The sequence below is a fragment of the Lactuca sativa genome, chromosome 6, assembly GCF_002870075.4.
Source record: "Lactuca sativa cultivar Salinas chromosome 6, Lsat_Salinas_v11, whole genome shotgun sequence".
Lineage (NCBI taxonomy): Eukaryota > Viridiplantae > Streptophyta > Magnoliopsida > Asterales > Asteraceae > Lactuca > Lactuca sativa.
The window spans coordinates 20,663-92,751 of NC_056628.2; the positions used below are offsets into that span (position 1 = coordinate 20,663).

At 40.4% G+C, this 72,089-nt stretch overlaps 1 non-coding gene and 1 pseudogene across 1 annotated transcript; one reads left to right on the forward strand and one right to left on the reverse strand.

Annotated features, from left to right (window-relative positions):
- Positions 1–15,759: 15,759 nt before the first annotated feature.
- On the reverse strand, positions 15,760–15,866 carry LOC111906531 (small nucleolar RNA R71). Its single transcript, XR_002855245.1, has one exon. It is a non-coding gene; the product is annotated as a small nucleolar RNA R71 (small nucleolar RNA).
- A 26,523-nt stretch (positions 15,867–42,389) lies between these two features.
- LOC111880994 (uncharacterized) lies at positions 42,390–49,326 on the forward strand (annotated as a pseudogene).
- The last annotated feature ends 22,763 nt before the right edge of the window (positions 49,327–72,089 follow it).

A 72,089-nucleotide genomic window follows, 5' to 3' on the forward strand; every position in this document is an offset into this window, starting at 1 on the left:
GACCGGTTTTGCGAAATTATTTTTATTCTCAGATTGGTAATGGGGAAAATATCTTTATGTGGTATGATAATTGGCATCAATTAGGACCCTTGTGTTATGTTTTAACACCGAGGGAAATAAATAATGCTGGTTATCATATTAAGGACAAAATCAGAGATGTGATATCTAATGAGAACTGGAATTGGCCGATTGATTGGATTAGAAGTATTCCTCGGCTTGCTGAATATCCTGTCCCTAGACTTGTTAGGGAAAAGAAGGATGCTGTTTTTTGGTTAAACAAGAATGGAGTTCCTGTTCCTTTTGCTGTGAATCAAGTTTCCAAAACTCTTATTGTTCACGAGATGAAAGTTGGCTGGTATGATCTTGTTTGGTTTCAACAGAGAATTCCAAATCATTGCTTCATCCTCTGGTTGGCTATTCTTGGAAGACTTAGAACTCAAGACAGAATGGAAAAATGGAAATCAGGGTGTAATTTCAGGTGTGCTTTCTGTAATAATCAAAGTGACTCCCATTGTCATATTTTTTTTTAATGTAAATTTTCTCAGGAAGTGTGGAGTAATGTGAAGAGGAGGGTCAATATCATTCATAAGGAAGGTAATTGGTTTGAGATCATTGATGAATTGCAAGTGACATTAAAAAGGAAGAACATTGAGAATTTTATAAAGAAAAGTGCTCTTGCTGCTACAGTCTATCATATTTGGAATGAAAGAAATAAAAGACTGTTTGGAAAAGAAACTAATTCCATTGAACTTGTGTTTCATAGAATTATGGAAGATGTTAGATTGAAGTTATTTGGTCTCAAATATGGTTATTTGGGGTTGAATGCTGAAATTTGTAAACACTGGAATATCCCAATTAAAAATGTTAATGGACCTGATGGGGATTGATTTGAATTACAAATTTGTTAACAGAAATGGTTGGCAGGGGAGCTGCCATGGAGAAAGGAAGGTGAAAAGAAGGAAGGATTGTAATAAAAATGTGAATTTAATAAATTGGGAGAAAGGGTATTCTGGTCTTTTTTGGAATATCAATAAATTGGAAGAAGTTACAGTGAACTACTTGTTACCTATTGGTTTTGATTCTATGGTTTGGTTGGAGGTTTGGCGGGAGAATGAGCTGAGAAATAAAAACTTATGGTGTCGATTTCTTGTTCAGGGGTTTATCGAGAATTGGGTTGATGCTGATATGATTGATTTCACAGGGTATTTTGGTCAATTTTGGCGGGAAAATAAAATGGAAGAATCTTTTGTTAATTGCTTCTTCAGTTATGTTATTGGTGTCATGAACAACATGGAGGATTGGAAGAAGATTGATTTGAAGAATAATTATTGCTGGGAGATCTTTATTGAACAGGGGCTGATCGAGAATTGGGGGAAAGACTTTGCGATTAGGTGTCTTATAAGCATGGCCGACAATTGTGAGTTTTTATGGATGGAAAGCAGAAGGCGGTGGAGTAATGATCAGCGAAATCTGGGTTCAAATGAGACAGATAATAAGCAAGGGCAATTTGGGAATTTTCCTGGTTTTGAAGATTTTTGCTGCTGGAGTGAGATTAATGGTGGTTGTTTAGATTCACAAAGGGTTTGGAATGATACTATTGGGAGTATTTTTTCTTTTTATTTAAGAAATAGGAGGCAGGGGCAATATGGTCATAATTATGTGAAGGATGACGAAATTTATCCTTTTATGGTTCATCTTTGGAGCTTGGCTGTTAAGGGGCAAAATCGGAATTATTGGAGATGGACGAATTCTGTTGTCCATGAAGGAGTTCATTTCCAATATTTTTACAAGGAATTGACGCTCATGGGACTTTTACCAATTTTTCCCTTAAAATTGGATTGCAACTCGGTTTAATCCCGAGTATCATTTGGTTTAGGCCTTATGATGTGGTCAAATTTCATCAATATTTGGAATTTTTTTTCATTTATTGTGATTTTCCGCCTTGGAAACAAGGTGTGTATTCTCAAGGATTTGACGGGTATGGGATTTTTATTACTTTTTCCCTTAAAAGTAAAGTGCATCTCGGTTTGATCCCGAGTTTCATTTGGTTAATTCCTTATGAAGTGGAAGTTTATCATATTCATTTGAGGTTTCTCAATTGTTATGATATCCCGTCTTGGAAACAAGGCGTGTATATAAAAGGAATTGTCGGGCTTGGGATTTTTATCGCTTTTTCCCTTAAAAGTGAATTGCATCTCGGTTTGATCCCGAGTTTCATTTGGTTAAATCCATATGAAGTGGAATTTTATCATTTTCAATTGGGGTTTCTCAATTGTTATGATTTTCCGTCTTGGAAACGAGGCGTGTATATAAAAGGAATTGACGGAAGGATATTTAATTATATCCTTAATTTTTTTGGCAATTTATTGCTAGAGGGTTCAATTCCCGAAAATAATTGGTTTAATCCTATTTGTTTAGGGTCAAATCTTGGTTCAATTCCAAGTGATATAGTCAAGTGGTTTGCCCCTTTTTTCCAAAAAAGGATGATTTTTTCCGGTTCAAATCCGGAGCTTTTAGTCGGGTGGTTTTCTTTCTTTTTCCATAAAAAGAATTTAAATCTTGGTTCAATTCCAAGTAGTTTAGTCATGTGGTTGGCCCCTTTTTTCCAAAAAAGGATGAATTTATCCGGTTCAAATCCGGGAATTATAGTTTGGTTTTTCAACTTTTTCCGTAAAAAGTTCAAAAATCTTGGTTCAAATCCAACTAATTTAGTTGGTGGGTTTTATGATTTTATCCATAAAAAATCAAGAGATGGAAAAAGTGTCAAAGAGATGAGGATGTTGAATATTGAAGATGGCAAATGGAATGGAAAGAGGAAGAATCAAAGTGAACAAAGATGTTTGGATGAAGATTGCAAAAAGTGGAAGATTGTGAATAGAAAAAAAAAAGAGAGGATGATAGTTTGGCTTTTTATAGCAATAAACTTTTGAGATGCATAAAAGATAATAAAGACAAAAGAATTGTGAGAAGAATGAAGATGGTTATGGTGGTTGTTATTGGGAATTGGAAAAGTAACATGATTTGCATTTTCTTGTGGGACACATGGGATAAGTTTGTTCATAGAATTTGTGTTATTTTACACTCATGGATGAGGAGTATATATAGAGATTGCATTTTTGAAGTTTGGAAGGAAAAAAGGCGAGTTCATTTCAAGAGGGAAAGGAATTTTGAAGACCACTCCGGGTTGTGGAGTTGGGATAGAATAAAATGTATTTTCTTTGGATACTTTGTTGCTAGGGTTAGCCTTTGGTTTTGGTATTTACTTGACATTTGGATTTTGGTCATTTTTGGGGTTTGTCCAAAAGTGACATAACTCTTGTTTTTCTTTTTTTGAATTTATAAAATCTTTGCCGAGGCTTCGGCCTTTTTCCCAAAAAAAAAAACCCCAAACCCTAAACCCCAAACCCTAAACCCTAAACCCTAAACCCTAAACCTTAAACCCTAAACCCTAAACCCTAAAACCCTAAAACCCTAAACCCCTAAACCCCTAAAATCCTAAACCCTAAACCCTAAACCCTAAACCCTAAACCCTAAACCCTAAACCCTAAACCCTAAACCCTAAACCCTAAACCCTAACCCTAAACCCTAACCCTAAACCCTAAACCCTAAACCCTAAACCCTAAACCCTAAACCCTAAACACTAAACCCTAAAACCCTAAACCCTAAAACCCTAAACCCTAAACCCTAAACCCTAAAACCCTAAACCCTAAAACCCTAAACCCTAAACCCTAAACCCTAAACCCTAAACCCCTAAACCCCTAAACCCTAAAACCCTAAACCCTAAACCCTAAACCCTAAACCCTAAAACCCTAAACCCTAAACCCTAAACCCTAACCCCCAAACCCTAAACCCCAAACCCTAAACCCTAAACCCTAAACCTTAAACCCTAAACCCTAAACCCCAAACCCTAAACCCTAAACCCTAAACCCTAAACCCTAAGCCCTAAGCCCTAAGCTTGAATCCCTACACCCTAAACCCTAATCCCTAAACCCTGAACCCTAAACCCTAAACCCTAAACCCTAAACCCTAAACCCTAAGCCCTAAGCCCTAAACCCTAAACCCTAAACCCTAAGCCCTAAACCCTAAACCCTAAATCCTAAACCCTAAACCCTAAACCTCAAACCCTCAACCCCAAACCCTAAACCCTAAACCCTAAACCCTAAACCCTAAACCCATGTCAAAATCTTTCATGGAGATTGAAGTTTTTTTCTTTAGCTAAAGAGGATATTGGAAATTTTTTGGAAGATTTAAAAGACAATTTGAGGAATCATCTCAAGAATTTTGTGATGGATAATGGGCTTAATTTTTGGAGCTTATGGGTTCTTCAAGTGAAGATTGGAAAGAAGTTTATCAATTGGTTTTTGAAGAAGATTGAAAAGTATTGCATGAAGAGTAAAGCTCAAAGATCAAAGTTGATTGCTATTCTTGGATTTAGTCCGGTTTGGAGAATTTTGAAAGTTTTTGATGTTTTGATTGATTTGGCCAATGATTCTCTTGATTTGGAAGTTCCTTGGATGTTTTGTAAGATTGGCATTATTCAAATCTTGGATTATTTGTTTGAGTATGAGGCCATTTTTTGGGGTTTGGTTTGGTGGAGGATTAAAGGTTACTTGAAGATTGAAGATTTTGAAGATATTATGAGATGGAAGACTTTTGATATTGAGCTCATTCTCTATTTCTTTGAAAGCTATGATTGGTTTCACTCTTTGCTTTGGAGTTGGACATGGAAGTGGATTGGTTGGTTTATGTTAGATAGGTCTTTTTGTTCTTTTAAAATTAATGTTTAGTTTAGTTTTTTGTAGTTTGTTAGGTTTTTTGTAGCTTGTTTTTTTGGGTGGTTCCCTCTCTCCTTTTGTAATGTTTTTTTCTTTTCAATAAAATTTGCCAAGGGGTTTCCCCTTTTATCCAAAAAAAAAAAAAAAACTAAACCCGGTAGGATGATTGGACTCATATTATGTTGGCATTCCAACCCTAAACCCCTAACGCTAAACCCTAAACCCTAAACCCCTAACGCTAAACCCTAAACCCTAAACCATAAACCCTAAACCCTAAACACTCTGAGGTTGCTACTTCAGATCTAGGCTTGTGATGGTCCAAAATGTCATAAAGCTTCTGTCTAAGAGTTTTTGGTGAAGCCCCTTTGTCATAAACCCTAGCCCTAGAGTGTTTTGGGCCTATAGCTCCTTGGCTTCACGTAAAGTTTGCCACTTTATGTGAGGGTTAGATTGTAGAAGAGTGGATCTATGTATTGGAGCCCCTGCATGGCTCGAAAAGTCTCTGTATGGATTGAGAACTGGAGAGAGACTCGGCGAGTCACATGGGTGTACTCGACGAGTTGTTGGAAAATAAGCATGGACTCGGCGAGTTGGAAGAACAACTCGGCGAGTTTGTTGAAGATTGCCTTGGACTCGGCGAGTCTGTTCTTGAACTCGACGAGTCTGGTCGCGGAACCCTAACCTCTTCTGGTTAAAGTCGCGAATCAGTGAGTCGAGGGGTGACTCTGTGAGTTGAGCAGGATGGGACTCTGAGATCGTTGGACTCAACGAGTATTTGGGTGACTTGCGAGTTGAGTCGTGTTCTAAGAGTTTTCAGAGTATAAGGACTCGACGAGTCAACGGGTTGACTCGGCGAGTAGAGTCAGTCAAGAAGTTTAACTTTGTCCTGGACTTTGACTTTGAACTTCAAGGGTGTTATGTTAATTGGTTATTTATGTCAATGGTCCATTGATGGCAATAGGTGTTGGAGTTTGGAGCAGTGCTTCGGGGGTGTGCTTATGTGGTTCGGTTCTTCATTTCACGTGAGTTATCCTCACTGTACAAACTCCTTGCGAGTTTTACACATCTAGTCCCTCCTTCTCATAAACTCTTCAATTTTAATCCAACATTTCCCTTTTTACCCCCTGATTCCATAAATTCATTACAATTAAAGTCCAAAATTTACCAAATAGCCCCTGCCCTCCGAAATCTTTACAATTTAAATCATGAACTTACACATTTAACCCCCAAAAATCCAAAATTACATCAATTGGCTCCGTGACACGCTTACTCTGCTAAATATTATTTGTTTTGGAGCTATAAATCTTTATCTATTTATTTATTCAATAATCGGGATGTTACAAATCTCCCCCAGTTAAATTAGATTTCGTCCTCGAAATCATTCCTTACCATCCCTTATACGCCCGACAACTTGAACGACGTGGACACAAGCCCAAGCATGACCCCAGCCGTCCAACCCAACAAAGTTATTTCAACCAATCATATCGTATATGCAACCACCAAGTTTTTACCTCAAGCAAATACTACAACCGATCTGTAGTCACACATCACTTTCGATCTCTGTCGTCTAACACTCGCTAACTCCATGCGTGTTGTGATCCTTCTCAAACCAAATGAACCGACCCTTCCAGGTCCACAACATCAGATGCCAACCACAACCACTCAAAATAAAATCCATCAGGGATCTAAAATCTCAACTCATCTATCCTCTACACAACTAGGGCCAACTTAAACTCAAGAGTCTGTTTTGACAACGAAATTAGTACCACTCACATTCAATCTGACACTCTACTCATGACCCATGATCCGCGAATCTACGTGTACATTACTTCTCCAGTTCCTTCCTACTTGCGACAACCCCTCCCCAGTCCGAGATATAATGTATCTCGACCATCATGGAGACCTCAGTCTCGCCCGTGGCCCAACCACTAGGTTCCCAAGGACTCAGTTGGTAGGGCTACCCAAGCCTAAGAACTCTTATGTGTCATGCTCTAACTAGGGAATACTACGGATTACCGTAGTTTTACAATACTCTCACACTGACTCTTGAATGCTACAGCTCCCCGCAAGTTAACATCACTTACCCACTCATCCGTGAATGCTACGGCTCCCCGCAGGCTTACATCACTCTCTCACTCGCCATGGGCTCTCCCCATGGTTTTCCTCTGATTTTACAAAGTGATTACTCTCACCTGGATCCTTCCACTCTCTTACCACCCCAAAATCTCATTATTAAGCCATTACCATATTGTGCTCATTGAACTCATGCTCCGCGATCCATCATGGACAGGTGCACCAACCCTTTTCTGACGATAATTGTGGCAACAACGCACTTTCTCTCGATACAATTCACATTATTGAACAATCGCCGTCCGAACAATCAGTTGATGGGTTCCCACTGGAACAATAATTACCCGGTACCCCACTTTCATCTCATAAACTCGAGTCTCAAAATAGTCCAACGACTTAGGTCATCATACTCGGACACCCCGATAAACCATCACCGAGTCCCGCGTTTGCTTGACTCAACCTCTGATCTCCCACTCACGGCATCATACTCGAATGTCGCGATACACTATTATAGGATCTCCTAATGTCTTGCTACGAACCTTGATCTTCTTCTCGCATAACTCATAACCTCGAAATATTCCACTCACAAATGGAACAAATTGATGATTCGCCCAACAAAATACCTCGTTCTCCCCCACTTAGAGTTCGAACTGTCGCCCAATGTCACACCCAATCAACTTCACTATAGACTGGCTCTCCAGATGTATCATTCCCAACCCAGGGAACGTACCACACAGCACTCGATGACTTCCGGAAAAATAACCAAATAACTCCAAGTACCCCGATCCCATATGAAAATTCCGGATTCCTCCCCATGTGACTGCCTTTAATCACCCAGAACCTCGTCTGGTTGCACTTACACTTAATTCGATGGTCCTAGAATAGAACGATCTCCTTCCCTGGAGATACTGGACTATCACATACTTCATTCTCAGAATCCTCAATCATCACCCCACTGCAAGATTCGACATAGCACGAGAGACCTCACCCCCACAGTCGATCTATTGCATAGCCACGAAGGTCGACAACTCAATATACTCCTCTCGTTTCCCTGAAACAATTGTTGATATACGACGTACCAAACTCAAACAAGGCATACTCGAACCCTCGCTGTCACATTCCCCACTGATAACTTCTTCCCGGCATAAGAATGTAATCCAATGCTCTCTTACAACAAAATTACTCTTGGTGCCGATATCGCAACTCTCTGGTACCCCACAGGGACTTCTTTTATTCTCCGACATCATAAACTCACGCACCCATCCTCTAAAAATGGGAAAAGGGATAAATAGTCCTCAAATAGAAACTTGGCATTACAGGAAATCGCCCGACCCCTCAACTCAAACTGCAACCCTCCACGGTGCATCATCTCCACCCTTATTTGAGTCTTGTGACTCCAACTAGCACCTCACCAGTCAAAACCCTTCGAGATCTAAACTCAGATTTGCTCACCCCGAGCATACCCCATTAAAATCAATAGGCATGGCCCTCTGGCCCCACAACCTCCCATATCTAATCTCAGACTACTCAAACACAACATGATAATTGGTAAAACCAGAAACACTAATCTTCACGAATCATGGTACTCGAACCATGTGATCACCTCTCAATCTACTCTGAGTCATGGTACTCGAACCATGTGATCAACTCTTAATCCGCTCTGATTCATGGTACTCGAACCATGTGATCACCTCTCAATCTGCTCCAAATCATGGTACTCAAACCATGTGATCACCTCTCAATCTGCTCTAAATCATGGTGCTCGAACCATGTGATCACCTCTCAATCTGCTCTGAAACATGGTACTCGAACCATGTGATCACCTCTCAATCTGCTACTTAGAACCTTCAGAATGCTCCCTGCATCTAGTATGGGTCCTATGCTTTCAGTAGTACGGGCCCATACTACCTGCCACATCTACCCATACTTCCACACGAACCATCCTAGAGTTCCTAAGTAGCTGCTCAACCTTCTCGATCACCAATCTCGATACGCGTGCTCACTCCCCAGCGAAATGTTCTACCCTGTCAACGTACTAATCTGACCATGATCACTCCCTAGGCTCTTCCTAGGTCCTCATACTTCTCCGCCATTAGCTGCTGAAGAGCTCCTAATGATGCCAGTCATCTACCTCCTGAATATCATCATATTCACTTAGTAGCTGACTCCCATCATCGAGAGTTCCACAAAGCACAAAGCAAGCAGCATTCGGGCATCGAATAATCTCTAGTAGCATGTAAAACCACTCTAGGTTATTATCCCACTTGCTCTGCTCAAACTCGAAGGGCATCATCGAACTCCATCAACTTCGCCCCATGCGGCATCTATCCACCCTCCCAGTAGACTCCTCAAATGCTCGTCTAGGTATCTCTCCTAGATTACTCCTCGACTCAAGACACTCTCTAAAAGATTCCTACCAGGCTTCTACTCAGTACATTCAGGGAAAAATAGCGGATAGTATCAATTAATAGCATCCCCTAGGCTAAGGCATCATGAATTAGGCAACTCTAACCCTAATTTCTGAAATACCTAGCCTATCATCTAGCATGCAGCTCTAATATCTCATAAACATCTCATAATAGAAACAATTCATAGTATTTTGGGAAATCACCGTTCGGCTCTGGCTGATTGTACACACTGCTCCATCTTGTTTTCTCTTTAAAACTCTTACTCGTTTTAGAAAAATCATTTCTTTTTAGAAAATTTTCTCAAATCCTCAGTTTGAGTTCAGAGATAACCGAGAGCACATCTGAATCCTTCAAACCAAGGCTCTGATACCAACTTGTAACACCGTGATTTTTCAAATAATTTTTTTTTTCATTTTAAATTACAAAAATTCTCATAATACATTCCACGAAAATCCCAATAATCAATTAACGAAACACAATTCCATAATAGTTTAATTAATAATCCAGGATCCTCCAAAAGATAACTCTTTATCTCGTGTGTACAATCGAACCGTCGCCTTCCCGTGATCCTGAGAAACACCTGAAACACATAACACATAACACTGTAAGCACGAAGCTTAGTGAGTTCCCCAAAATACCACGCAAAGGTAATTAGCCACTCAAGGCTATAACTATGTAAGACCCTCTTGGTCAATGTGTCTCAGTGGGACCCTCCGGTCCCACAACTCTGACGGATCCTCCGATCCTAACTCTGAGGACCCTCTGGTCCTAGCTCTGTAAACTCATAATAATACATATCATAAAACACAGACATAGTGTAGGATATCACAATACTCAAATAAACATATATGATCAACATAGACACAGATTACTATAACAACATAAGTCACAAAGACAGTATGCACGATAAAACATAACACATTATAAACAAATAAGACCCTCCGGTCGATAATGTACTAAGACCCTCCGGTCTATATGTACTGAGACCCTCCGGTCAATAATGTGCTAAGACCCTCCGGTCAATAGTGTAAATAAGACCCTCCGGTCACACCCTAACTCTGTGAACCTTCCGGTTCTAACTCTGTGAACCTTTCGGTTCTAACTCTGTAAACATGCACAACATAAATCACATAGAAATAATGCAGTGCAACACATAACATACATAGCATACAAATACTCTATCACATAACTATGGTTACCTACTCAAGGTAAAGTATAGTGAGAAGACTCACCTCGGCTGGCGAGCAGATCCTATGAATGATGTTGTACTCCGGCCTCTATCACTGTGCCAATCCCACATTTAACCCCATTAGGATCTAAGACTAAAGCTTCACATATTAGGTCTAAATATTGTCCACTAACTCAGTCCATAAATAACTCAAGCCCATTGGGCCCACAAAGGCCCAATTCTAAATGCATATACAAAAGTCCACTAATGGCCCAACTTTGGCCCAATTTTCCAAATTGGGCCCAACCCTCATATAGGCCTTACCCTAAAGCCCATTTAAATATCTAATCCACATGATTACTCTTGGATGGCCCATCAATAGCCCAATCGCCAAAACCCAATAGAAAGGCCCAACTCAAGGCCCAAGCAAAATTAGGGTTTTCACATAAAATGACAATTAGGGTTAAGTGTTTCTCACTTAACCCATTAAGGACTTAACCCATTATGTTGGAGATCAATTTTCGTTCACTTGTCACGGGTGGAGGAATTTATTTGTCATTCAAGAACCCGTGTATCGGGAATTATCGGTGGAGTTTTTCTCTACCGTATGCTTCGAGGAACGCACCCTTGATTTCACCTACAACCGGGCACTTGTGTTTCGTTTGGGTGGTGTATATCGAAAGTGTAGTCTTCGGGAATTTGCTTGGCGTATGGGGCTCTATACAGAAGTGGAGACGCAATCCCCATTTTTCATTCCTTTCTTGCTTGGATGTGTTCGAGATTTTGCTCCCGCTACTTTGGATGTGCAGTTCTGGCGGGGCATTTCTAACCAGGAGTACAACACTCGTGACTCGAGTGAGTCACAAATTTGGAATCCTGTTTTCCGATTTTTGCACCGCCTTATCACTTTTTCAATAAATCACAAGCATCATGGTGATAAAGTCCCCATTCAGAATCTATTTTATTTATGGACTCTTATTACCCCGGGAGTTTGTTGTGATTTACCTTATATGTTGGCGAGGTTCATGGGGAAGAAAGCGGCCAATTCTAGGTTTGGGAGCTCGATTACTAGGGGGGGGGCATTTGGTTACTCGCCTGGCTAGGTCATATCATATTTTGACCCATGACTTTGTGAGGAATCTTACTCGATTCCCGGACACAGACTTGACCATTCAAGTCTTGGGTGTTATGCGAGCGGTGGTGAATATCGGGGGTCGTTTTGTTATACCGCCCGATAGATGACGAGCAGGAGGAGGTGCAGCCGGGACAGCAACCACCAGCCAGACCGCGGCGTCGGAATGTGCGGGCTAGAGGTGAAGTCGAGAGAGAACGTGCTGCTTCGCAGTATGTACAGGGAGTGCCCACCGACCCTTTTCAGAGTCGGGTGGGAACGTATTTGGATAATCTACGGGGGCATGCCATTTGCCATACCCAGCTTACTGAGGGTATTTATTCGCATTTGGGTGTGACCCGACCACCTTCTACGCCACCACAGTATCCCTATTTTCCGACATGGGAGGAGCTATGGCGTCCGCAGAATGACGGGGCAGGGCCAAGTGGAGCACAAGATCAAGATGATGATTGATTTCTTTTGTTTTGTTTTTGAGTAGTTTTTTTTATGTTGAATTTGGTGTGTGATGTAAAACATTATTAAACTATGATGTTACTTTTTAATTTCTTTTGGGTTGTCCTTTTTTTTTTCAGATTAGCATTGGAATTCTAAGGAGCATAAAAGGTTAACTTTCGAGTCGTGTTTGTCTAGTCAAGGAAGCTTAGAGTCGTGAGTCGGAACACACGATTCAAGATAAGTGTGGGGTGTATTAGGAGAGAGGTTATAGTTGGGAAATATATTTGCATAGCAGTGTCTGAAACCATTTAAAGAAATTCAGCATTTTGGTGTTCGCGGTTTCAACCCATATCACGACGTGGCCAATTACCTGCCACGACGTGACCCAGTTTATCATTGCCCATATTTTTCCTTACAAATACCCACTTTGAAGAATTATAGTTTCGAGTCATGTTCGTGGTTTATTTACGTATTCAACCAGTTCTACACCAAGTTTCTATTTTTGGAAGTCCAATCGCACGTTTTCCACACTTTTGGAGATGCTCACGCCACTATCCCAGGGGAGTTTGTTCCCTTTTCTCCCTTTTCTTTAATTTTGATTTATTTTTATGAATACAATGAGGGCATTGTATGAAATAAGTGTGGGGTAGGGGTAGAAAAAGTAAGTTGCTAGAAAATCATAGAATTTGATAGTAAAAAGTGAAAATTTTGAATAAATTGAATCTAGTAATAATAATTTGAGCTATAATTGCTAGGATTATTTGGGATAATCCGATGAAAGTTCAAATGTTTAGTTGAGCCAATACACGTTATATTGCATTTGTGGCCTCCCTTATTTTAGTGAAATCATGGAGCAAAAACACAACCCCGCTTGGTTTGAGGGATGCAATATGTTTAGCAGCCTAAACCTGAAATGTATCTAGGAAAATTATTATCATTAACCGATAAAGGTTGAGGTTGAGCGCCTCTGCTTAAGCATGTAGGTTTTGAGTGAAAAGAAAAAAAAAGTGAGGTACATGTAAAAAACGAAAGAATTACGAGAAAAGTGTGAAGAATTTTGGAGCAAATAAAGTGAAGATCAAAAGATCAAAATTCCAAGAAATTCAAAAGTTGAAGATACCAGAAATCAATTCAAATAAGGTGGTGAATTCAAAGAGATCAAATGTCAAAGAAATGAAGAATTCCAAAAGAGCTCTATAGTGGTATCAATGATTGTAATTCTAGATTATGTATGCTTAGGTTGCTCAATTAAAAATATCTTTAGGATAAGGAGGTTTTCTGAGGATGGATTCGGAGGGTTGCATAAAATGAGCATTGTTCGGAAAAAGTGGGCGAGTGTTTATGAAGATTGTGAGTATTTAAAGTATGGGGGGTACTTTAGGAAAATTTTAGACACAAAAGCAGGCGTTGAGGTCTTTGCATAATGGCTGAACTAGAGTCGGATTGTTCTGTGTGGTGTTAGTAATTAAGAATTAAGTTTAAATTTGCTTGAGGGCAAGCAAAGCCTAAGTGTGGGGTATTTTGATATTGCCATATTTATACTTATTTTTAGGCAATATTTAAGTACATTTTTATTAATAAAGTGGTAATATGTTTAGAATAATGATACTTATGACTTTCAATTGTTATTTTCAGTCAATATAAAGGATTTTCGAAGAGATGGACCAAAAATGCCAAAATCTGGAACATGGGAGGCTTGAAAGACAAGAAAATAATAAATTCATGATAGACACTCAATTCACGACGTGGCGATGAAGCCCACGACGTGGTACGGGTGTTCCAGAAGATAAACATCGCGACGCGGAGGATTTCCTTGAAGGATACGGATTGCTTGAAGCCCACGACGTGGCACATCTGGCCACGACGTGGCGCGGGTTTTTGAGGATTATATAAGCCCTCCTGATTATTACGAAAGGGAGAAGCTTTTGGCAGAAGAAAAGAGTTCCAGGAGACGATTAAGAACGAAAGAAAGGTTCTGGAAGAGGGTTTTCAACACCAAAAGAAGTAAAGGTTTATATTTTAGTTAAATAAGAACATGTCTTTCATTAGTTTTAGCTGTTTTGGTTTAGTTGCTATGATAAGCAGTTGAATCTAGCTACTCTTGTTTAGCTAGATGAAGCTTTGAACTTATGAATAGTTATATGCTTATGGATTGAGTTCAGTTGGTAAAAATTGCTTTTGTTTGATTTGTATAACCTAGCATGCTATTATTTGTCTATCTAATTGCTTGATTGCATGTTCTGTGTAGCTTAGTGACCATTAAACTGCATGAACCTGTTTACCTAATGATTTAGTGAACATTGAATTATTAGAGCTGGGATTGACCAATCTTAGTTAGTAATTAGAATAAATAAAGCTTAGCCGTGCTAGAGAACGTGTATTGTGACCATAATTGCGTTTATACAACAAATCTTACATAACATATTTACATTCATAATTAGTTCTGTGTTTAATTATGTGTGAACATACATGGTTTGACATGAATTAGTTAATTATTGGTAAGATAGAACTAAATTACTAATACAACTAAAAACCAACTTAATAATCCGTAATCATTAGCTAGCCATAAGGGAGAAGTGGATTCAAACTAAACAAGAGTGTGTTTTTATTTATTGAATTTGATTTAAGTTCATCTGATCTTGTAAAACCAGATAAAACCCCTTATTAAACTTGTTAATAAATTAGGTTAATTTAATAGTAAGTAAATTAATTAGAACACCGTTCCCTGTGATCGACACCCGACTTACCCAAGCTATACTGTAATCTGACTAGGTACACTGCCTATAAGTTCATAGTTAGTTAAGTTTGTTAGGTTATAAATATTAAAATTAGTGAGTACTTTTGTGCACATCAAGTTTTTGGCGCTGTTGCCGGGGAACAGCTTAGTTTTTAGCTTATTTATTTATTTGCATTAAATTGATCGATCCTTCTTGTGGTGTAAAAACCCACAAAAAGTTAATTTTTCAACAAAATAATTTTTTCTGTTATTCTCAGAGTCCACGACGTGGCATCACTCTGGCCACGACGTAGACAGTTAAAAACTAGAATTTTTAGTTTGAAGTTAGTTTTTCTTATTTTAGTTCAGTTTTACGTTTTTAGTTTAGCAAGTTGCAGGAGTTCATGACTAGAAGCTCAACCACACACTTGGTGCCACCACTGGAAGACCCCGAGTCTGCACTTCACAAGAAAAAGATGCCCCTGCAAGAACTCAAGTCAGCTTTTTCTAGGAAGTCGGGAAAGAAGACAGGAGAGTCAAGTTCATCTATGAAGCACAAGAGCAATCTTGAGCATTTGGATCATACACCCGTCCAGACCGAGTCCGAAAGCGATACCGAGCCAGAATTTGAAGAACACACAAGCGAACCCGAGAACGAGCCAAGGAACGAGATGGCAGCGATTGAAGAAATGTCCATGGGAGCTTACAAGAAGCGGATCCGAGAAGATATGGGTCCCGGTTTAGTCCAACCTGCAATACCTGCCATTGCCACATTCGAGCCGAAGGGACACATATTGACCGCACTGAAGGACATCCCATTTTTCGGGAAAGATCATGATGATGCTTTTAAGCATCTAGATGAAGTCAATGACATTGCGGATTACTTCAATGTCCCAAATGTCAACAGAAACACAGTCTTGCTTAGGATGCTTCCCATCACTTTCAAAGGAGCCGCTAAGGAGTGGTTGAAAGCACTCCCACCGGGTACAATCACCACTTGGGCTCAAATGCATGAGCAATTACTGGACCAGTTTTGCCCGCCATCTAAGATAGCCAAACTCAAGAAGGCAATAGCCAACTTTGAGCAACAGCCGGGGGAGTCACTATACGAAGCATGGGAGCGGTACAAGGGCTTGCTCAGAAATTGCCCTCAACATGACCTAAATGTGCAGCAAGAGATGTCAATATTTTATGATGGGGTCAATGTGATGACAAGACAACTCCTTGATTCTCAAGGACCGTTGACAAAGAAAAATCCAAGGGAGGTTAAGGAGCTAATTGAAGAATTCGCGAAACACTCTCGCGAATACCACAACCCAAGGCAAGATGGAATCAAAGGCGATGGAGGGGCCCAAACTACAGAAATTGCAACGGTCATGGCCATGCTAAATAACATGGATCGCAGGATAACACAAATGGACCATTCGATACATGCCATAAGAGTGGGGTGCGAGAGATGCAGTGGTCCACACTTGACCAAGGACTGCAATATAGATGAGTTTGGGAACAGAAGAGCTCAAGTGTGCTACTCTAGTGGGGATAAATTTGATGAGGACTGGAGGAAACCGAAGAAGGAGTGGCTGCCATATGAAGAGTATAAGAAGCAAAAAGAAGAGAAATACAGGCAGACAGGTCGAGGCCTTTATCAAAAGGAGCAGTCACCGGCCGAGAAGAAACCCGACCTAAAGACCATTTTGATGAAGTTTATGGAGGCTTCGGAAAAGAGACATGATGCCACTGATTCCGCTATCATGGAACAACAAACTTTGATAAAGAACCAGCAAGCCTCCATCCATAACCTTGAAGTACAATTTGGTCAACTAGCCACTATAGTTCATGAAAAATTGTCCCCGAAGAATCCCAAAGTAAAGACCCAATCTCACGTAATGGCCATCGATACTAAAGAAGATGCAATATCTGAGTTCCTGGAGGCATTAGAGGAAGAACCGCAGCAGCCCAAGAAATCAAGGATCGAAAATGGAGAAAGTGTTGAACCAGGCTCGCCACGACGTGGCACTCCTCTGGCCACGACGTGGCGCATGTCTGATCAAAAGTATTGTGAGCCAGTTCCAGCTTATCATCCACCTTTGCCATTTCCCACCCGAGCTACCCTCAGTCAACTAGAGAAGTAGCATTTGGAGTTTGTAAAGCATGTGAAGGGGATCCAAATTAATACCTCCTTTGTCGAGTCCTTATCCAAATCTCCCGAGAACCAGAAATTACTGCAAGACTTGATAGATACTCGAAGGCAATTAAAGAAGCAATCTACAGCGATTCTAAGTGAACAAACTTCAAAAGCTGTGTTGGGAGAAACACCAGAAAAGATGGGGGATCCTGGACACCTCACTCTTCCATGTGAGTTTGGGAATAAAATGAAGGTTAATACTGTATTCGATTCTGGGGCTAGCATTAATCTAATGCCTTTTTCATTTTATCAAAAATTGGAGATTCAGAAGATGAAGACTACAAAAATGAAGATTCACATGGCGAATCGTTCAGTGACACAACCCCGCGGCATCGTGGAGGATATTTTGGTGAAAATTGAAAATTTTGTTTTTCCAATAGACTTTGTAGTCTTGGACATGAAAGAACATCTGGATGTTCCAGTAATCCTTGGCCGGCCATTGCTTAACACTGCTGGAGCCCTTGTTGATATCCGCGAGTCCAAGCTCACTTTGAGGGTTGGTGTGACATCCCCAAAATCTCGGCCAGAAAAGACCGATTTTCATTTATGCTTTTAAATATTTTCAGAGTAAATCCTTTTGATTTGAAAGAGTTGCGGAATTTGTTCCCAAAAACAAAACATGATAAAACAATGTTTACCGAAGCATTTCATAAAAGAAATGTATTTTCATTATAATCAAAACTCGGGGTGTCATGTTCCGATACAGACCAATAAGCATAAACGAATACATTACAAGTCATATAACAAATATAAACATATGCAGACTTGTAAACAAAACAACTTGATGGTTCATCCATCTCATGCCCTTCCGCCACTTCCTGTAATACAATTTAAAACTGAGTGGGTCAGGCTTGGGAGCCTGGTGAGCATATAGGGTTTTCAACCCACAATAAATATCATATTTAATTTTCACCAACCAACAATAACCCAATTACCCATTCCCGTTATTCTCACTTTAATGTCCCTAAAACAACTAACATAAGGGACCTAGTCTAAGAATATTTCATCGGGGCGACAACACATGCTTCGGGGGTACCTCAGCAATATATGTCAAATAAGGCAACCATGAGGGGGATGGAGTAAAGCGAATGAACACCCAAGTTCATTAACACCTACAGGTGGCGAACCTGCTAATGTTTCCACAAGACTGTCTAGAATAGCCAGTGGTCGTCATCTAAACTCCGCTAGATGACTCAATCAAACAACAACGAGGCCTCTCATCTGTTTATTACACACCAACTGTCTACCCATGTTCTACCCAACATATTAGTAGATAAAAATATACATTTGTATACATAGTTTAAAGAAAACCTGTATAGCATGCTTTAATCAACACATATATCACATAACAGATGAGGCACACACACACATAACACAGATCTCATAAAGAAATAAGCAGATCTATAAGATAGAAGAGAGTGAATACTCATTCACACATAACACAACCAAATATATACACATAGCACGTATTTTTATATAAAATACTTCGTATTATTGTATTAGAAAGAAAATAACTACACACTCACACTTATAAACAACAATATAATTAATACACTCGAACCAAACTCGTATTATTATTGTGTTTAAGAAAGTTAGTATACACTCACTTGATCAGAAGATGATCCGACAGCACTACGGCTTATAGAAGTAGTAATCCACAGCAGATCTGGAAGATCTTCACAAAAATCGAACTTCTCGTGGGCAGAGCTTCGACTCGGGAACCGCACTTCTCGGGATCTTTGGGATCTCGGGACTTGCCTCGGGGCTAGAGTATGATACCGGGGCTTCGGGATAGCTTCGGCACGAAAAACGATGCAAAAGACTAGAGAGAAGAGAAGAAAATGAACAACAAATAAGGCTGTCTTCGGATCCTTTATATAGAGGCTGGAGCCTCGGAGTACGCGGGGCGTACAGGGCTCCGAAATCGTCATTGCATGCGTCATCCGAAGTGTCGACACTATCAGAGTACGCGATAGCGTACTCACGTACGCGGGGCGTACTCCGGATCACACCGGTGACTCGGCTTCGGATAAGGCTTCCGATTTTGAATTAAATATAAATACAAAATGATTAATAAACTTCGGAAATTCATAACTTCTTCATACGAACTCCGTTTTCGACGTTCTTTATATCCACGGAAAGGTGAGACCACGCTCTACGACTTTCGTTTAGACTCCGTAGGCTAATCTTGACTTTATTTTTAATAGGCCGCGACAGAAACTTTCGTTATAAATTCATAACTTCTTCGTTTGACGTCCGTTCTCGCCTAACTTTTTATCGCTTCGATACCAACAATGAGATCTTCGATTCTCATTTAGATTGCTTCGGCTAACAACCGCTCGATCTCAAATCGAGTAAAACAGACTGTATACCGCTAAGCCGGAACTTCGATAAATCATAACTTCCTCATACGAAGTCAGATTTGGGCGTTCTATATATAATTGGAAACCTCGTTTCAATTACTACAACATTAATCAAATATATTAAGTTTATTTTACACTTAAATTTTGACGCTTATTTTTATTCTTAATTAATCAAACCATATAATTAAGCAATTAAGCACAAAACACAAAATACTCAAATAATACAATCTTATTACTTCAAAATGGGTTACAAAGGTCAACCTAGACTATTACATTGCTACAAATGGCAAGCCCGAAACACAGGCGTTACAATTCTCTCCACCTTAGAATGATTCCGTCCCCGAAATCACACATCAACAAACAAATGCGGATAGCGACTCAACATGTCACTCTCCGTCTCCCAGGTGAGATTCGGCCCATTCGCGTTTTTCCATCGGACAAGCACTAACCCAACCATTTTGCGTCGCAACTTCTTAGTCTTTCGGTCAACAATTGCCTCTGGTTCTTCAATCAACCTTTTGTTCTCATCAATTCTCAATTCAGAAATTGGAATTATATCGGGAACTTCTCCCGTGAACTTCCTCAAATAACACACATGAAAGGTGTTGTGAATTCCATTCAGTTCTTCGGGTAGTTCGAGCTTGTAAGCTTGATTCCCAATCCTCTGAAGGACTTTAAACGGTCCAATAAACCTTGGACTCAACTTTCCCCTTTTTCCAAATCTTATAAGTCCCTTCCACGGCGAGACTATAAGCAAAACCGAATCTCCAACCTCAAAAGTCATCGGTCTTCGCTTCTTGTCAGCATAGCTCTTTTGACGATCTTGGGCTGCTAACATTCTTTCCCTAATTATTTTCAACTTTTCAGCAGTTTGATGAACCATCTCCGGTCCCATAAACTGCTTTTCCCCAGCCTCAAGCCAACAAGACGGCGTACGACACTTCTGTCCATACAAAGCTTGAAAAGGTGCCATCTTAATGCTCGAGTGAAAACTATTATTATAGGAAAATTCTACCAACAGTAAATGTTCATCCCAATTACCTAGGAATTCCAAGGTACATGCTCTCAGCATATCTTCAAGTGTTTGTATTGTTCTTTCACTCTGACCATCAGTCTGCGGATGGTAAGTTGTGCTTAAACATAACTTGGTACCCATTTCCTCTTGTAGACTTTTCCAAAACCTTGAGGTGAAACGGCTGTCACGATCCGATACAATCGTTAACGGAACACCGTGAAGCCTCACAATTTCCTTCACGTAAGAATTCGCAAGCTTTTCCATAGACCATTTCTCCCTGGCCGCTATGAAATGCGCACTCTTAGTGAATCGATCAACGACCACCCAAATCATGTCGTGACCATTCTTTGTTCTGGGCAGTTTAGTGACAAAATCCATAGCAATGTCTTCCCACTTACCCATAGGCACAGGCAATGGTTCTAAACTCCCGTAAGGTTTCTGATGTTGTGTCTTGACTCTCGCACAAGTCACACACTCGGCCACATACTTTGCAACATCAAGCTTCATCGTCGGCCACCAGTAGTAGGGTTTCAGGTCCCTATACATTTTAGTGCTACCCGGATGAATTGAGTACATGGTTTTGTGAGCTTCTTCCATCAAAAGATCCCTAATTCCTCCTGACTTAGGTACCCAAATACGATCTTGGAATACCTTCAGTCCATGACCGTTAGTACCAAACACCAACGTTTTACCCAAACGTTCCTCCTTTCGGTCATTTTTCTCAGAAGCTTCCTCTTGAGCTTTCTTTATACTTTCCACAATGGTCGAGACAACTTCAATTCTCAACGCTCTTGGCCTCTTCCTTTCAAGATTGACCTTCCGACTGAGAGCATCAGCAACAACATTAGCTTTACCGGGGTGGTAAAGTATCTCGCAGTCGTAGTCTTTAAGTAATTCTAGCCAGCGTCGTTGCCTCATATTCAATTCTTTCTGATTAAAGAGGTATTGGAGACTCTTATGATCAGTGAAAAGTTTACACTTCGTGCCATAGAGGTAATGCCTCCATATTTTCAGAGCGAAAACTACCGCTGCCAACTCCAAATCATGAGTCGGGTAATTCTTTTCATGCTCTTTCAGCTGTCGAGACGCATATGCTATCACCTTTTCTCTTTGGGTCAAAACACAACCCAATCCAACACCAGACGCATCGCTATAAACAGCGAAGTCTTCAACTCCATCGGGTAGAGAAAGTATCGATGCCTCGCATAGCTTCTTCTTTAACTTCTCGAATGCTTCTTTATGCTTCTCACTCCAAGCATAAGTAGCTCCTTTGTGGGTCAAAGCTGTTAATGGAGTAGCAATCGAAGAAAAACCTTGGATAAACCTTCGGTAATATTCGGCTAATCCTAAAAAGCTTCGAATCTCCGTGGGACTTTTCGGTTGTTCCCACTTCGTCACAGCTTCGATCTTCGCTGGATCAACCATTATCCCTTCTTGGTTGACCACGTGACCCAAGAATTGGACTTCACGAATCCAAAAATCACATTTGGAGAACTTCGCATAAAGCTTCTCCTTCTTCAAAACTTCTAACACTTCTCGCAAGTGCCTGCCATGCTCCTCTTGGCTTTTCGAGTAGATCAGAATGTCGTCTATGAACACTATCACGGATTTATCAAGGAAAGGATTACAAACCCTATTCATCAAATCCATGAACGCTGCCGGAGCATTGGTTAGTCCAAACGACATAACCAAGAACTCGTAGTGTCCATATCTAGTTCTGAATGCAGTCTTCTCGATATCTTGCTCTCTTACTTTCAGCTGATGATATCCTGACCTAAGATCGATCTTCGAGAAATAGCTCGAACCTTGCAATTGATCAAACATGTCATCAATCCTCGGCAACGGATATCTATTCTTTATTGTTGCCTTGTTCAGCTCTCTGTAATCGATGCACATTCTCATACTTCCATCTTTCTTCTTTACAAATAACACCGGAGCTCCCCAGGGCGATGAACTAGGTCTAATGAAACCTTTGTCCAATAACTCCTGAAGTTGCATCATCAGCTCCTTCATCTCCGTCGGTGCTAATCGATAAGGTGCTTTTGCTATTGGTGTGGTTCCTGGTAACAAGTCTATTCTGAACTCTACTTGTCTATCAGGTGGTAATCCAGGAAGATCCTCAGGAAATACTTCCGGATAATCACACACCACTGGAATACTCTGCATCACCTTCTTTTCTTTCTTAGCATCAATCACGAATGCTAAATATGATGTACATCCCTTGGTCAAACACTTTCTGGCTTTCATTAGAGAAATGATTCCAGAATTCACTCTGTGTTTGTCCCCATACACCACAAACGAATCTTTTCCAGGCGGGTTTACTTTAACTATCTTTTTCTTGCATAAAATTTCGGCATCATTGGCGCTAAGCCAATCCATTCCCAACACGATGTCGAAACCATTTAGTTCGATAGGCAATAATTCCTCGTGAAACTTATTCCCATTCAGATCAATTAAGATGCTTTTCATATGATGACTAACAGGTACAAACTTGCCACTAGCTACTTCGACTAATAAAGCATCATCTAGTCTATCAATAGGCAAAGCTAGCTTTCTACCAAACTCATGCGAAATAAAGGAGTAGTTGGCTCCAGAATCAAACAATATTTGAGCAGGTAAATCATTTACGAGAAAGGTAACTGAAGCGACATCAGCTTCATCTTTAGCAGCCTCAAGTGTCATCTGGAAGGCTCTTGCCTTCGGCTTTGGTGGAATGTTGGGCCTAGCTGCCTCCTTCTTCTTCGGACAATCTTTCAAAATGTGCCCCTCTTCATTACAACCAAAACACATCCTTTTGTTGTTCGGACATTCATTGGAAAAATGTCCAACCTTTCCACACTTGTAGCAGGTCACATCCTCGCTACATTTCCCAAACTGCCTTTTCTTACACTTATCACACCACTTTGCTTCGCCTCCTTTTCCTCCAAACTTTTTCGAATCAGATTTCGAAAATTTGCTCTTCTTACTGGAACCAGATGTTCCTTCAAACTTCCTTTTCTCACCAACCTCAACCTTGACGGTGGTTCTCCCCTTGATCATGTTCTCCACAGACTTGGCAGCCCAGATAGCTGCCTCTAGAGTAAGTGCCTGACGTACTGGCACCTCGTACTCCCATGGAAGTCCCTTCGCATACCGATCCACCTTTGTCAGCTCGTCTGGAACGATACGCAAGGCAAACTCCATCTTATCGGTGAAGTTATTGGTGTACTCATCAACTGACATGCTACCTTTCGTCAATGTCAAAAACTTATTCTCCAACTCCAACAGATTTTGAGCCGAACAAAACTTGCGCTTGAACTGCACCAAGAATTCTGCCCATGTCAATTGCAGTGGCTCATTAGGGCTTAAGGTCTTCCCTAGAGTGTTCCACCAACGAACGGCTCCACCTCGGAATTGACGCACGGCATAGATAGTTTGCAACTTACCTCTGCAGCCACAAGTCATGAAGGCTAGCTCCATTTCGGAGATCCAATCCATAACCCCAATCGGATCCTCCTTTCCATTGAAGGTCGATGGTTTGCAAGTCAAAAAGTCCTTGTAATTGCATCCCATTCCATCATTCCTTCCTTCATGGTTATCTTGCCTAACTATTGGTGGGTTGGCTTGACCAATAGACCCACTGAAGTTTCCACCTTCCGAGTGCCCTTCATTCAGATCAGGCTCTTCCACACGAATCGACAGTTCTTCACGATTTTGTTGAAGCAACCGTCTAGTTTCCTCCATCTGACGATCCAGCATCGTCTGAATCATCAATTGCACACCAGCCATGGTTATTGGCTCAGGTGCTGCTGCTACGACAGGTATTGGCTCAATCACTGGTGGTTGATTCCTGTTTTCGTCAGCATTTCCAACTCCACTTCTTGTTCTCACCATTTTGATCTACACACCGAATAAGGTGAAATTAGATCCTCAATCACGATAGATAATCAAATCATCCTTATCACTCCGAAACGTTTACATGCTAGTTCTAATATCGTAGACGTACGCTTAGAATCCTACACACATAAGGTTTCTAGATCCGGTCGGCAACAGACCATAGATCCGAACAAATAATATCATATATATGGCAACATATAACATTTAGCACATAAAAGCATTTTAGGCAACTTTCCTAAAATAAACTAGTGCTCGTGTCTAAATCACAACAGACACACATCTCAAAACTTCACTTAGCATTCTAAGTTTAAGTCTAGAAATCCTACAAATTCCTAGTTCGCTTAAACTAATGCTCTGATACCAACTGTGATATCCCCAAAATCTCGGCCAGAAAAGACCGATTTTCATTTATGCTTTTAAATATTTTCAGAGTAAATCCTTTTGATTTGAAAGAGTTGCGGAATTTGTTCCCAAAAACAAAACATGATAAAACAATGTTTACCGAAGCATTTCATAAAAGAAATGTATTTTCATTATAATCAAAACTCGGGGTGTCATGTTCCGATACAAACCAATAAGCATAAACGAATACATTACAAGTCATATAACAAATATAAACATATGCAGACTTGTAAACAAAACAACTTGATGGTTCATCCATCTCATGCCCTTCCGCCACTTCCTGTAATACAATTTAAAACTGAGTGGGTCAGGCTTGGGAGCCTGGTGAGCATATAGGGTTTTCAACCCACAATAAATATCATATTTAATTTTCACCAACCAACAATAACCCAATTACCCATTCCCGTTATTCTCACTTTAATGTCCCTAAAACAACTAACATAAGGGACCTAGTCTAAGAATATTTCATCGGGGCGACAACACATGCTTCGGGGGTACCTCAGCAATATATGTCAAATAAGGCAACCATGAGGGGGATGGAGTAAAGCGAATGAACACCCAAGTTCATTAACACCTACAGGTGGCGAACCTGCTAATGTTTCCACAAGACTGTCTAGAATAGCCAGTGGTCGTCATCTAAACTCCGCTAGATGACTCAATCAAACAACAACGAGGCCTCTCATCTGTTTATTACACACCAACTGTCTACCCATGTTCTACCCAACATATTAGTAGATAAAAATATACATTTGTATACATAGTTTAAAGAAAACCTGTATAGCATGCTTTAATCAACACATATATCACATAACAGATGAGGCACACACACACATAACACAGATCTCATAAAGAAATAAGCAGATCTATAAGATAGAAGAGAGTGAATACTCATTCACACATAACACAACCAAATATATACACATAGCACGTATTTTTATATAAAATACTTCGTATTATTGTATTAGAAAGAAAATAACTACACACTCACACTTATAAACAACAATATAATTAATACACTCGAACCAAACTCGTATTATTATTGTGTTTAAGAAAGTTAGTATACACTCACTTGATCAGAAGATGATCCGACAGCACTACGGCTTATAGAAGTAGTAATCCACAGCAGATCTGGAAGATCTTCACAAAAATCGAACTTCTCGTGGGCAGAGCTTCGACTCGGGAACCGCACTTCTCGGGATATTTGGGATCTCGGGACTTGCCTCGGGGCTAGAGTATGATACCGGGGCTTCGGGATAGCTTCGGCACGAAAAACGATGCAAAAGACTAGAGAGAAGAGAAGAAAATGAACAACAAATAAGGCTGTCTTCGGATCCTTTATATAGAGGCTGGAGCCTCGGAGTACGCGGGGCGTACAGGGCTCCGAAATCGTCATTGCATGCGTCATCCGAAGTGTCGACACTATCAGAGTACGCGATAGCGTACTCACGTACGCGGGGCGTACTCCGGATCACACCGGTGACTCGGCTTCGGATAAGGCTTCCGATTTTGAATTAAATATAAATACAAAATGATTAATAAACTTCGGAAATTCATAACTTCTTCATACGAACTCCGTTTTCGACGTTCTTTATATCCACGGAAAGGTGAGACCACGCTCTACGACTTTCGTTTAGACTCCGTAGGCTAATCTTGACTTTATTTTTAATAGGCCGCGACAGAAACTTTCGTTATAAATTCATAACTTCTTCGTTTGACGTCCGTTCTCGCCTAACTTTTTATCGCTTCGATACCAACAATGAGATCTTCGATTCTCATTTAGATTGCTTCGGCTAACAACCGCTCGATCTCAAATCGAGTAAAACAGACTGTATACCGCTAAGCCGGAACTTCGATAAATCATAACTTCCTCATACGAAGTCAGATTTGGGCGTTCTATATATAATTGGAAACCTCGTTTCAATTACTACAACATTAATCAAATATATTAAGTTTATTTTACACTTAAATTTTGACGCTTATTTTTATTCTTAATTAATCAAACCATATAATTAAGCAATTAAGCACAAAACACAAAATACTCAAATAATACAATCTTATTACTTCAAAATGGGTTACAAAGGTCAACCTAGACTATTACATTGCTACAAATGGCAAGCCCGAAACACAGGCGTTACAATTCTCTCCACCTTAGAATGATTCCGTCCCCGAAATCACACATCAACAAACAAATGCGGATAGCGACTCAACATGTCACTCTCCGTCTCCCAGGTGAGATTCGGCCCATTCGCGTTTTTCCATCGGACAAGCACTAACCCAACCATTTTGCGTCGCAACTTCTTAGTCTTTCGGTCAACAATTGCCTCTGGTTCTTCAATCAACCTTTTGTTCTCATCAATTCTCAATTCAGAAATTGGAATTATATCGGGAACTTCTCCCGTGAACTTCCTCAAATAACACACATGAAAGGTGTTGTGAATTCCATTCAGTTCTTCGGGTAGTTCGAGCTTGTAAGCTTGATTCCCAATCCTCTGAAGGACTTTAAACGGTCCAATAAACCTTGGACTCAACTTTCCCCTTTTTCCAAATCTTATAAGTCCCTTCCACGGCGAGACTATAAGCAAAACCGAATCTCCAACCTCAAAAGTCATCGGTCTTCGCTTCTTGTCAGCATAGCTCTTTTGACGATCTTGGGCTGCTAACATTCTTTCCCTAATTATTTTCAACTTTTCAGCAGTTTGATGAACCATCTCCGGTCCCATAAACTGCTTTTCCCCAGCCTCAAGCCAACAAGACGGCGTACGACACTTCTGTCCATACAAAGCTTGAAAAGGTGCCATCTTAATGCTCGAGTGAAAACTATTATTATAGGAAAATTCTACCAACAGTAAATGTTCATCCCAATTACCTAGGAATTCCAAGGTACATGCTCTCAGCATATCTTCAAGTGTTTGTATTGTTCTTTCACTCTGACCATCAGTCTGCGGATGGTAAGTTGTGCTTAAACATAACTTGGTACCCATTTCCTCTTGTAGACTTTTCCAAAACCTTGAGGTGAAACGGCTGTCACGATCCGATACAATCGTTAACGGAACACCGTGAAGCCTCACAATTTCCTTCACGTAAGAATTCGCAAGCTTTTCCATAGACCATTTCTCCCTGGCCGCTATGAAATGCGCACTCTTAGTGAATCGATCAACGACCACCCAAATCATGTCGTGACCATTCTTTGTTCTGGGCAGTTTAGTGACAAAATCCATAGCAATGTCTTCCCACTTACCCATAGGCACAGGCAATGGTTCTAAACTCCCGTAAGGTTTCTGATGTTGTGTCTTGACTCTCGCACAAGTCACACACTCGGCCACATACTTTGCAACATCAAGCTTCATCGTCGGCCACCAGTAGTAGGGTTTCAGGTCCCTATACATTTTAGTGCTACCCGGATGAATTGAGTACATGGTTTTGTGAGCTTCTTCCATCAAAAGATCCCTAATTCCTCCTGACTTAGGTACCCAAATACGATCTTGGAATACCTTCAGTCCATGACCGTTAGTACCAAACACCAACGTTTTACCCAAACGTTCCTCCTTTCGGTCATTTTTCTCAGAAGCTTCCTCTTGAGCTTTCTTTATACTTTCCACAATGGTCGAGACAACTTCAATTCTCAACGCTCTTGGCCTCTTCCTTTCAAGATTGACCTTCCGACTGAGAGCATCAGCAACAACATTAGCTTTACCGGGGTGGTAAAGTATCTCGCAGTCGTAGTCTTTAAGTAATTCTAGCCAGCGTCGTTGCCTCATATTCAATTCTTTCTGATTAAAGAGGTATTGGAGACTCTTATGATCAGTGAAAAGTTTACACTTCGTGCCATAGAGGTAATGCCTCCATATTTTCAGAGCGAAAACTACCGCTGCCAACTCCAAATCATGAGTCGGGTAATTCTTTTCATGCTCTTTCAGCTGTCGAGACGCATATGCTATCACCTTTTCTCTTTGGGTCAAAACACAACCCAATCCAACACCAGACGCATCGCTATAAACAGCGAAGTCTTCAACTCCATCGGGTAGAGAAAGTATCGATGCCTCGCATAGCTTCTTCTTTAACTTCTCGAATGCTTCTTTATGCTTCTCACTCCAAGCATAAGTAGCTCCTTTGTGGGTCAAAGCTGTTAATGGAGTAGCAATCGAAGAAAAACCTTGGATAAACCTTCGGTAATATTCGGCTAATCCTAAAAAGCTTCGAATCTCCGTGGGACTTTTCGGTTGTTCCCACTTCGTCACAGCTTCGATCTTCGCTGGATCAACCATTATCCCTTCTTGGTTGACCACGTGACCCAAGAATTGGACTTCACGAATCCAAAAATCACATTTGGAGAACTTCGCATAAAGCTTCTCCTTCTTCAAAACTTCTAACACTTCTCGCAAGTGCCTGCCATGCTCCTCTTGGCTTTTCGAGTAGATCAGAATGTCGTCTATGAACACTATCACGGATTTATCAAGGAAAGGATTACAAACCCTATTCATCAAATCCATGAACGCTGCCGGAGCATTGGTTAGTCCAAACGACATAACCAAGAACTCGTAGTGTCCATATCTAGTTCTGAATGCAGTCTTCTCGATATCTTGCTCTCTTACTTTCAGCTGATGATATCCTGACCTAAGATCGATCTTCGAGAAATAGCTCGAACCTTGCAATTGATCAAACATGTCATCAATCCTCGGCAACGGATATCTATTCTTTATTGTTGCCTTGTTCAGCTCTCTGTAATCGATGCACATTCTCATACTTCCATCTTTCTTCTTTACAAATAACACCGGAGCTCCCCAGGGCGATGAACTAGGTCTAATGAAACCTTTGTCCAATAACTCCTGAAGTTGCATCATCAGCTCCTTCATCTCCGTCGGTGCTAATCGATAAGGTGCTTTTGCTATTGGTGTGGTTCCTGGTAACAAGTCTATTCTGAACTCTACTTGTCTATCAGGTGGTAATCCAGGAAGATCCTCAGGAAATACTTCCGGATAATCACACACCACTGGAATACTCTGCATCACCTTCTTTTCTTTCTTAGCATCAATCACGAATGCTAAATATGATGTACATCCCTTGGTCAAACACTTTCTGGCTTTCATTAGAGAAATGATTCCAGAATTCACTCTGTGTTTGTCCCCATACACCACAAACGAATCTTTTCCAGGCGGGTTTACTTTAACTATCTTTTTCTTGCATAAAATTTCGGCATCATTGGCGCTAAGCCAATCCATTCCCAACACGATGTCGAAACCATTTAGTTCGATAGGCAATAATTCCTCGTGAAACTTATTCCCATTCAGATCAATTAAGATGCTTTTCATATGATGACTAACAGGTACAAACTTGCCACTAGCTACTTCGACTAATAAAGCATCATCTAGTCTATCAATAGGCAAAGCTAGCTTTCTACCAAACTCATGCGAAATAAAGGAGTAGTTGGCTCCAGAATCAAACAATATTTGAGCAGGTAAATCATTTACGAGAAAGGTAACTGAAGCGACATCAGCTTCATCTTTAGCAGCCTCAAGTGTCATCTGGAAGGCTCTTGCCTTCGGCTTTGGTGGAATGTTGGGCCTAGCTGCCTCCTTCTTCTTCGGACAATCTTTCAAAATGTGCCCCTCTTCATTACAACCAAAACACATCCTTTTGTTGTTCGGACATTCATTGGAAAAATGTCCAACCTTTCCACACTTGTAGCAGGTCACATCCTCGCTACATTTCCCAAACTGCCTTTTCTTACACTTATCACACCACTTTGCTTCGCCTCCTTTTCCTCCAAACTTTTTCGAATCAGATTTCGAAAATTTGCTCTTCTTACTGGAACCAGATGTTCCTTCAAACTTCCTTTTCTCACCAACCTCAACCTTGACGGTGGTTCTCCCCTTGATCATGTTCTCCACAGACTTGGCAGCCCAGATAGCTGCCTCTAGAGTAAGTGCCTGACGTACTGGCACCTCGTACTCCCATGGAAGTCCCTTCGCATACCGATCCACCTTTGTCAGCTCGTCTGGAACGATACGCAAGGCAAACTCCATCTTATCGGTGAAGTTATTGGTGTACTCATCAACTGACATGCTACCTTTCGTCAATGTCAAAAACTTATTCTCCAACTCCAACAGATTTTGAGCCGAACAAAACTTGCGCTTGAACTGCACCAAGAATTCTGCCCATGTCAATTGCAGTGGCTCATTAGGGCTTAAGGTCTTCCCTAGAGTGTTCCACCAACGAACGGCTCCACCTCGGAATTGACGCACGGCATAGATAGTTTGCAACTTACCTCTGCAGCCACAAGTCATGAAGGCTAGCTCCATTTCGGAGATCCAATCCATAACCCCAATCGGATCCTCCTTTCCATTGAAGGTCGATGGTTTGCAAGTCAAAAAGTCCTTGTAATTGCATCCCATTCCATCATTCCTTCCTTCATGGTTATCTTGCCTAACTATTGGTGGGTTGGCTTGACCAATAGACCCACTGAAGTTTCCACCTTCCGAGTGCCCTTCATTCAGATCAGGCTCTTCCACACGAATCGACAGTTCTTCACGATTTTGTTGAAGCAACCGTCTAGTTTCCTCCATCTGACGATCCAGCATCGTCTGAATCATCAATTGCACACCAGCCATGGTTATTGGCTCAGGTGCTGCTGCTACGACAGGTATTGGCTCAATCACTGGTGGTTGATTCCTGTTTTCGTCAGCATTTCCAACTCCACTTCTTGTTCTCACCATTTTGATCTACACACCGAATAAGGTGAAATTAGATCCTCAATCACGATAGATAATCAAATCATCCTTATCACTCCGAAACGTTTACATGCTAGTTCTAATATCGTAGACGTACGCTTAGAATCCTACACACATAAGGTTTCTAGATCCGGTCGGCAACAGACCATAGATCCGAACAAATAATATCATATATATGGCAACATATAACATTTAGCACATAAAAGCATTTTAGGCAACTTTCCTAAAATAAACTAGTGCTCGTGTCTAAATCACAACAGACACACATCTCAAAACTTCACTTAGCATTCTAAGTTTAAGTCTAGAAATCCTACAAATTCCTAGTTCGCTTAAACTAATGCTCTGATACCAACTGTGATATCCCCAAAATCTCGGCCAGAAAAGACCGATTTTCATTTATGCTTTTAAATATTTTCAGAGTAAATCCTTTTGATTTGAAAGAGTTGCGGAATTTGTTCCCAAAAACAAAACATGATAAAACAATGTTTACCGAAGCATTTCATAAAAGAAATGTATTTTCATTATAATCAAAACTCGGGGTGTCATGTTCCGATACAAACCAATAAGCATAAACGAATACATTACAAGTCATATAACAAATATAAACATATGCAGACTTGTAAACAAAACAACTTGATGGTTCATCCATCTCATGCCCTTCCGCCACTTCCTGTAATACAATTTAAAACTGAGTGGGTCAGGCTTGGGAGCCTGGTGAGCATATAGGGTTTTCAACCCACAATAAATATCATATTTAATTTTCACCAACCAACAATAACCCAATTACCCATTCCCGTTATTCTCACTTTAATGTCCCTAAAACAACTAACATAAGGGACCTAGTCTAAGAATATTTCATCGGGGCGACAACACATGCTTCGGGGGTACCTCAGCAATATATGTCAAATAAGGCAACCATGAGGGGGATGGAGTAAAGCGAATGAACACCCAAGTTCATTAACACCTACAGGTGGCGAACCTGCTAATGTTTCCACAAGACTGTCTAGAATAGCCAGTGGTCGTCATCTAAACTCCGCTAGATGACTCAATCAAACAACAACGAGGCCTCTCATCTGTTTATTACACACCAACTGTCTACCCATGTTCTACCCAACATATTAGTAGATAAAAATATACATTTGTATACATAGTTTAAAGAAAACCTGTATAGCATGCTTTAATCAACACATATATCACATAACAGATGAGGCACACACACACATAACACAGATCTCATAAAGAAATAAGCAGATCTATAAGATAGAAGAGAGTGAATACTCATTCACACATAACACAACCAAATATATACACATAGCACGTATTTTTATATAAAATACTTCGTATTATTGTATTAGAAAGAAAATAACTACACACTCACACTTATAAACAACAATATAATTAATACACTCGAACCAAACTCGTATTATTATTGTGTTTAAGAAAGTTAGTATACACTCACTTGATCAGAAGATGATCCGACAGCACTACGGCTTATAGAAGTAGTAATCCACAGCAGATCTGGAAGATCTTCACAAAAATCGAACTTCTCGTGGGCAGAGCTTCGACTCGGGAACCGCACTTCTCGGGATCTTTGGGATCTCGGGACTTGCCTCGGGGCTAGAGTATGATACCGGGGCTTCGGGATAGCTTCGGCACGAAAAACGATGCAAAAGACTAGAGAGAAGAGAAGAAAATGAACAACAAATAAGGCTGTCTTCGGATCCTTTATATAGAGGCTGGAGCCTCGGAGTACGCGGGGCGTACAGGGCTCCGAAATCGTCATTGCATGCGTCATCCGAAGTGTCGACACTATCAGAGTACGCGATAGCGTACTCACGTACGCGGGGCGTACTCCGGATCACACCGGTGACTCGGCTTCGGATAAGGCTTCCGATTTTGAATTAAATATAAATACAAAATGATTAATAAACTTCGGAAATTCATAACTTCTTCATACGAACTCCGTTTTCGACGTTCTTTATATCCACGGAAAGGTGAGACCACGCTCTACGACTTTCGTTTAGACTCCGTAGGCTAATCTTGACTTTATTTTTAATAGGCCGCGACAGAAACTTTCGTTATAAATTCATAACTTCTTCGTTTGACGTCCGTTCTCGCCTAACTTTTTATCGCTTCGATACCAACAATGAGATCTTCGATTCTCATTTAGATTGCTTCGGCTAACAACCGCTCGATCTCAAATCGAGTAAAACAGACTGTATACCGCTAAGCCGGAACTTCGATAAATCATAACTTCCTCATACGAAGTCAGATTTGGGCGTTCTATATATAATTGGAAACCTCGTTTCAATTACTACAACATTAATCAAATATATTAAGTTTATTTTACACTTAAATTTTGACGCTTATTTTTATTCTTAATTAATCAAACCATATAATTAAGCAATTAAGCACAAAACACAAAATACTCAAATAATACAATCTTATTACTTCAAAATGGGTTACAAAGGTCAACCTAGACTATTACATTGCTACAAATGGCAAGCCCGAAACACAGGCGTTACAATTCTCTCCACCTTAGAATGATTCCGTCCCCGAAATCACACATCAACAAACAAATGCGGATAGCGACTCAACATGTCACTCTCCGTCTCCCAGGTGAGATTCGGCCCATTCGCGTTTTTCCATCGGACAAGCACTAACCCAACCATTTTGCGTCGCAACTTCTTAGTCTTTCGGTCAACAATTGCCTCTGGTTCTTCAATCAACCTTTTGTTCTCATCAATTCTCAATTCAGAAATTGGAATTATATCGGGAACTTCTCCCGTGAACTTCCTCAAATAACACACATGAAAGGTGTTGTGAATTCCATTCAGTTCTTCGGGTAGTTCGAGCTTGTAAGCTTGATTCCCAATCCTCTGAAGGACTTTAAACGGTCCAATAAACCTTGGACTCAACTTTCCCCTTTTTCCAAATCTTATAAGTCCCTTCCACGGCGAGACTATAAGCAAAACCGAATCTCCAACCTCAAAAGTCATCGGTCTTCGCTTCTTGTCAGCATAGCTCTTTTGACGATCTTGGGCTGCTAACATTCTTTCCCTAATTATTTTCAACTTTTCAGCAGTTTGATGAACCATCTCCGGTCCCATAAACTGCTTTTCCCCAGCCTCAAGCCAACAAGACGGCGTACGACACTTCTGTCCATACAAAGCTTGAAAAGGTGCCATCTTAATGCTCGAGTGAAAACTATTATTATAGGAAAATTCTACCAACAGTAAATGTTCATCCCAATTACCTAGGAATTCCAAGGTACATGCTCTCAGCATATCTTCAAGTGTTTGTATTGTTCTTTCACTCTGACCATCAGTCTGCGGATGGTAAGTTGTGCTTAAACATAACTTGGTACCCATTTCCTCTTGTAGACTTTTCCAAAACCTTGAGGTGAAACGGCTGTCACGATCCGATACAATCGTTAACGGAACACCGTGAAGCCTCACAATTTCCTTCACGTAAGAATTCGCAAGCTTTTCCATAGACCATTTCTCCCTGGCCGCTATGAAATGCGCACTCTTAGTGAATCGATCAACGACCACCCAAATCATGTCGTGACCATTCTTTGTTCTGGGCAGTTTAGTGACAAAATCCATAGCAATGTCTTCCCACTTACCCATAGGCACAGGCAATGGTTCTAAACTCCCGTAAGGTTTCTGATGTTGTGTCTTGACTCTCGCACAAGTCACACACTCGGCCACATACTTTGCAACATCAAGCTTCATCGTCGGCCACCAGTAGTAGGGTTTCAGGTCCCTATACATTTTAGTGCTACCCGGATGAATTGAGTACATGGTTTTGTGAGCTTCTTCCATCAAAAGATCCCTAATTCCTCCTGACTTAGGTACCCAAATACGATCTTGGAATACCTTCAGTCCATGACCGTTAGTACCAAACACCAACGTTTTACCCAAACGTTCCTCCTTTCGGTCATTTTTCTCAGAAGCTTCCTCTTGAGCTTTCTTTATACTTTCCACAATGGTCGAGACAACTTCAATTCTCAACGCTCTTGGCCTCTTCCTTTCAAGATTGACCTTCCGACTGAGAGCATCAGCAACAACATTAGCTTTACCGGGGTGGTAAAGTATCTCGCAGTCGTAGTCTTTAAGTAATTCTAGCCAGCGTCGTTGCCTCATATTCAATTCTTTCTGATTAAAGAGGTATTGGAGACTCTTATGATCAGTGAAAAGTTTACACTTCGTGCCATAGAGGTAATGCCTCCATATTTTCAGAGCGAAAACTACCGCTGCCAACTCCAAATCATGAGTCGGGTAATTCTTTTCATGCTCTTTCAGCTGTCGAGACGCATATGCTATCACCTTTTCTCTTTGGGTCAAAACACAACCCAATCCAACACCAGACGCATCGCTATAAACAGCGAAGTCTTCAACTCCATCGGGTAGAGAAAGTATCGATGCCTCGCATAGCTTCTTCTTTAACTTCTCGAATGCTTCTTTATGCTTCTCACTCCAAGCATAAGTAGCTCCTTTGTGGGTCAAAGCTGTTAATGGAGTAGCAATCGAAGAAAAACCTTGGATAAACCTTCGGTAATATTCGGCTAATCCTAAAAAGCTTCGAATCTCCATGGGACTTTTCGGTTGTTCCCACTTCGTCACAGCTTCGATCTTCGCTGGATCAACCATTATCCCTTCTTGGTTGACCACGTGACCCAAGAATTGGACTTCACGAATCCAAAAATCACATTTGGAGAACTTCGCATAAAGCTTCTCCTTCTTCAAAACTTCTAACACTTCTCGCAAGTGCCTGCCATGCTCCTCTTGGCTTTTCGAGTAGATCAGAATGTCGTCTATGAACACTATCACGGATTTATCAAGGAAAGGATTACAAACCCTATTCATCAAATCCATGAACGCTGCCGGAGCATTGGTTAGTCCAAACGACATAACCAAGAACTCGTAGTGTCCATATCTAGTTCTGAATGCAGTCTTCTCGATATCTTGCTCTCTTACTTTCAGCTGATGATATCCTGACCTAAGATCGATCTTCGAGAAATAGCTCGAACCTTGCAATTGATCAAACATGTCATCAATCCTCGGCAACGGATATCTATTCTTTATTGTTGCCTTGTTCAGCTCTCTGTAATCGATGCACATTCTCATACTTCCATCTTTCTTCTTTACAAATAACACCGGAGCTCCCCAGGGCGATGAACTAGGTCTAATGAAACCTTTGTCCAATAACTCCTGAAGTTGCATCATCAGCTCCTTCATCTCCGTCGGTGCTAATCGATAAGGTGCTTTTGCTATTGGTGTGGTTCCTGGTAACAAGTCTATTCTGAACTCTACTTGTCTATCAGGTGGTAATCCAGGAAGATCCTCAGGAAATACTTCCGGATAATCACACACCACTGGAATACTCTGCATCACCTTCTTTTCTTTCTTAGCATCAATCACGAATGCTAAATATGATGTACATCCCTTGGTCAAACACTTTCTGGCTTTCATTAGAGAAATGATTCCAGAATTCACTCTGTGTTTGTCCCCATACACCACAAACGAATCTTTTCCAGGCGGGTTTACTTTAACTATCTTTTTCTTGCATAAAATTTCGGCATCATTGGCGCTAAGCCAATCCATTCCCAACACGATGTCGAAACCATTTAGTTCGATAGGCAATAATTCCTCGTGAAACTTATTCCCATTCAGATCAATTAAGATGCTTTTCATATGATGACTAACAGGTACAAACTTGCCACTAGCTACTTCGACTAATAAAGCATCATCTAGTCTATCAATAGGCAAAGCTAGCTTTCTACCAAACTCATGCGAAATAAAGGAGTAGTTGGCTCCAGAATCAAACAATATTTGAGCAGGTAAATCATTTACGAGAAAGGTAACTGAAGCGACATCAGCTTCATCTTTAGCAGCCTCAAGTGTCATCTGGAAGGCTCTTGCCTTCGGCTTTGGTGGAATGTTGGGCCTAGCTGCCTCCTTCTTCTTCGGACAATCTTTCAAAATGTGCCCCTCTTCATTACAACCAAAACACATCCTTTTGTTGTTCGGACATTCATTGGAAAAATGTCCAACCTTTCCACACTTGTAGCAGGTCACATCCTCGCTACATTTCCCAAACTGCCTTTTCTTACACTTATCACACCACTTTGCTTCGCCTCCTTTTCCTCCAAACTTTTTCGAATCAGATTTCGAAAATTTGCTCTTCTTACTGGAACCAGATGTTCCTTCAAACTTCCTTTTCTCACCAACCTCAACCTTGACGGTGGTTCTCCCCTTGATCATGTTCTCCACAGACTTGGCAGCCCAGATAGCTGCCTCTAGAGTAAGTGCCTGACGTACTGGCACCTCGTACTCCCATGGAAGTCCCTTCGCATACCGATCCACCTTTGTCAGCTCGTCTGGAACGATACGCAAGGCAAACTCCATCTTATCGGTGAAGTTATTGGTGTACTCATCAACTGACATGCTACCTTTCGTCAATGTCAAAAACTTATTCTCCAACTCCAACAGATTTTGAGCCGAACAAAACTTGCGCTTGAACTGCACCAAGAATTCTGCCCATGTCAATTGCAGTGGCTCATTAGGGCTTAAGGTCTTCCCTAGAGTGTTCCACCAACGAACGGCTCCACCTCGGAATTGACGCACGGCATAGATAGTTTGCAACTTACCTCTGCAGCCACAAGTCATGAAGGCTAGCTCCATTTCGGAGATCCAATCCATAACCCCAATCGGATCCTCCTTTCCATTGAAGGTCGATGGTTTGCAAGTCAAAAAGTCCTTGTAATTGCATCCCATTCCATCATTCCTTCCTTCATGGTTATCTTGCCTAACTATTGGTGGGTTGGCTTGACCAATAGACCCACTGAAGTTTCCACCTTCCGAGTGCCCTTCATTCAGATCAGGCTCTTCCACACGAATCGACAGTTCTTCACGATTTTGTTGAAGCAACCGTCTAGTTTCCTCCATCTGACGATCCAGCATCGTCTGAATCATCAATTGCACACCAGCCATGGTTATTGGCTCAAGTGCTGCTGCTACGACAGGTATTGGCTCAATCACTGGTGGTTGATTCCTGTTTTCGTCAGCATTTCCAACTCCACTTCTTGTTCTCACCATTTTGATCTACACACCGAATAAGGTGAAATTAGATCCTCAATCACGATAGATAATCAAATCATCCTTATCACTCCGAAACGTTTACATGCTAGTTCTAATATCGTAGACGTACGCTTAGAATCCTACACACATAAGGTTTCTAGATCCGGTCGGCAACAGACCATAGATCCGAACAAATAATATCATATATATGGCAACATATAACATTTAGCACATAAAAGCATTTTAGGCAACTTTCCTAAAATAAACTAGTGCTCGTGTCTAAATCACAACAGACACACATCTCAAAACTTCACTTAGCATTCTAAGTTTAAGTCTAGAAATCCTACAAATTCCTAGTTCGCTTAAACTAATGCTCTGATACCAACTGTGATATCCCCAAAATCTCGGCCAGAAAAGACCGATTTTCATTTATGCTTTTAAATATTTTCAGAGTAAATCCTTTTGATTTGAAAGAGTTGCGGAATTTGTTCCCAAAAACAAAACATGATAAAACAATGTTTACCGAAGCATTTCATAAAAGAAATGTATTTTCATTATAATCAAAACTCGGGGTGTCATGTTCCGATACAAACCAATAAGCATAAACGAATACATTACAAGTCATATAACAAATATAAACATATGCAGACTTGTAAACAAAACAACTTGATGGTTCATCCATCTCATGCCCTTCCGCCACTTCCTGTAATACAATTTAAAACTGAGTGGGTCAGGCTTGGGAGCCTGGTGAGCATATAGGGTTTTCAACCCACAATAAATATCATATTTAATTTTCACCAACCAACAATAACCCAATTACCCATTCCCGTTATTCTCACTTTAATGTCCCTAAAACAACTAACATAAGGGACCTAGTCTAAGAATATTTCATCGGGGCGACAACACATGCTTCGGGGGTACCTCAGCAATATATGTCAAATAAGGCAACCATGAGGGGGATGGAGTAAAGCGAATGAACACCCAAGTTCATTAACACCTACAGGTGGCGAACCTGCTAATGTTTCCACAAGACTGTCTAGAATAGCCAGTGGTCGTCATCTAAACTCCGCTAGATGACTCAATCAAACAACAACGAGGCCTCTCATCTGTTTATTACACACCAACTGTCTACCCATGTTCTACCCAACATATTAGTAGATAAAAATATACATTTGTATACATAGTTTAAAGAAAACCTGTATAGCATGCTTTAATCAACACATATATCACATAACAGATGAGGCACACACACACATAACACAGATCTCATAAAGAAATAAGCAGATCTATAAGATAGAAGAGAGTGAATACTCATTCACACATAACACAACCAAATATATACACATAGCACGTATTTTTATATAAAATACTTCGTATTATTGTATTAGAAAGAAAATAACTACACACTCACACTTATAAACAACAATATAATTAATACACTCGAACCAAACTCGTATTATTATTGTGTTTAAGAAAGTTAGTATACACTCACTTGATCAGAAGATGATCCGACAGCACTACGGCTTATAGAAGTAGTAATCCACAGCAGATCTGGAAGATCTTCACAAAAATCGAACTTCTCGTGGGCAGAGCTTCGACTCGGGAACCGCACTTCTCGGGATCTTTGGGATCTCGGGACTTGCCTCGGGGCTAGAGTATGATACCGGGGCTTCGGGATAGCTTCGGCACGAAAAACGATGCAAAAGACTAGAGAGAAGAGAAGAAAATGAACAACAAATAAGGCTGTCTTCGGATCCTTTATATAGAGGCTGGAGCCTCGGAGTACGCGGGGCGTACAGGGCTCCGAAATCGTCATTGCATGCGTCATCCGAAGTGTCGACACTATCAGAGTACGCGATAGCGTACTCACGTACGCGGGGCGTACTCCGGATCACACCGGTGACTCGGCTTCGGATAAGGCTTCCGATTTTGAATTAAATATAAATACAAAATGATTAATAAACTTCGGAAATTCATAACTTCTTCATACGAACTCCGTTTTCGACGTTCTTTATATCCACGGAAAGGTGAGACCACGCTCTACGACTTTCGTTTAGACTCCGTAGGCTAATTTTGACTTTATTTTTAATAGGCCGCGACAGAAACTTTCGTTATAAATTCATAACTTCTTCGTTTGACGTCCGTTCTCGCCTAACTTTTTATCGCTTCGATACCAACAATGAGATCTTCGATTCTCATTTAGATTGCTTCGGCTAACAACCGCTCGATCTCAAATCGAGTAAAACAGACTGTATACCGCTAAGCCGGAACTTCGATAAATCATAACTTCCTCATACGAAGTCAGATTTGGGCGTTCTATATATAATTGGAAACCTCGTTTCAATTACTACAACATTAATCAAATATATTAAGTTTATTTTACACTTAAATTTTGACGCTTATTTTTATTCTTAATTAATCAAACCATATAATTAAGCAATTAAGCACAAAACACAAAATACTCAAATAATACAATCTTATTACTTCAAAATGGGTTACAAAGGTCAACCTAGACTATTACATTGCTACAAATGGCAAGCCCGAAACACAGGCGTTACAGTTGGAGATGAACAAGAAGTCTTTGGGATAAAAGATGACCTTCAAGAAGATAAGGAATAGGTGTTCACAATTAATAAAGAGAATGAACTAGAAGAACTGGAAAAGCTTATGGAAGAAGAGATAAAGGCAGTTCATCAAGTCAAGAGGACAAAACCAAGGGCATCTGTTCCGTATTTGATTGAAGTCATAGCTTACAAGAGCCCGCCTTCTTGGGTGAGCGAAGAGGACGAGTAAATGACAAGTGATGAAGAGGAAGTCACTTCAAGAGTAACAAATCCAGTGGTGAAAGAGGAGGAGAATGCTATGGAATGCAAGGAACAAACGAAGGGAACAAAACGCAAGCTTGAAGAAAATGGAAAAGCTAAAAAGGAAAATTCAAAGAAGGCGTATAAAAGGAGAGTTCAAGCGTACAAACGGCGATTCAAGGAACAGAAGATCCTGGTGGTAGACTCTTCCGAAGATTCAACATAGGAGGCACGGAGTCCAGCTCAAGACTCCAAGAAAAAGAAGCGCTTCTCGGGAGGCAACCCGAGTTCGGTTTGCATTTTCTTTTCTTTTAGCTTTTAGGAAAGACATCAATTCATCATCTAAAAACTGATAATTGGTAAAGAATTAGCTGTGGGGAACTTTAAATAATGAATGATATGCAAAGTAATTAATTAATATGATAGAGTTTATTAAAAATTTTGCATTTGGCAGTTTCCACGACGTGGGCATAGCCAGCCACGTCGTGGGTCGAAATGAAAACACGGGACTATAAAGCAGACTTAAGGTCCACGACGTGGGCATAGCTAGCCACGTCGTGGCCTTTAAAAATCAGGGGGGACCATTTTCTTAAAACCCTTTGACCAATAATTCTCATTCCTCACTTGGAGACTGCCGCACGAACGGGAACATCATAACCCCACAGCCAATTTCTTAATCTACTTCCAATTTCCTTACAAGATCTTGCCAATTAATCTACTTGGTATGTGTTTTACTCATTATTTTGTAGTTAGTTCTTCCAATTTCAAGTTTTCATGGTTAGGGTTTGTATGATTCACGAAATTGGTTGAATCTAGTGGTTGATTTTAGATTGCATGTCATTTAAATGTCCATAGGAACAAACCCCAAGCACTAATTTTGGTAGAAATCGCTTATAAAAAGACCGATCCAGAAGCTGTTTGCGATGAGGCCCACGACGTGGCATAGCCTGGCCACGTCGTGACTTCTGGCAGACCCATTTAATATGTTTTAATGCTTTGGATGTTTGTTGCTTTGGTTTGCTTTTGTATGCAGACATGGGACCACGATGAGCTGTTCCACAGGAGGAAAACCCGATAGATGTAGCAAGCATACATCCCTTATACCAGTTTCCTCAAAACATTCCCCGACCGTTGCTAACTACGTACGAGAATCGGCTTGGATGGCTGTATAATAGGGAGTTTGCAATAGCCCCAATTATCGATTGAGGATGGCTTGGTGGAATGGGAATGGTAGCTGAGTTGGAACGTTATTGGTCGAAGACTTATGTTGGAGATCAATTTTCGTTCACTTGTCACGGGTGGAGGAATTTATTTGTCATTCAAGAACCCGTGTACCGGGAATTATCGGTGGAGTTTTTCTCTACCGTATGCTTCGAGGAACGCACCCTTGATTTCACCTACAACCGGGCACTTGTGTTTCGTTTGGGTGGTGTATATCGAGAGTGTAGTCTTCGGGAATTTGCTTGGCGTATGGGGCTCTATACAGAAGTGGAGACGCAATCCCCATTTTTCATTCCTTTCTTGCTTGGATGTGTTCGAGATTTTGCTCCCGCTACTTTGGATGTGCAGTTCTGGCGGGGCATTTCTCACCATGAGTACAACACTCGTGACTCGAGTGAGTCACAAATTTGGAATCCTGTTTTCCGATTTTTGCACCGCCTTATCACTTTTTCAATAAATCACAAGCATCATGGTGATAAAGTCCCCATTCAGAATCTATTTTATTTATGGACTCTTATTACCCCGGGAGTTTGTTGTGATTTACCTTATATGTTGGCGAGGTTCATGGGGAAGAAAGCGGCCAATTCTAGGTCTGGGAGCCCGATTACTGGGGGGGGGGGGCATTTGGTTACTCGCCTGGCTAGGTCATATCATATTTTGACCCATGACTTTGTGAGGAATCTTACTCGATTCCCGGACACAGACTTGACCATTCAAGTCTTGGGTGTTATGCGAGCGGTGGTGAATATCGGGGGTCGTTTTGTTATACCGCCCGATAGATGACGAGCAGGAGGAGGTGCAGCCGGGACAGCAACCACCAGCCAGACCGCGGCGTCGGAATGTGCGGGCTAGAGGTGAAGTCGAGAGAGAACGTGCTGCTTCGCAGTATGTACAGGGAGTGCCCACCGACCCTTTTCAGAGTCGGGTGGGAACGTATTTGGATAATCTACGGGGGCATGCCATTTGCCATACCCAGCTTACTGAGGGTATTTATTCGCATTTGGGTGTGACCCGACCACCTTCTACGCCACCACAGTATCCCTATTTTCCGACATGGGAGGAGCTATGGCGTCCGCAGAATGATGGGGCAGGGCCAAGTGGAGCACAAGATCAAGATGATGATTGATTTCTTTTGTTTTGTTTTTGAGTAGTTTTTTTTATGTTGAATTTGGTGTGTGATGTAAAACATTATTAAACTATGATGTTACTTTTTAATTTCTTTTGGGTTGTCCTTTTTTTTTCAGATTAGCATTGGAATTCTAAGGAGCATAAAAGGTTAACTTTCGAGTCGTGTTTGTCTAGTCAAGGAAGCTTAGAGTCGTGAGTCGGAACACACAATTCAAGATAAGTGTGGGGTGTATTAGGAGAGAGGTTATAGTTGGGAAATATATTTGCATAGCAGTGTCTGAAACCATTTAAAGAAATTCAGCATTTTGGTGTTCACGGTTTCAACCCATATCACGACGTGGCCAATTACCTGCCACGACGTGACCCAGTTTATCATTGCCCACATTTTTCCTTACAAATACCCACTTTGAAGAATTATAGTTTCGAGTCATGTTCATGGTTTATTTACGTATTCAACCAGTTCTACACCAAGTTTCTATTTTTGGAAGTCCAATCGCACGTTTTCCACACTTTTGGAGATGCTCACGCCACTATCCCAGGGGAGTTTGTTCCCTTTTCTCCCTTTTCTTTAATTTTGATTTATTTTTATGAATACAATGAGGGCATTGTATGAAATAAGTGTGGGGTAGGGGTAGAAAAAGTAAGTTGCTAGAAAATCATAGAATTTGATAGTAAAAAGTGAAAATTTTGAATAAATTGAATCTAGTAATAATAATTTGAGCTATAATTGCTAGGATTATTTGGGATAATCCGATGAAAGTTCAAATGTTTAGTTGAGCCAATACACGTTATATTGCATTTGTGGCCTCCCTTATTTTAGTGAAATCATGGAGCAAAAACACAACCCCGCTTGGTTTGAGGGATGCAATATGTTTAGCAGCCTAAACCTGAAATGTATCTAGGAAAATTATTATCATTAACCGATAAAGGTTGAGGTTGAGCGCCTCTGCTTAAGCATGTAGGTTTTGAGTGAAAAGAAAAAAAAAGTGAGGTACATGTAAAAAACGAAAGAATTACGAGAAAAGTGTGAAGAATTTTGGAGCAAATAAAGTGAAGATCAAAAGATCAAAATTCCAAGAAATTCAAAAGTTGAAGATACCAGAAATCAAATCAAATAAGGTGGTGAATTCAAAGAGATCAAATGTCAAAGAAATGAAGAATTCCAAAAGAGCTCTATAGTGGTATCAATGATTGTAATTCTAGATTATGTATGCTTAGGTTGCTCAACTAAAAATATCTTGAGGATAAGGAGGTTTTCTGAGGATGGATTCGGAGGGTTGCATAAAATGAGCATTGTTCGGAAAAAGGGGGCGAGTGTTTATGAAGATTGTGAGTATTTAAAGTATGGGGGGTACTTTAGGAAAATTTAAGACACAAAAGCATGCGTTGAGGTCTTGGCATAATGGCTGAACTAGAGTTGGATTGTTCTGTGTGGTGTTAGTAATTAATAATTAAGTTTAAATTTGCTTGAGGGCAAGCAAAACCTAAATGTGGGGTATTTTGATATTGCCATATTTATACTTATTTTTAGGCAATATTTAAGTACATTTTTATTAATAAAGTGGTAATATCTTTAGAATAATGATACTTATGACTTTCAATTGTTATTTTCAGTCAATCTAAAGGATTTTCGAAGAGAGGGACCAAAAATGCCAAAATCTGGAACATGGGAGGCTTGAAAGACAAGAAAATAATAAATTCATGATAGACACTCAATTCACGACGTGGCGATGAAGCCCACGACGTGGCACGGGTGTTCCAGAAGATAAACATCGCGACGCGGAGGATTTCCTTGAAGGATACGGATTGCTTGAAGCCCACGACGTGGCACATCTGGCCACGACGTGGCGCGGGTTTTTGAGGATTATATAAGCCCTCCTGATTATTACGAAAGGGAGAAGCTTTTGGCAGAAGAAAAGAGTTCCAGGAGACGATTAAGAACGAAAGAAAGGTTCTGGAAGAGGGTTTTCAACACCAAAAGAAGTAAAGGTTTATATTTTAGTTAAATAAGAACATGTCTTTCATTAGTTTTAGCTGTTTTGGTTTAGTTGCTATGATGAGCAGTTGAATCTAGCTACTCTTGTTTAGCTAGATGAAGCTTTGAACTTATGAATAGTTATATGCTTATGGATTGAGTTCAGTTGGTAAAAATTGCTTGTGTTTGATTTGTATAACCTAGCATGCTATTATTTGTCTATCTAATTGCTTGATTGCATGTTCTGTGTAGCTTAGTGACCATTAAACTGCATGAACCTGTTTACCTAATGATTTAGTGAACATTGAATTATTAGAGCTGGGATTGACCAATCTTAGTTAGTAATTAGAATAAATAAAGCTTAGCTGTGCCAGAGAACGTGTATTGTGACCATAATTGCGTTTATACAACAAATCTTACATAACATATTTACATTCATAATTAGTTTTGTGTTTAATTATGTGTGAACATACATGGTTTGACATGAATTAGTTAATTATTGGTAAGATAGAACTAAATTACTAATACAACTAAAAACCAACTTAATAATCCGTAATCATTAGTTAGCCATAAGGGAGAAGTGGATTCAAACTAAACAAGAGTGTGTTTTTATTTATTGAATTTGATTTAAGTTCATCTGATCTTGTAAAACCAGATAAAACCCCTTATTAAACTTGTTAATAAATTAGGCTAATTTAATAGTAAGTAAATTAATTAGAACACCGTTCCCTGTGATCGACACCCGACTTACCCAAGCTATACTGTAATATGACTAGGTACACTGCCTATAAGTGCATAGTTAGTTAAGTTTGTTAGGTTATAAATATTAAAATTAGTGAGTACTTTTGTGCACATCAAATTCCATGAGTTATCGCTATGAAGTGTGGAATGCAAAGCTTGATTCTCGTTTGTTTCTGATTTCCCATAGATAAATCAAAACAACACACAACGAAGAACGCTAACGTGCGTCTTCCTTCTTAGTAGGTAGCGGGAGGTCTTTTATTTTCTTCTAAAATTCCGTCTCATTTTTCTATCGACTTAGTACGTGCTAGGGTTTTTGGTTGTGATCGACGGGCACGAGACATAATAGAATAGCTGAAGAGGCTATTACAAAGGGTTGAAATCGTATGGAATGGAGATGATAGAGTTTAGCTTTCACCTTTGTCAAATCTTAAGGCGGAATAAGACTGTTGAGATTGAGGGTTTTTTGCTCCCAAAAATAGACCTTACAAAATCATTACGATCGAGGGCTCCATGACGCGGAACTAGGGATTCTAAGCCCAACAAGGTTTCCTCCTCTCCTTGAATTCACGTTTTCAAAACCTAAAAGGCAATTTAGGTTTCTATCTCCTATTTTAGAATTATCTTATTAAATCATCTTACTCTTTCACCCAGCTTGGCTACGGATTCCCGGTATGGCAACACAACCCTGCGACTCGTTACTCTCGAGCCTACAAGGGTCGTTGAAACCCTCAAGAATCTCACCACAAGGTTTCATGACTACAAAGTGGTTGATTTCGTGAACTTGTTACCCACTGCCAATGATGGAACCATCAGGCATTTATATATACAGATGAGTAATCAAATCTTAGTATAGTCATCAGTAAATACTTTTTTTTTCTGAATTACGCTGCTTGTAAATCTTTTGAATCTTCTAAACACAATTGATTTTTATTTCTTTACGCTCCTACAACTCGGGCTACTACTTGTTATTTTTGGTTGCTTTGTTACTAGATAAGACAACAACCTGGTAATCTTTGAATAATTAATCACCGCCTGTTTAGGGATACTTTGTGGTGAACACCAACTATTTGATAAAATGCCCCAATGAGTGACTCTTGTGTTTTAATGCTATATTATATATTTTGAGCAAGGAACTACACATGTTTTTATTAAATCTGAAGTGTAATGTACAATAGCAATAACATTGAGGTAGATTTCATGTACTGTTCTTTTATGTGTTATTGTGAGACATGAATTAACCTCTGAAGAATTACCTGTTCAGATGAGATCATTGACAATGCGGATAAAACGTTTTATGGTCAAAAAGGGAAATCTATTCTAGTCGTTCTCTCTAACAAGGCAACCTTAAAGTTGATGTAGGTAAGATTTTGACCTATCTATGTTAGAGTTTGCAGGATGAAACATTTCATAAGTTCAATTTTGACCTATCTATGTTACAGTTTACTGTTTTTGTAGCAGTCTTACTTGTGTTATCTGAACTGCTACTCGGGCTTACCTTCTCAGCTACATCCCTTGCATTTTTGTGGTCAAAAAGCTGATCCATCTTCTTAACCAGTACCATGTAAGTACAATTCAACTAAGGTTTGGGTGCAAAATACTATAAAAACTTTTTTGTGTGTGAACAACTCAATTGAAGGTTTGAAAGCTTTATTCATATTTATTTTCTTAATTTACAGCTGGTGGTGGAACTATGCTCATACCTTACCTTTGATTAAGTTAATCATGCAATGGAATGCAAAATTGCAAAAATACTACATTTCTATCTGTGTAATTTTTAATGACATTTTTTTTAAATAAAAGTAATAAAAATATCATAGTTATGATGATTTACTTGGATTATTTTAAACAACTTTTATGTTCAGTTTCTTATTTTATAAAAAACAAATTCGTTAAATATAACTAAAATAATATATGGAATAGCATTCAAGTTATATGCTTGATTGTTGAGGATTCTTGGTATCTACAAGAGCCACTATACATAAAATGGATAAAATGGGATTGTCTCAGTGGCTGCAGATTCCAATGTATGCTTGTTACGGAAGAAGAAAGAGAGACAGTCGACGATACAACTGTCAAATATCATGGAAAATGGCCACTCAGACGTGCCTTTAGGATTGAGGTGCATCAAATTCTTCTACATTACATCAACTCTTTGATAATTATTCATTCTTGATTCTTGAATCTTGATTTCAGGAAGTTGTGTCTGTGGCACTCTCTGCTCTTAATATTGTTGTTCAACCGTCTGAATCTAACTAATGACCACTTTACCCTTCTATTTAGAAACAATAAAACACCATCTTTCCCACTTAACATATTATGTTGCCTCTATTAGTATTAAAAAGAAACACTAATGTTTCTTTTCTGGACTGTCTGAATCTGAGTAAATTACCATCTTACCCTTCTATTTACAAATGAGATTAATATGCCTCTGCTATCATTAACTTAAAAATAAACACTCCTTTATATTAGTCCATATTAACTCAAAAAGAAACAACGTAAGTTTTCTTATTGAAATGATGAATGACCATTTTAGCCTTCAGGGATGTGGAAATGACATAGAAGCTAGATTACTCATCTACAGCAGTAGTTATTGGATTTTCTCTCATAGTATCAATACTAATAGCTTTCAGTATAAAAAGTGAAGCTACACGTGTCATGGTTGCAGCTCCTTTAATTGCCTTTGTAACTACCCACATTCTTTATTTAAAATGCTACCAATTTGACTATGGTAAGCGTTCATTTCCCCTCATAATACAAAAAGGAAAAGACCTTTTTAAGCTTTTTGACTTTTTAAACCTTTTATATACAGATTTAAATATGAAGGCTTGTGCTATAATGGGAGTAGCAGAGGTACTGATTTGGGGGGTATGGGCTGGAATTTCGAATCATCCATCTAAATGGAAGATTTGGGTTGTGACAATTAGTGAAGGATTAATTATTTTATTTCAAATTTATGATTTTCCACCCTACAAGGGTTTTTTGGATGCCCATGCTATTTCAGATGCCATTGTGGTTCCTGTTTCTTATATCTGGTGGAGCTTTATTCATGATGACAGTGAATATAGAACCAAAACACTCATGAAAAAAGCCAAGTGATATATCCAGAAGGGGTAAATTCTTAAATTTACACTCAACTTGTAACCTCATGTCTTTTTTCTTGTTCATTAGGGATTTAAGGTAGTCACGGTTATTCAGTTTTTGCTTGCGTGTTCGCAAGTTTTTCTTTTCTTTTTGTATTAAAAGTTGTGTCGTCTTTTTTTTTTTAATTTTTTTCCCAAGCGGTTGGTTTTTACGGATTTAGATGTTGGTGTCTGTACTGGTTAAATGAAGAGCTTCCTTTTGGCTTTTGTGTTATGGAGATTTTGTTGTGTTATTTCAGTTTTATCCAAGTGGTGGTAGTCGGGGACGACTATTAACTTGGCGGAGCTGTTGTGGTGGGATCTGATAGGCACACTAGGTAAAACACCACATTTTCCTTTATCCACCAGTTCAGTTAGAGGGATGATGTACTACAGAAGGGCTTTGAAGCTTCAAGCTTTCTTTGACATGGCTAATGAGCAAGGTAAGAATAAATATTTTAGAACATTAATTTTGGTTTTATAATTAAACATTAATTTCGATTAAAATTCTGTTTTATATCTGCTGGCAAACCTTGCAGAAATATTAGAAGGTTATAAAGCTATCAGCATTCCATCAGAAGATGAGAAGAAAAGTCAAAGCTCATTGAATGCTCGATTAGAGGCTATTGCTGTTAGTCCTTCAAATCATGAGACTTTTTTTAAGGACAAAAATGCCCTTGTTTGCCTAATATTAGATCCAAGCTGTTAGTCCTTCAATTCATGACCGAAGCAATTCCATCCAGCTACTCAGACTCTTCTTTCTTCTATATCAATTAGAGTCCATTCTTGAATCGGATCCTTTAATATATGTTTTCCATGCGCTACTACTATACCAAATCTTATGAATAAAATATTGTATCTTTATCTTCTACTTTTCATCTGCAAACAGTGATGAAGTGGGGTTTGTTCATCCATCCCAATTTGTTGCCATGAGTGACATTTCACAAGCTAATACTTCATATATGGATATGGATTTCTGGAGTAAAGATCACAAACTGGGCATCTTAACTGATTCAATCCACCCATTATACACTGCTGCTAAACATGCATTTATGCCTTCACAACAACAATATAAGATGTTGATTGGTTTACATTCAAAGAAAGTGGATAATATCTCAGCCACTTCATCTCTTCTAACTGGTCTTCAAAACGAACTAATGAAGCATAGCAGAGCACTTTTGCTGCTGAGTTGTGATTTTGGAACTGCATGGAACTGCAGGTTTCTTTATGTTTCTCTGATTCATAACATCATTTGCTCTTCTTTCTTATATCCCAGAAATATAGCTTCTCTAATGTTTTTATACTTTACAAAAAGGAAATTGCATTAAACAAACAAAACATTGGGCTATATCTAGTCTCTAAATGAATAAGATCATGAAGCCAATGCATAGTTGGGCCTCCAAGTTGACTTCTGGGCACTGAGTAATTCTTCTTAATTCTTATAAAAACATACAAATTTACATTGCAATGTAGTGGCTTCAACATGTTTTCAACTTCCCTTATTGTACCGTATTCGTCACCAACAATCAGTTTCCCTCCTTGCCTTATAATTCTATCAACTTTTACAATCACAGGTGTAATTTTACACTTGCAAGCAGGTTATAAAAGTTATATAACATTATAATCAATGATCTTAATACAAACTCATGTAGCTTTTGTGTGCACTGGAATTATCTCTTTGTTAGCATGGAGAAGAGATGGTCTGATGGAGGAGATTGTGTGCCTCAGGGTACCCTTCAAAACTTAATACAAACTTATGACAGCAGAAATTGCAGCCTCTGACAAGAGCAAACTCAGTTTGTGCTTCATGTTCATCTTTAGGGGCGAACGACAATGCAAGGGCGTTATCGTCAAAAAGGTACCCTTCAAAACTTGCTACACCACACTCTTCGCCTAAAATTATTGTACTCAGGCTCAGGCATTTGATAGCATATTATAAAAGATAAAATGCGATTATGCAAGAAATAGCATTGTAGTTTCCATTTATTTCCTTATAGCATTCTGCTTTGTATTTTCAAAATATTTTTTAGGGCGTTTTACTTTAATTTTTTTACACATTATAGCTATGAGTAATCTCTTGAATTATAAGGCCATGACGCGATTTTATACCATGTTATTGTCCATAGTCCATACACACTAAAGAATCTAGGATTTAAACTTAGATTAACATATTTTAAAAAATACTGGTCAACTAGGGGCTGATTTACATATCCAAAACATGTGTCCATGGATGCCTAATTTTGAGACTTTTTAGAGATTGTATGGAATTTTTAGATGGGCGCATGTTTTTTATGGGCTTGAACACACTTTGTTTGTATTAAACATATAAATTTTATTTAATTAAAAAATCCCAACTCCCAAGTTTAAAAAATGGTTAAGATGAGCTTTCACTTTCAAGTTTTGTTCTTTCATATTCACCAAAAAGCGAGCAAGCTTGGAGCCATAGGTAACATTTTGGAAGGTAGCTCTTACTTAGCGTCTTCCCTTCTATTGGGAGAAAATAACTGATGTTTTTATTTATCTTCTCCATCTTTCAATAACGTTTTTTTTATTTATGATAGGAGATGGGTGATCAAGATGATACTTTCATGAAGAAGTTCGAAAAGCTGTTGTTTCAGATTTAATTGTTTATTGTCTATCCTGTTCACAAGTAACATTACAAATTTTAATAAAAAATGCTTATTTTTTTTATTTATTCTTTTTTAGCAATTCCTATACTTTTAAGGTATGCTAAATTAGCAATAGAGAAAGGGCTTGCACAGGGTCGTGATGGATATTATATAAAACAATTTTATATGAACTATTTTACAAAGTTGAAGCTTTATATAAAACAACTTTAGTTGAAGCTTTACATAAGGTTATTATTAATTTTTTATAATATAAATAAATTAATTCCATTTTTACCCTTTTAAGTACTCTATATGAACTATTTTACAAACTTTACTTGATCTTTTTCAGGAGCATTACAACCCAAGATAATTAATTGTGGTGTGACTCTAACTGCCTTTGGGATGCTACTGAGGTTTGTAGTAGAAACGATGGTTGTTAGTTCTCTTATCATGACTTTGCGAGGTGACGTCCTTTGTATTCCAGTTATCTAGGTAAACATAACTTGTTTATTTATACATATACACTCTAGGTACGTAACTACTGAATCATTTTCATATAAATTCATTCAAACTATCACAACCATAATTGATCATGTCCTAAAACCCAGATTTGCTTGAAATATTATTGGTGGCTAATTCTTTGCAATGAAGGAGATAATTGATGAAGGAATTGAAGTGTTGGTCCATGACAATTTAAGTATAGCATCCTAGTCACTATTATACTGTAGGTTATATGCAAGAAATAGCAATGTGCTTTCATTTATTTTAAAGTACAATGCCCTAGTATAGCAACCAAATGTCTCATTTTCATTAATTTGGCTAAAAAAACTATTTTTATTGCCTATTAAGTCACTAAATTAACATTTTATGTTAAATATGTCACCATGCTTACAATTTTTTCTGACTTCCATTTTTTATAACATAATAAAACCTCACTCGCTGATGTCATCTTTTCTGACTTCCATTTTATTATATAATTTTTATTTGGGTCAGGAGGCTGTTGATGACAAAGCACCACAATCTGAAAGAGGCATCAAGTCACGTGCAATTCTTGGTAGACAGGTCAAAGGAATTGTCACAGAGCAGGTTGTTATAATGCTTCACATATTCAAAATAGCAATTTACTTTCTTTATTTTGTTTATTGTAACATTATATATTGTAAGAAATAGAATTGTATGACATTAAATTTTATGCAATGGATTGTATTTTTTTTATATGGTATTTTATTTCTATTATGAGACAGTAAATGCAAATTTAATTTAAAAATTAATAAATATATAAACATATTTTTTTAAACATTTAAATTTACGATACGCAAAAATGTGTGTCATCTTCATTTATGACATGGCCTTTCCTGACAGGGGTTTTAATGATACGCATTGTGTGTCATTAACACGCGTGTCGTAAGGTTACTACACACGAATGCATGTCGTCTTCCTTTATGACAGGGCCTTCCTTGATACGCATTGCATGTCGTAAGCGCGCGTCATAATTGAGCGCCGTAAATGCGCGTCGTCTCTCGTTATGACAGGGCCTTCCTTGACGCGCATTTGCGCGTCGTCTGAGCCTTTTACGAAGCACAATGAGCGTCGTAAAAGGCTGTTTTTCTAGTAGTGTTCATTACAATTGAAGTCCAAAACTTACCAAACAGCCCCTGCCCTCCGAAATCTTTACAATTTAAATCATGAACTTACACGTTTAACCCCCAAAAATCCAAAATTACATCAATTGGCTCCCTGACACGCTTACTCTGCTAAATATTATTTGTTTTGGAGCTATAAATCTTTATCTATTTATTTATTCAATAATCGGGATGTTACACTCACTTTGACTTTTGATGAACATATCATTAGAATCCAATGGTGCAATACTTTGATTTAAATCCTTAATTTGGCTATATTAATCCAAGGAGCTTGAGATTACCTAGACTTTTCTTAATTGTTGAAATGGCTAAAGAAGCTCATAACAATTTCCTTAGTAAAGTCACTAATTCCAAATAGCATGTAATTATTGAAAGTCAACTAGCATTAAGAACCAAAAAGTCACCAAATCCAAGAGGAGTCAATTGCTTTCACTACCATGTTGGAGAAAATGTTTTTATGATTGTGTGAAGCAAAAACAACACAAAAATCATTTGTTGCTTGCTAATTTGAGGATCCTTTACTTAATCAAGAAATTAGTCAACTAATCACCACAAACACATTTAAACTCATGAATAAAAACATACTAGTAGTGATAATATGATAAAATACAAAACATTTCCATAAAGATTTAAGAACAAGTTCATGGATTCTTCAACATTCAACAAAAGTTCAAAGGATTCAACAAAAAGTTAACCAAGATTAGTTTAACCAAGCATGGCTAAACTCAAGTAAACAAAGTTAGTTAAGATTGTACCAAACATTTGACAAGAATCAAGAGATGAAAAGATATTCTTGAAGTGTTCTTGGCCTTCAAAAGTGCTCCAAACTCCAGAGAGAAAGTGTCAAACTCGGACCTCCAAGATAAGGGTGAAGAGGCACACCAACCTTCCCAATATAGAGCTCTAGGTAAAATCCCGAAATTGCCCCCATCAGGAATCCACGCGGACCGCGGGGAATCTTACGCGGGCCACATGACGGTAACGAAATTTTGGGCTTCTTCAAGTCTTGGGCCCTCACAGCTAATTCGTTGGCCCGGTTCGAGTCCAATGAGCTTCTAGCCTATTTTTCTTCAATATTTGTTCAATTTGAGCCCAATTTGTCTCTCCACATCACTCAAAACTTCCGCAAACTCCTAAACATCGATCTTCCACACTCAAGAATTCTCCCGTGTCTTTCAAATTTAAAGTTCAACACTTCCACGCCTTCAAGCAATTTACCAGCCCACTCCATGAATCACCTCCACAGCCATCAAGCATGAAATCCCCATTTCCTTTCAAGTCCAAATTCTTCCAAAAGATCCCGCACACTCCCGCTCCTCTAGTTTCCTTAAAATCTGCAATAATGCTCAAGAAACTAGAAAGTACCAAAATGGTCATAAAAATAACAAAAATGAAAATATGCATGGAAATTAACTAAAATGTGAATGAAATGTGCTAAAAAAACTATAAAAAGAAGTAAATAAAATGAAGCTATCAAATCACCCCAAGCTTAAACCTTACTTGTCCTCATGTAAGACAAGACTAAAATGAACTTGGGACGAACTACCCTAGAAATAAAAGAATGGATGGAACCATGGAACCTGTTCGACGTTAGTCAACATGGTCAGAATTGATCTCGCTGCTATCTCACAACTTTTTCATCCGATGACAATGGGACCATAAACCACAGCCGGGACAACTCCTCTAGGTGAGTAAGGAGGGATGGTCAATCGCAGTCTTAATGGAACATGCATACAATGAAGAACATCTGTAGTAGGGAGAAAGCAACGGGATGGGCTTGGGTGGAGCTCTTCTTTAAGTGCACACTCTGATCTCACGTCTGCCGGTTTCTCTCATGCGTGACTAGGTTTAATCGCTCGGGCACCGTTATAGGAATCGGCTCACTTGGTGTTGGCCCAAACCTCCCGTAGTATCCGACTCGACAGACTCCCTAACATCACCAATTTGCGAAAAAACAACTCGATCTATATACAATAAAATAGGCCTATACAAATGAATATCAAATGCCGGGTGACCAAGATGTTGGAAATTTTGTTCAATAATTGAACCGGCCACCTATCTAAGATAGTTGCAACTGAAAATTTGCATGCCATTTTTTTTTGTTTTGTTTTTTTTGTTATACTTGAAAGTAATGTATCAACAATCAAAATTTTTAACAAGAAAACCCTTTGACTCAAAATTTGGTTCCCAAATCACTCTAGAAGACCTGTAAACCTTATAATTCGTGTGAGCTTCCATTATTGAGAGAAATAGCTTTGGGAGGAAGGAAACTTTGGAGAGAAACTTGAAGATCAAGAGGGTTGCTTCAAGGGAGAAGTGTGTGCTCGAGATCTACTTCAGTTTGTGTTCATCTTGGAGGTATTAAGCTGCCATTTTCCCTTCTTCGCATCTAGATCTATTTTGTCATGAGATTTGGGGGTTTTATGGTTGTTTGAGACCCAAATCGGGTTAGGGGCTTAGATATGTTGTTGCCACTTCAGATATATGGTTGGGTGAGACCATTATGTCATAAAGCATCAGGAGATGAGTAGTTGGTGAAGCCCTTGTGTCCTTAAACCAAACCCTAATGTGTTTTGAGCCTAGATCTCTTTAGTTATACGTAAAGTTTGCAACTTTACGTAGGGATTGAGTTTTGGAAGTATGGATCTAAGGATTGGAGTCCCTGCATGACTCAAAAGCCCTCTGCATGTTAGGAGATCTGAATGGACTCGACGAGTCCTTTGAGTGGACTCGGCGAGTACCATGAAGATGAGGAGGGACTCGACGAGTAAGATGAACAGCTCGTCGAGTCGGATGAAGATAGGCATGAACTCGGCGAGTTGGATGAACAACTCGGCGAGTTGGATGAAGATTGCCGTGTGCTCGACGAGTCTGTTCATAGACTCGGCGAGTCAGGTCGCGTGGTCCCAACCCTTCGAGTTAAGTCTCGAGTCAGCGAGTCGAGCCAGGACTCAGTGAGTTGGACAGGACAGGAATCGGGAATCAGTAGACTCGGAGAGTCAGGGGCTGACTCGACGAGTAGAGTCGCGAGTGGAAGGACTCTGGACTTATGAACTCGGCGAGTCAGTAGGGTGACTCGACGAGTAGGGTTGACCTGAAAGGTTGACTTTGACCAGGACGTTGACTTTGACTAGAGTTGACTTGGTTGACCTTTGAAGGTCAGTTAGACTAAGTGTTATGTTGATATTGGTAGCTCGGGGAGCTAGCGGAGTAGCAGTTCGGAGTCAGTGGTCAGGTAGCGGTCAAAGGGGTTAGCAGCAGCAATTCAGCAGTATCAGGTGAGTCTCCTCACTGTTTGTATGGGTCTAGGGCACCAATGCCGGCCCATTTAGAATATGCATGAAAGACCAAGGGGCGGCTCCTGGCACATAGTATGTTATTATGTATGATAGGAAGACCCGGGGGTTAGCCCTAGGCAATATGCATGAAAGACCAGGGGGTGGCTCCTGGCGCACAGTATGTTATTATGTATGACAGGAAGACCCGGGGGTTAGCCCTAGGCAATATGTATGAAAGACCAGGAGGTGGCTCTCGGCGCATTGTATGCTATAGTTATGAAAGACCAGGAGGTGGCTTCTGGCACATTGTATGTTGTTTAGCTAAGTAGAGTAGTATGTACGGTTGTCTTTGTGATACTTGCATAGAAGACCAGGGTGTGGCCCTTGGCACATGTCTGTAAGACCAGGGGGTGGCCCTTGGCACTTGTCTGTAAGACCCAGGGAGCGGCCCAGGCTTGACCAGGAAAGACCACGTGCGGCCCGTGGCATAATGGCAAGACTATGTTTGGCACATAGCACCTTATTTGGTTATGGATAAGTCGGTTTTGTATGGTTCTTGGCTATGAATGGTTTGTATGGTATGTGGTATCTGGGGAACTCACTAAGCTTCGTGCTTACGGCTTTCAGTTTTGGTTTCAGGTACTTCCGGTAGCGGATGATGGAGCTCGGGATGATCGCATGGCACACACCATAGATTAGTCAGCCTGGGAATGTTTTACTCTGATAATGAACATGTGATTTGGAAACTAATACTCTGTTTATGTTTTGAAATGATGATTTTGCTTTAAGTGATACTTTATTAAAAGAAATTTTTAGTCTTGAATTTTGGGACGTTACAAGTTGGTATCAGAGCCTTGGTTTGAGGGATTCGGGCATACTCTTGGGTGTGCCTGAACTCAAACTGAGGGGTCGGATAAAAAGTTTTCAAAAGTGAAAAGACAGTTTTGTAAAAAGAATTTTGAGGACGAAAAACAGTTTTAGAAAAGCAAAAAGAATTCAGAAAGAAAAGAACTTTGAAAATAGAAAAGAGGTGTGGTGCATGCAATCAACCGAGCTCAAGTAAGTACCCCAAATTACCCATACAAGTTTATGTTATGCTTATCAGTTGATAGAACAGCATGCTAGAATAGGACTAAGGATCTAGGGATGATGCCTTATGTGCCTGTTATTTGTGCTTTTGAGTTGCATGATAGTGCTGATTAGACAGTAGTAGGATAGCCTGTTTAGGTTATGCCTGAGTTTATGAGTTTGTGTTGCATGCTAGTTCAGATTCTTGCTATTTGGATATGATTGCTTGAGTATGTGGTGGTTAGATTTTCCCCTTGTCCGAATGCTGCTTGCTTTGTGCATTGTGGGATTTTGAGTGATGGGAGTTAGCCATTAGGTGGATACATCACGTCACATGTGATCAGGGTTGAATAATCTCAGAGTGATGGATTTGGCCCTATTACGCAGCTCTCGTTTGAGTCCAACCGTTGTAGGGACGAGTCTTTTACTTGAAGGATTATCTGAGCCTCGTCGCATGTGATGGTATCCAGGTGATGACTAATTGGCATCACAAGGAGACCTTCAGCAGCTGAGGACTGGTTTGAGTTGAGTCAGAGGTTTCCCCTAGGGAAAGCCTAGGATGAGATAGTGTTGGGAGCAGTATTAGTGGATAAGGGACCTGGTGGAGTCGAAGCAGTTCCTGAGGAAAGTACGGATAGATGTGGAAGGTAGTATGGGCCCGTACTACTGAAAGCAGAGGATCCGTACTCGATTCAGGAAAGGCCGAGACAAGACCGGGAACCTGGTAGGGTATGTTTGGTCTCGCATCAGAGATCAGTATTCTGATAGTAATTGTGTTATATTTTCAGTATGGTGACGTTGCGAGAGAGACCAGTGGGCGGGTCAGGATCCGGTTCAGGATCAGGTTCGGGCGCGGGATCCGAACCAGTTGAAGATGGGTTGCGCGAGTTCATCGCATCTGAGATTACGAGAGGCATCCTTGAGGCGACCCTGGTCATTTTCGGGTCGATCAAGGAGGGGATCATTGAGCTGATGGAGGATCGCCTCTGAGCTTTCAGGAGTGATTTGGCATCTGGCTAGGCAAGTACGCGCACACTGTCCTTCAAGGACTTCAGAGGGTGTGGTGCGCCGGATTTTCACGGGGTGAAGAACCCCATTGCTGTCAGGAGATGGATCGCAGACATTGAGTCTGCACAGTTGACGAGCTTCTGCCCAGATGGGTCGAAGGTCCGCTTTGCCGCGGCATGTTTGAGAGACAGAGCTAGAGATTGGTGGGAGTCAGTTGGAGACTCATTGGGAGCCTCGGTCGTCGAGACTATGACCTGGTCAGACTTCGTGACCAGGTTTAGGGCGGAGTTTGCGCCGGCAGTGGAGGTTCAGCAGCTGGCCAGAGAATTCCTAGACATGAGACAGACGACAGAGTCGGTGGCGGAGATTACTGCCAAGTTTCAGGAGAGGGCCCTATTAGTCCCTCAGTATGCAGGGGATGATGAGATACAGAGGACCCGCTATCATGACATGTTGAGAGCGGAGATTCGGGAACATGTCAGCTTCTCGGCATGCCCGACCCTGGACTCTATGATTTCCAGAGCTAGGGAGAGGGAGATCGATCTGGAGCACATTGCGAAGAGGAAGTCAGATCAGACATTCACATTGGAGGGTCCCGGGAAGAGACCCAAGGCTTTAGATCAGCGATTAGTGGGTCGATAAGGCCGAAGTCAGTGCAGCACGTGCGGGAAACCGCACGAGGGAGTGTGTCATTCCAGGGGTTCCGGCTGCTACAAGTGTGGCAGTGTCGGTCACGTCAGCAGGGACTGCCCACGGGGGGCAAGCCCATTATGTTTTCATTGCAATCAGGTGGGCCACAAGAGGACCGACTGCCCGATGATGCGGGGAGGAGCAGGGAGTGTGCCGGCCCCAGCGACTATGAGGATTACGGATGGGCGAGAGGGTAGTGCCATGCATTGACAGGTGCGGAGGATCTGGACTATAGGAAAGAATGTTGCAGATACGTATCTATGGATATTTTCATTCCTATATGAATTATGGAAGTTTTTGCCTTGGAATCAGGCGATTTTATGTATGATTTGTCTCTCAGTTTGTATTTGGATTGTATTTTGGAATTGCCATATGCCAATTGCATACCAGGAGCTATTAGTAGCTAATGTAGGTCATCTTTCACTTCGGGTTCGAAGTGTTCAGTATCATCTCGGGTACGGTTGAAAATGATTCGGGAAGTGGTTAGCCACCATCATCGGGATTTGATGGTTCTAACCAGGGCGTTCGGGATGGCTTTCGGAAGCATCAAGGAAAGTGGCTTATCACCAAGGAGTCTGTGCCCAGTTATTCGGACTGTAAGGACAGTAGTCAGAGCTTAGAGGATTTATTTAGCATCAGAGATGTGGGCGGTGTTCATCTAGTATTCGGTAATCATGCGGTAGTTGGAGTGGACTAAAGACGGATCGCTAGCAGGGATAGGGCGATGGTGGTTACCATGCCTATCTGTAAGGAATGAAGGAATGGACATCTTCGGGTTTTCGCAGGCAGTAAAGACTTAGCTGAGGCTAAGTGGGGGAGAAACAATCAGGTTATGGGAGTAGAAGGGGTTTTGAAACTAGGTTAAGTTTCGCTCTCCTGTTGGGAAGAAAGACGGCTCAGGTGACTGTATGATTAGAGGATAGTGTAGATTGGAAGTTGGGAAAACTTGCCAATTGTGAGATCTCATTTTCGAAATTTTCTGGTCGCGGATTACATAGGAATCGGTTGGGAGTTCTATTTAGGACATGGGTACCACTTGGGGGTACTCGATTGTGCTGTATGATCAATGGTGGGTTAGTCGTAACATCCACTAGCAGCTAGACGGTGGGAAAGGTGTTGTCAGACTACCGGATGGCCGTAGCATTCACCAGTGGCTAATAGTAAGGGAAGTATATTAAGACTGCGGTGTGGCCCGTAGCATTAGATTGGTAAGACTGCGGGGTGGCCCGTAGCATTAGATTAGTAAGACTGCGGTGTGGCCCGTAGCATTAGATTGGTAAGACTACGGGGTGGCCCGTAGCATTAGATTAGTAAGACTGTGGTGTGGCCCGTAACATTAGATTGGTAAGACTGCGGTGTGGCCCGTAGAATTAGATTGGTAAGACTACGGTGTGTCCCGTAGCACTAGATTAGTGAGGCTGCGGTGTGGCCCGCATCAATCGTATGAGAGTATGGTTAGACTACGGTGTGATCTGTAGCACTGGTTAGCAAGACTGCGGGGCGGCCCGTAGCTTTGGTTGGTTGGCAGCGTAGAATTTTTGTAAGACTACGGGGTGGCCCGTAGCATTCATCGGTCCCTATTCGTTAGGGCGAATGTATCAGGTGTGTGATTTAGTGGCATAATGGATTGAGTGGTTATTGGTAAAGTTTCTTCGAAAGTCGCTGGAAGTGACTAGGAGTTGAGTTGGGACTAGCGACCAGTGGGAGCCGGTAATCCAGATATTGGTAGATTGGTAGGGACCAAGGTGGTCTCAGTTCATCCGGAAGGCAGATAAGGAATAGCAGAAATTTCCAACCAGTGGCAGTGCTGGTAAGCAGTCTATGGTTGAATTCAGATAGTTGGTCGCGGGGTGCTAGGCACCAAGTTCTGTCAGAGAGTAGTGTCAGTGGTGACAGACGGTGATGACCCGCTCTGGGAATAGCGGGGGTGATGGAGTTGGTGAACGATAAGACCTTCACAGTGTCTGAGGAAATAGTTGGATATGGAGCTTGCCCTGGGAAGGCAATGCAGGTTCAGTGCAGTACTCGGAAAGTACCAGAATGATTGTCGATGGAGTAAGATGTGTTTCCAGAATGTTAAGGGTTAGGGTTGAGACGAGATGATTATCCGCAAGGATTGATGCTAGTAACCAGGAGCAAGACCAGCGAAGGTAGACAGCTGGTGTTGGATTAATTGGTGGGGGGTATTGGAGGCAGATCGCAGGCGGTGGGCTATGGCAAACTTCGAGGACGAAGTTTAATTTAAGTGGGGGAGAGTTGTAACACCCAAAGTTTTGAAGACCAAGAAAGGGAAGAAAACCCTAAGTTTAGGGGTCGACTCGGCGAGTCCAAGGAGGGACTCGGCGAGTCGGAGCGGGATCCGGGTCGAGGAGTAAGTGACCGACTCGGCGAGTCGGCCAAGGTGACTCGGCGAGTCTGGTCTATGCGAGGAAAACCCTAATTCCGGGAGTTATATCCTATATAAAGGGTGTTATGTCCCTCCCTCAGCCCCCATATCACTCCAGAAGACCTGTAAACCTTATAATTCGTGTGAGCTTCCATTATTAAGAGAAATAGCTTTGGGAGGAAGGAAACTTTGGAGAGAAACTTGAAGATCAAGAGGGTTGCTTCAAGGGAGAAGTGTGTGCTCGAGATCTACTTCAGTTCGTGTTCATCTTGGAGGTATTAAGCTGCCATTTTCCCTTCTTTGCATCTAGATCTATTTTGTCATGAGATTTGGGGGTTTTATGGTTGTTTGAGACCCAAATCGGGTAGGGGCTTAGATATGTTGTTGCCACTTCAGATCTATGGTTGGGTGAGACCATTATGTCATAAAGCATCAGGAGATGAGTAGTTGGTGAAGCCCTTGTGTCCTTAAACCAAACCCTAATGTGTTTTGAGCCTAGATCTCTTTAGTTATACGTAAAGTTTGCAACTTTACGTAGGGATTGAGTTTTAGAAGTATGGATCTAAGGATTGGAGTCCCTGCATGACTCAAAAGCCCTCTGCATGTTGAGAGATCTGAATGGACTCGGCGAGTCCTTTGAGTGGACTCGGCGAGTACCATGAAGATGAGGAGGGACTCGACGAGTGGGATGAACAGCTCGTTGAGTCGGTTGAAGATAGGCATGAACTCGGCGAGTTGGATGAAGATTGCCGTGTGCTCGGCGAGTCTGTTCATAGACTCGACGAGTCAGGTCGCGTGGTCCCAACCCTTCGAGTTAAGTCTCGAGTCAGCGAGTCGAGCTAGGACTCAGTGAGTTGGATAGGACAGGAATCGAGAATCAGTAGACTCGGAGAGTCAGGGGCTGACTCGACGAGTAGAGTCGCGAGTGGAAGGACTCTGGACTTATGAAGTCGGCGAGTCAGTAGGGTGACTCAACGAGTAGGGTTGACCTGGAAGGTTGACTTTGACCAGGACGTTGACTTTGACTAGAGTTGACTTGGTTGACCTTTGAAGGTCAGTTAGACTAAGTGTTATGTTGATATTGGTAGCTCGGGGAGCTAGCGGAGTAGCAGTTCGGAGTCAGTGGTCAGGTAGCGGTCAAAGGGGTTAGCAGCAGCAATTCAGCAGTATCAGGTGAGTCTCCTCACTGTTTGTATGGGTCTAGGGCACCAATGCCGGCCCATTTATAATATGCATGAAAGACCAGGGGGTGGCTCCTGGCACACAGTATGTTATTATGTATGATAGGAAGACCCGGGGGTTAGCCCTAGGCAATATGCATGAAAGACCAGGGGGTGGCTCCTGGCACACAGTATGTTATTATGTATGATAGGAAGACCCGGGGGTTAGCCCTAGGCAATATGCATGAAAGACCAGGGGGTGGCTCCTAGCGCACAGTATGTTATTATGTATGACAGGAAGACCTGGGGGTTAGCCCTAGGCAATATGTATGAAAGACCAGGAGGTGGCTCTCGGCGCATTGTATGCTATAGTTATGAAAGACCAGGAGGTGGCTTCTGGCACATTGTATGTTGTTTAGCTAAGTAGAGTAGTATGTACGGTTGTCTTTGTGATACTTGCATAGAAGACCAGGGTGTGGCCCTTGGCACATGTCTGTAAGACCAGGGGGTGGCCCTTGGCACTTGTCTGTAAGACCCAGGGAGCGGCCCATGCTTGACCAGGAAAGACCACGTGCGGCCCGTGGCATAATGGCAAGACTATGTTTGGCACATAGCACCTTATTTGGTTATGGATAAGTCGGTTTTGTATGGTTCTTGGCTATGAATGGTTTGTATGGTATGTGGTATCTGGGGAACTCACTAAGCTTCGTGCTTACGGCTTTCAGTTTTGGTTTCATGTACTTCCGGTAGCGGATGATGGAGCTCGGGATGATCGCATGGCACACACCATAGATTAGTCAGCCTGGGAATGTTTTACTCTGATAATGAACATGTGATTTGGAAACTAATACTCTGTTTATGTTTTGAAATGATGATTTTGCTTTAAGTGATACTTTATTAAAAGAAATTTTTAGTCTTGAATTTTGGGGCGTTACAAAAAATGGTGAAGAATGGCGGTGGTCTCGCGGGATTCCGACCGGTAGATCTTCGGGGAATCGAGTTTTTGTATGGAGAGCGGGCCACGTAGAGGCCGCATGTAACATTCTTGGTTTCCTCTTAAGTTCACAGAAGGTTCGGAAGAAGTTTGGGTCCAAACACGCGGGCCGCGTAAAGGCCGCGTGAACTAAAGCTCAAAAAATACTAAGTGTTGAAACCAACCCCGCGGGCCGCGTGGAACCCGCACGCTGGCCGCGTGTGCTGAACAGGGCTGGAGGTGATTCTTTTATGCGGGCAAGGAATGGGCCGCACATAAGCCGCACATGACCTTACGCGGGCCGCGTGACTTCCTATACCTCAAAATTTGATTTTTTTTCTAAAAACTTGATTTTTGGCCAAAACAATTCTCGTAAAGTTCTGGTTTCAAAAACACAACAAAAAGTTTGGACCAAAGGTGAGAATAAAACTTGAAATTTTTCAAAAATGAACATTTTTAAAACAAAAAAAAAATCAAAATAATTTTATTCGGTTTATAACAATAAAAAAAAATGGGGGGGGGGTTTTGGTGTATTGAAATACTTGAAACAAACTAGAATTAACTATGATTTAAATAGACAATTTCAACAAAAATAAGGGTTTGATGTAAAATCAATAAGGGAGAGATGGTTGACTTAAAGTTTCCTCACTTTGACTTTTGATGAACATATCATTAGAATCCAATGGTGCAATACTTTGATTTAAATCCTTAATTTGGCTATATTAATCTAAGGAGCTTGAGATTACCTAGACTTTTCTTAATTGTTGAAATGACTAAAGAAGCTCATAACAATTTCCTTAGTAAAGTCACTAATTCCAAATAGCATGTAATTATTGAAAGTCAACTAGCATTAAGAACCAAAAGGTCACCAAATCCAAGAGGAGTCAATTGCTTTCACTACCATGTTGGAGAAAATGTTTTTATGATTGTGTGAAGCAAAAACAACACAAAAATCATTTGTTGCTTGCTAATTTGAGGATCCTTTACTTAATCAAGAAATTAGTCAACTAATCACCACAAACACATTTAAACTCATGAATAAAAACATACTAGTAGTGATAATATGATAAAATACAAAACATTTCTATAAAGATTTAAGAACAAGTTCATGGATTCTTCAACATTCAACAAAAATTCAAAGGATTCAACAAAAAGTCAACCAAGATTAGTTTAGCCAAGTATGGCTAAACTCAAGTAAACAAAGTTAGTAAAGATTGTACCAAACATTTGACAAGAATCAAGAGATGAAAAGAAGATATTCTTGGAGTCTTATTGGCCTTCAAAAGTGCTCCAAACTCCAGAGAGAAAGTGTCAAACTCGGACCTCCAAGATAAGGGTGAAGAGGCACACCAACCTTCTCAATATAGAGCTCTAGGTAAAATCCCGAAATTGCCCCCATCAGGAATCCACGCGGGCCACGGGGAATCTTACGCGGGCTGCGTGACGGTAACGGAATTTTGAGCTTCTTCAAGTCTTGGGCCCTCACAGCTAATTTGTTGGCCCGGTTCGAGTCCAATCAGCTTCTAGCCCATTTTTCTTCAATATTTCTTCAATTTGAGCCCAATTTGTCTCTCTACATCACTCAAAACTTCCGCAAACTCCTAAACATCGATCTTGCACACTCAAGAATTCTCTCGTGTCTTTCAAATTTAAAGTTCAACACTTCCACGCCTTCAAGCAATTTACTAGCCCACTCCATGAATCACCTCCACAGCCATCAAGCACGAAATCCCCATTTCCCTTCAAGTCCAAATTCTTCCAAATCCCGCACACTCTCGCTTCTCTAGTTTCCTTAAAATCTGCAATAATGCTCAAGAAACTAGAAAATACCGAAATGGTCATAAAAATAACAAAAATGAAAATATGCATGGAAATTAACTAAAATGCGAATCAAATGTGCTAAAAAAAACTATAAAAAGAAGTAAATAAAATGAAGCTATCATTGTACGTATAGGTGTATGGGCATTCCAACCCGATGGTTGTGGACCGAGAGTATTCCATCCCGGTAGGATGATTGGGCTCGTAGTATGTAGGCATTCCAACCTGATGGTTGAGGGTCAGGGGTATTCCAACTGGAAGGTTGATTGGACCCATAGTATGTTGTTCTTTGTTGTATGCATATGTTTATGTGTGTATGGGTACTTTGGGGGAACTCACTAAGCTTTCGGACTTACAGTTGTGGTTTATTGTTTCAGGTACTTCAGGAGATCGTAGCAAGGTAAAGGCGTGATCGTACCGCTTCTCATGTTTTATGTTCTTATGATATGGTTATGGGAAATACTCAGATGTTTGAACTATTTTGAAAACAAGTTGTATTAATTTAATGGTTTTTGAATGAAATAAAATGTTTTAAATTGGTTGAAATTTTTGGACGTTATAGCCGGATGTTGCGTCGCCGGCCACCTCCTTCCATGCGATGATGCTAATCGCCCATTGAAAATGATCCAAGATTGTTTAGGGAAAGATCCCTCTGCCTGCGTCGAAAAGGTTCCTATGTCGTTTCCTTCTTCCATGGGAACGGGTGAATTTTTAAGTGGGGAAAGTCAACCATCGTTGGATGTTGGGTCCGATTATACAGCCGCCTTTTTTGGAAATAAAGTTGAAAAGGTGTATACAACATGTGAAGACCTCCCAAGTGCATTAATTGTCACTCTTTTTTAGGGGATGGTGCATTTATTGCTCCTGTTTCTTCTCCTCTGCCGGTCACGCGCCTTGACTCCGCTTCCAATTCTAATATGGCACCCAAAGATATTAATGACCCATCTCAACTGTCGTTTGGGCCTAATAGCCCAAGGTATGTTCAGGCCTCTATTTCCTTTGCTGATATTGTTATGGGTAGCAGCAGCCCACATTTAATTGAGCCCATGCCAGCCCCTTCCATGGCCGCTTCTCCTGTCGATAATTCATGTGGTGCAAGTTTTTTTGAGACTTTAATTTCAAAGCCACTCACTCTTGATTTCATTAGTATTATTGACATGTTAGAAGATGATCACATCTTAATTCCCACGGCTATAATGGAGAATGGCAGTGCTCCTTACGAACGAACTTTATATAGATATTTTGTGGGAGATAGACTTGGGTTCAACCTTGTTAAAAGTCGAACTCAAGATATGTGGAAGGAACATGGTCTTTGTGACATTTTTATTAACGAAGACGATGTGTTCTTTTTTAAATTTGAAAACGATGACGGTATGAATTATGTTCTTCCAAAGGGCATTTGGAAGATTAACGGTATCCCGCTCTTTCTCCGCGAATGGGATGCGGATGTTTTTATTGAAAAACCATCTCATGATCGGGTTCCAGTTTGGGTCAACATATTTGGCATCCCTCTCCAAATTTTTAATAAAGATGGTCTTAGTCTAATTGCAAGCAAACTTGGTAAGCCTTTGGAGGTTGAATCTTATACTACCACCATGTGTGAGCGGGCTTCGGGTAGAGCGGTTTATGCTCGTATTCTCATTGAGATGTCGGCTAAAGATCCTTGGGCTAAAGAAATAAAAATCAAAGCTTTCACGGCTAAAGGCTCAACCTCTACTTCCCTCCGTGTGGAGTACTCTTGAAACCCGAAGAGATGTGACCACTGCAAAAATTTTCGTCATGACCATGCCACCTGCCCCATACACACGACTAGCACTCCTGTCCAAAAGACGGTCACGCCCATCCCGAAAGAAGTTGACAAAGAAGGTTTTCAAACGGTTAAAAGGAAAACAAGAGCTTTCCCTCTCCCTAAAAGAAGGCTCAAGTCGACAATCGTAAAGATAAAGGGCCACCTCTAAAGATCGCTCAAGTTTACAAGTCAATCATTCGTGATCCGAAAAAGAAAAATGTGTCGACCAACATGTTTGATCCTCTTTCACACCAAAACGTTGACGACACTCAAGAAGACCCCAATATCCCTCCTATTATCCATTCGAGAGATACCCACCCATCAACTATCGCACATTCGATCTCTACTCATGGTGGTCGTATCTCCTCTCCAATTGATCAAGAATGACGATTTAGGACTTTATTTAGTTAGTTTTTTTGTCTTGATTGTCTTAGCTTTGGGGCATGTCCCTTAGTTTGGTCTGTTCTTATTTTTCTAGGGCGTTTTCCCTCTTTCCATTGTATTTTTTTCTTTTATTAATAATATTTGCCAAGGGTAATCCCTTTTATCCAAAACTAAACCCTAAACCCCTAAACCCATAAACCCTAAACCCTAAACCATGATATCATTAAAACGTGAACATACATAAAAAGAACGTCCAAATCTAACTTCGTATGAGGAAGTTAGGATTTTTCTAAGTTTCGGAGTAGTGGTAGATAGCTAAAAACTCGAAATAGAGATCGAGCGATAATTCCCTCTAAGTTTTCCATAAAAGCTGCTCCATTTGAAGCCCTCTATGGTCGGAAGTGCAGATCCCCTCTGTGCTGGGCTGAGGTGGGTGACACACGGTTAGCTAAAGGACGCGTTCCTGACAGTACTCTCACAGGTCCTAAAATCATATGGGAAACGACATAGAAAATCGTTTATATTCGTGAATGATTGAAAGACTCTAGAGACCATCAGAAAAGCTACACAGACAAGAGAATAAAACCTTTGGAATTCCAGGTTGGTGACTGTGTTCTATTGAAGGTCTCAACCTGGAAGGGCTTGATACACTTTGGAAAGCGTGGAAAGCTAAATCCAAGATACGTAGGGCCTTTCAAGATTCTCGCTAGAATCGACCATGTAGCTTACAAACTTAAACTACCTCACGAACTCAGTAACGTACACCCTACTTTCCACGTCTCGAACTTGAAAAAGTGTCTGTCCGACAAGACTCTTGTAATCCTACTCGACGAGATCGAGATCAATGAGAGCCTCAACTTCGTGGAAGAACCAGTAGAGATCATGGACCGAGAGGTCAAGCAACCGAAGCAAAGCTGTATCCCGATAGTGAAGGTTTGCTGGAATGCCAAGCGAGGACCTGGATTCACTTGGGAGCGCGAGGATCAGATGAAACTGAAATATCCTCATCTTTTTACTTAGTTATTTGTAATTACTTAAACTCTAATTTTGGGACAAAATTCTCTCTAACGGGGGGATGATGTGACAACCCGAAATTTCTATCTTGTACAGCCATTCAATTCAATCAAACCCATACTCGTTTCTGCTATCTTTTAGCATTGTTTAGGGTCTGTTTGAGTGTTCTAAGCCTATTAGATTCAAGGTTTGGGTTTAAGGATGATTTAAATTAAGTTCATCGTGTTGCTTTCGATCCAAGAACTCCATCAAGAGGAGATTACGACCGCAAACATGAGTTTACGACCGTAAACCCAAGGTGGTCGTGAACTCATGCCCTTAAGTGTGATATTCTTTCACTTTTCTTCATTTCTCACCCTTCCAAGTCAAGAACACCCGAATTCTCTCTCAAGTATCATCATCTTGATCTTCATAAATGTAAGTGATTCTTCCATTTAGTAGTTGTTATCCTTATTCTAGTAAAACCCTTTGATTTCATCCATGAAATTCATCTTTTTTGGGTAGATCTTCAAGATCATCATCTTTCACCAAGAACACCAAGAACACACACTAGTTCTTGGTGGCCGTGAACACCCCTTTAAGCTTCAAAAAAACGTAAGTATCCTTTCCATATACTAGTTTCCCATTAGAAGCTTGAATTACACCCTTGAAATCAACCACTTTAGATGGATCATCAAGAGTTTACAGCCATGAGCATCTCCCTTGGCCGTAAACCCTTCTCAAGAACACCATAGGCCGTAAACTCCCGTGGCCGCAAACTTCTTGGGCTGTAAACACCTAGGCCGTAAACTCCATGGCTGTGAACCCCTTTGTGTGGCCGTAAACTCCCTTAAGGCAATCATATGTGATTAAAACACTTCAATCTAAGTGTTTCCTAGTCCCTAAGGTGTGTTCCTTGCATAATTAATTGTTATAAACACTAATTATATCCATATATGTATCACTATATGCTTAATAGGATCCGTTTGTGCTCAAGACTTCACTTGATACTCAGCTTCCTATATCGATCTTACATTCGTATCACTCACTACAGGTGAGTTCATAACCCTTAACTTATCCTTTAAATGATTTTAGATGCTTTTATGAGGGGGGGGGGGGGGGGTACAAGTATAAACATTATAGTTGTTATATCAATCGCATGTGATTAATAACTATCAAACAAGTGGATTTCTTATACTTCAACAAACTGTTTTATCAAGCAAACTATTTCAAAACATTTTATAAACTAACATCAAGTCATCAATAGCCATTCAAATGGTTAAAACTCTTTTATATGCTAAACTCTTTATTAAACTCTTTTAAACTTAAATATTGTCAAAATCTTGTGTATATAGATATAGTTATATAAGTAAGGTTGAAAGGGCTTAGGACTGATAACTCACTTTATTTCCCGTTCCTTGTTTGGTTGTGGACTTAGGGTATCCGGTTGTTTTTCCGAGTGTCGTTTGAATCTATGTTATATATTATGTTTATGTATATAGACATAAAAGTTCTTATCTCAGTTCAACACCTTTGGGTAGCAAAGGTGTACAAACATACCCAGTCATTCAAACAACATTACTAGGAAACTATAATAGGTATAGTTTAGGGGATTACTACTCACTATTTTTTAGAACAATGAAACATACTAGAGTCAGTTTATACATGAGTTAGCTCAAACGTACTATAATAAGAAACAGAAAGAACATACTATAATGAGAAACAGGGAGGAACATACTATACACTAGAATAGAGAAAACATACTATATACTAGAACAGAGAGAACATACTATACAAATACAAGAATACTATAACACTAATGTGAGCCACTACTTCATGGCATGGCAATATACTATTGTGTCACGTTTTGTAACCAGAGTCTCCTGGAGGGAGACCGTGAGTTTGTGTATAGATCTATATGGGATTGACCATCCTACACCTTGTTGCTAGCTATAGTGGGACCTGCAGGTCTACGAGTGATGAATGTCATACCATTTCCACGACTTTGATCGTCATGTTTTACTAGTCAATCAAGTATGGTTACAACCTCATCACATTTTACCTTAATTAAACAAATTGGGTTAAGGTAGTTAGTACATTGGTAGTTACTTATATACAAAACTACATTACATATTTATTTTCCCATTACATTCACATTGTGATCTTCTCACATAAACGGTAATGTAAACTATATTTTGGTAATGATAGTCATATTTGGGAAAAACACTCACTTTTACAAAAGAACAAACATATAGAACATTCGGGTGTTGGTAGAAGACTACATTTCATAATAAAGTAGAAAATATAGGATTTTCTAGGAGATACAATCTGTACATCAAACACTTACGAACATTTACAAACACTTTCATACAAAACAATGACACTAAAATACTTATGAACTCACCAGCTTTAATGTTGATCTACTCTTTCAAAATAACTTGTATTCTCAGGTCACCAGTAGATAGGTACACTGGACCAGGTTTTGAGAAGACGGAGCTCATACAAGACTCGTCTTTTATTTTGATTCATATCTTGGTGTCTTGCAAACTATACACAGAACACACTTGTATTAAAATTATACTATTAATGTTATGGATGATGTTGATGCTTGTTTACTATTATGCATTGATATGATACTATACATGACGTCCTCCGCCCTCGAACGTTTCCACCGTTTCGGTTTTGGGGTGTGACAACCGTTGACTTTGACTTTGACCAAGGGTTGACTAGTTTGACTTTTGGGGGTATTATAGTAAATTGGGAATTTTTGGAATTGGTCCTATGGTGAATATAGGTGGTGGAGTTCGTGGTTGTGATTTGAGAGTTTGACCTTATCACTACATTTCAACACTTGTGAGGTGAGTTTTCCTCACTATATTCAAGGGTCTAAGGAACCAAGGCCGATCCTTTTGGATTGTTATCCTAATATGTTATGCTAGTA